Raw genomic sequence first — 70,725 nt, forward strand, 5'->3', positions numbered from 1 at the left:
ACTCGGCGAGGTAAACTATGAAGTTCTCCCTCAAGGAACTGTTCGTTCCTCTAGACGACCAACGTCCGAAATTGTGCATGTCGCACGAATGAAGCCTTACCACGCCCGCTAGCAACTCACTCGTCTCTACCTGCGGGCGCCGAAGACTACGGTGTTCAGCGTGCGCGCCCGTCAAGATGGTGGTCGGCCAGAACCGACTCATGGAATCCCACACTCGCCCTGCTGTCTAACCACAACACGCTGCCGCTTGAATACTCCGTCGTACAGAATACCCACGCCTCAGTTTCGGGAACGCTCAACGACCGCGTGCTGCTCGAACTGGAAGTAACAAATGTCCAGACGGCTGAGAGCTGTCTCTCTCTCTCCTCGCATACAAGATCAAGACGGCCGAGACAGTAGATTACGCAACCGTCCACGACAACTGCTACATTCACCAGGACTACTGCCCCTCTGCACGGGCACCCCATGAACAGCAGGTGTTCGTGTGCCAAAGTCACGTGCCCTGGGGAGCCCCCATCGGTCCCCACGACCTGCCGCGCCGAGGGCGGCACTTTCCAGAGGGGGGGAGCAATGCCACATTCCTGGGCACTCTCATGGCGCCGTCTCCCGGCCGAACTGCCTTAACTGGTATTCTGGCTAGCCTTAGCCATGGTGGCGGGCAGTGCTTCTTCGTCGTCTTTTCTGTGTGGTGCCCTCGGGAGTCCGCTGCTGCCTGGCGCTTCACAGTACAACGTGTCCTGGCCGTCCCGACTGTCTAGCCGTGACAATATATATATTAGCGTGGTAAAAATAATAAGAAGCAAGGATCGGCGACGGAAGTTTTCTCGCCCGTTCCTTAGAGAAAAAGAAAAGGTTTCTTGCGCGTTAGGCCGCGGCTGCAGTGGTATCAACTGACATGTGAATCAAGTTCCACAAAATTTTCCCGAGGTAAGGCGAGAGAGGAGTTTGATCGCCAAATCTTGCCTCATATTATCATGTCCGCAGTTGTATACACACGACTCTGTCAGTGTGTGCGCCCCATCGCTTCATGGAAACTGCCCCAAAGGTTATTTCCCCTTTGCGAGGGCTTTGAAGACCCACTCTGTGAAATAAAGGCATGAACTGCAATTGCACACAACAATCGTAACCGAACAAAAGCCCCTGATAAAGGGCTGCCCATAAACAACATCGATCAACTAAGGAGACTCTGGGATGAGCTCCTTTCTATTTGCGGAAAAAGCAAAAGGTAAGAGAAACAGAGCGGCCGTTACGCCTACTAATGAAGCGGCTATTTTCCACAGATTCAAATGTTTTCTCGGTTCTTATGTATGCTCGCAATGCTACAGGTACATAAACACCTAGCCATCAGCAGAATAAATGTTTGGTTTAACGTCCCAAAGCAACTCAGGCTATGAGCGACGCCATAGTGAAGGGCTCCGGAAATTTCGACCACCTGGGGTTTTTTTAACGTGTACTGACATCGCGCAGTACACGGGCCTCTAGAATTTCGCCTTCATTGAAATTCAGCCGCCACGGCCGAAATCTAACCAGCGTCTTGCGGGTCAGCAGCCGAGTGCCGTAACCACTGAGCCACCGCGGCGGGGCGCAGAATAACTGTATAGTTTGCTTAATAAATGATACAGTTTATAGATATGATGAGGGCTAGGCATAAGAAAAAAAAACAAAGCCTTTATGTACCACCCGTAGTTTTACTCACCATTTTCGCCATCCTGAACAGCCGCAGTCACTCTGATCCTCCTGATACATTCCGCTAAAGGAAACAACATGGCCTGTCCCTAAGAGCGCAATATCATGCTACAGCGTTTGCTGTCTAAATCAGAAACGAGCAACTGTGAATCACAACCGAAATGAGCGTTAAGTGCGGTGGTGGCCACTCCGCAATCAAAAGCAGGCTGGCGTATCACGAGTTCAGGCCCAATGAAAGTCGTTTATATAGAACCAAGGAATTGCGATAATTGACAAAAGCGCCAGCTGCTTGTCTAGTTGAGAAATCCAATAGTGTATGCCTGAACCAGCGAACGGCATCTGCGGACGCGCAAGACATCGCCGGTGCACTTCCGGTTATGCAGGATGCAGCTGAGCTGGCACCAACTGTGCGCGCTGCACGGGGTCGGCTCCACACGCTCCGCGTCTTCCAGGGCGGCAAACAGAATATCTCCATAGCTTTTTCTGTCAATCGCAGGAAAACTTCACGCAACGTGCTTACTTCCCGGATGAACGTCCGGAATTTTTTACTTCTTGAGTAATCAAACGTATTACATGTTTCAATGCGCTGTGAGTTGGTGTTTCAGCTTGTGTTGACTTGCAGCTGCCAACAGGCGTTACAATAATTTTTGAGTGGTTGATGAAGGGCGATTTAGCAGTAGGTGTCGAACGGCCACGTCTGGAGTTATCCCTGTCCTCCTCCCCCCGTCTTCGTCGCCATCTCCGCATGCTTGAATAGAGAGGAATTCAGCAAAACAGCATCGAAGGAGACCGTGAATCGCATTGGGCGTCCATCACCAATTTAGTTACTAAGCGGACGAGCTTCGTTATATGCGACTGAACGGAGAAGTGCAGTGCGCAGTGTGTTTGCCGGGGTGATTCTTTTACCTTTCGCATTAAATCTTTTTAAACTGTCATCTTCGTTCATTTTTGTGAAACCCTTTTCCCCTCAAGTGCTATCTGGCAATAACTTGAAAAGTAAGCATTGACCCCACCCAATGTGCTACAATGGAAGCCAGTATGACGTCCGTGAACATGCTCCTGTGTACAAACTGCAGGATTTAGCCTCTGGTTCACTGAACTAAACCTCGTACGAATAGAATTGTAGAAAAATGGCTGTTGTCCAATTCGGCTCTTCTCCACCAGTTGTCAGGCGTTGTTTCTGAAACGTGCTGTGGCTAAAATATCTTGAAAATATTCATTAACAGCGCCGTCGCAGACATCGTAATACGGCGATTTCACCAGCCTTCCTTCTGCTATAACCTACCAGAGTCGGCTTGTGTGAATCGTCTGGGTGGGACGATTACCGGTTCTGGAGGGTGGGTTCACGGAAAGGGGCAAGCAGCCTCCTGCCGGGGCGGTGCGCCAACATGCACGGTAAAATAGAAAAAATCGAACGTGGTGAACCATAAACATAGGGCAGAGTAATGTCCAGTCAGACGTAAACGACCCAGGAAAAGGAATTAATGTGTGGTTCTTTCTACTGGCGAACGGCGCAGCAAAAAAAAAAAACGACAGCAACTAGCAGCCTAGACGCCGTCAGTCATTTGTCTATAAATCAATGATGGACCAATGTAATGGACTTCGCTGCCAGCTGCCAGCGTAGAAGATGATGCCAGCGTAGAAGATGAGGAGGTTCGCTTTATCGAAAGATTGCAAACAAACGTTCATTTCACTTTTCACCCTCTTTCAGGGCGCGCATGGATCTAATACTCTGCAGTCATGATCATAAAGGCGCGAACTACGTACTGGGCTTGCTTAATTTAAATTCCGAAGCTTTGTCAGGGACCCGTTAAGGGAGACCTGAGGACAAATAGAAGCTGGTTTGCATCGACTGGGCACAGTGTTCAAATAACAATGAAGCCACACGCACCGGAATCGGAATTTTATAAGCTCAAAAAGACCAGAAACTAAATACCGGAGTCGCCATCACTGCCCAAAATCGCAAGTAAACTCCGTGCGCTGACTCCACTTTTCTACACAGCCATTAATTTCGAAACGGGGGCTAACCAGAACATTTCGCTAAGGACGTCAAAATTTTAACTCGACTGGCTGCAAAATAACATATCCACTATTCTACCCGATAAATGCATCTTTTGCTGCCAGGAGAAAAACGTCAGCATAGACAGAAAAGGGAGAGGATCTGTTTTTACCCAGAACATTAACTGGATTGAGTTATGCCCAGCGTCCATTCGTAGTGCAACCCAGACCACGGTAGCTTTGCGGCGAGCCCCCAACAATGTGAACGTCATACCTTTTTACATTGTGCTGCTGGCGCCACTCAATTGATCAGGTATGGTCTGAGATTTAAGTAAAAAACAGGAATATTTGCTCCCAGCATACCCTAGTGGCCACAAATGCGGCTGAAAGCTTTGCTTGCGGGGGCTGAAAACTGCATAAAAGTGGAAAAACTACGTGCTCCTTCTTCCCGTTAATGGTGATGCTAGGCGTGTTCGTATAGACGCCACAGCTGTATACAGCCTCGGCTGCCGCTTGCCCCTTGTATACATTTTTACCATATAATCTCCACGTACCAGCCATGAGGAGCAGACCGCTCCCGTCTTTCAGACGCGACTTACGGAGGCTGTCGGGAGGGGCAGCAGCAGTAGAGCCATGGCCAAAATGCCCCTTCTACATCCGACGCACCGTTCTCGGGCGCCGCCCAGGCTGCAGCACTTCACTGTCAAGATAGTGACGACAGCCGCCTGGGCTGCCACCTGCTGAGGACCCCCGTCAGGTGCGGAGATGCTTGAAGCGCAGGAAAGACCGCTGGCACCACTGGAACGTAGGGACATTGACTCCGCCGTTGGCTGCATCTGAGGCGTCGCAAAGGCGTATGCAACAATATGGCTGCCAATGGCTGGCTCCTTGTCAACGCTAAAATATATCGTGCATGAAAAGTAAACTCCATGGATAAAAAGGCAAGTCGAAGGACCTTCTCTATTCTAAGTGAAGAATGATCCCCTAACGGGTGCTCCTTGAACTGCTCTTCATATTGTTATCCCGAAAATTCTCACACTTTATACATCTCATTCACAACGAGAACAAGAATTATGCCTTGCTGGAAGCATTTTTACTCAAAATAAAAAGCGTGCAAGAAGGGAACCCTGCGGTCTATCTTGCGCCAAGTATAAAATTTTAGAGCGCAAGCTAAGGTGTGCGAGAACGTGGAAATGCGCCAGCACTGCGCAGTGAATCACAATTCATTTCATGCCCGTGGAAACTCATAATCACCGCGCATCTCCCATGCCAGTTGGTTTTCGAGAAAGCCTTATTTGCTTTCTGTATAACTGGGGTCCAACTTTTCAGTAAGTCTAATTATTGCACACGCAAGACGGTACCTTCAGTCACATGCGCTCACACCTAGAGGAGAGCCTCAAACTATTCCTTTACACGCAAAATACGTTCCCTGTCACTGCGTTAACCAAGCTCTCACTCGCACCGAGTAGCTCGTGCCGAGCACAAAGCGCCAAAAATTTCTCGTTGATTGACCAGCGCTCCTCGCCATGCATTATCGTCTGGTTGTTCTTCAACAACACTGGTGCGTGTAACTCGTTTTGCAAACTCTGTAGAGGATATCCAGTTGAACCCTCATAAATACACGCTTTCACCGAATTTCTTGGATACAAGGTGCGAAATATCAATTTCGAGGATAATACATGCGGATCAAGGTAACCCAGCAGACGAGACTTGCAACCAATGTTACCTTGCAGGTCGCTCGGGGGGCGGCTGACGGCTCCGCCCTGCAAGCTGCCTTCCCGCGCGGGCGCTTCTCGGAGCTTACGATCCTCTTGGCCTTTACCGCGCTGGGCTGGCAGTCACCAGCGGCTTTGGTGCCTTGGGTGCTGTTCTGGCTTCCGACTGAGGCAACGAAGCTCTTGGCAAGCATGGCGACCGACGGCTGCCGCGATGACCGCGAGGCACGTGTTGCGCTCTGCGCGCTGTTCCCCAACGTACTGTGGAATATGGACGCATTTCGAAGGTGGTTAGCAGCCGGACTGTCGGCAGGGCCTTCGTAAAAGCACATAGCTGGCGATCTGCTTTGAGGGAATTATTTTTCAAGATGGCGTTCACTGGAAATCTCACGCCGCTCGAATCACAGTGTTCATGGGAATGAGGACCGCGAGGGATCATTTTCTTTTTGGTCTTCTCTCTCTGTAAAAATGGCACATACCCGCGCGTTGAGATTAGCCAAGGTACAGTGGTGAATGCCAACGACGCATTTGCGCAGGAAAAAGGTGTGAGGCGGTGAAGTAGTATAGTGGAATGACTGAAATTAGAAAAAAATATGATTAGAAATATAAAATTAAAAATCATATTGTAATTCCTGAAATTTAAATAAATGAAACAAATTAGAAGTGCAAGTACCAAGAATAGAGTACTGTACACTTTTTGGAAAATTCGGCACAGTGTTATGCAAGGTCGTCCGCAGAACTTTTTCCGGGGGGGGGGGGGGGGGGGGGGGGGGGTTGGGGGGCACCCGTTGGCTGGGGATGGGGGAGGCGGTAGGTTAGCACCAAAAAGAAACTATTTGTTTTCTATACTGCGCACATGAAACAAAAATGAGAAACAGCAAATTAGTGCGGGGCATGAAGAACATACATTGATTTTATTAATGAACAAGGAATTCAAGTAAAGAAGCAAAATGCGAAAAGTTACTATCACTTATGCGTGCTAATCAAGCTCTGTAGTTGTTTCCTGCTAGTGCATAAATAATATCCATAATTCCAGGGGAGGGCAACCGCGTCCCCTTGCCTCCCCTCCCCCGCCCCCCCCCCCCTCCGGACGCCCATGGTTTTATGCATAGTTAACAAGGTAACCGACAAGTTGCAATAATGTAATCATGCAAGTTGCCGCAAACACATCTTGGCTCTCGCACTGACCGAGAGAAGGACTTTGCATAGACACAGGAAGCCCTAACCTAGAAAGAGGGACCTCCAAATATCTCTTTCTCTTAAATGCGAAACCACCGGAAAGAGAGAACAAGATGTTCTGTTGTTTCTACTCCTCCACATGAGTCCCAAAGTTTTGTCGTAGCGAACCCTCAGCCGCATAAATACAAATTTAGGTGGGGGATTCTGCATCGCAGAAGCGTCACTGAAAACACCCAAATGCTTCATTTACACGACCGGACATTCCATGGGTACTTTAAGTGCTGAAAATCCACGGTATTCACCAACGGATAACCAGGTTGGTTGACATACGTTGGAACGGCTGGAAGCGGGAAGTCCTCAACAGAGTGAGGTTAAAGACGCGATAGATTAGAGGGGCACTGAGAGCTGGCCTTGACAAATAAATCAGCCAACTCGTTAAAAGAGACACCCGAATGACCAGTTACCCAGACCAAGCGGACCTCGCTTACTAAAAACCTAAGGAATGATTCAATAGAGAGTTGCCGGAAGACTGGAGAGAGACTAAAACTGAAAGTCAGTCTGGAAGGATAAGTACGCATGCTGCATGCCTCGGAATTTTGAGAATACCCGAATTAATAGCCAAAAGTGTGCAATGAATACAGGAGTATAATTAGGGATACGAACAGAATAGCCCCAAGCCAAATCCCGCGAATATATCCCAATCGCCGCCTTCTCACAGCTCCCGGAAGCATCAGTGGAGAAAAAGTATGATGAGGAAAATTCTGTAGGTGCCTAGCAAGAAAACGATTTAGTATTTTTGGGGGCATATGTTTCGCATGGGACGGCAAAATATGGCAGTAATAGAAGAGGGGCAAGCCTGCGTGTCAGGAACTCGTTGCAAGGATATCATATCGACCTAAACAAGCGCTAACAGGTTCTGCGTGAACATATCTTGCGGAAGCTGTTGACGTGGCCCATGATTAAAGAAAAAAAGGTGTGGTTGGGATAGGAAAATGGGAGTATAGTAACAACGAGGGCCAGGTCAAACGACCTGAAGAAAGTACGCATAGTGAGAAGTTGGAAGCGGTAATATAAATAGGGGATACGGGATTGTAGATAAAGAAGAGCGTTTACAGCTGATTTTGGGAGCACGAGGCAGAGCCGTAGGGCACGCCTTTCCACCTTTCTACGAAGGTTAAGGGCTGCAGCTTGTAGTTTGTGTTGCCAGAGAATAAGACGCAACCGAATTCCAGAATTGGTCACATATAAGCCTTATAGAGTAACGCTACCGTGTCGCGACAGATTCCAAAGTTTTCATTGTCTACTTGTGTCAACCGGCCAAGAGCGCGTTCCCCATTAATAACATTATTCTTAACATGCTAGCGCCAGTCCGATCGTTTGTCGTAAGTAACACCTAGGTATTTAACCGACTCCACCTGCGCAACATGGGTGGAGCGATAGACGAGCGAGATGTAAAACGAGGTGTCTGGCGGAAATACCAGCACGCCACACCTGCTGACATTAAGTGATAAATTAATTTGGTCCAGCCAGTCCTCAACAGCATTCAGGTATGCCTTTTTCCTTTTTTTCATCGCCGGTTTCATCTTCTTTCTTACGCGACAAAAAGGGAGATTTTGTCAATGTTTCAGAAGCGCCAATGCACAGGAGTAATTTTAATGCATGAGCTCATTTAACAGCTGCATTCCTGGACTCAGGCCGGCCACGGTGGCCTAGTTGTTTGGGCATCAACATCACACTCAGGTGGTACGTGGTTCAATGTCCAGTGTCGCCGGGTACCCACTGGTGGTACAATGGGTACAAGCTTACTCCTACCTTGGTATTCGGTTTCGCTGAAGTAAAGTGCCTACGTAATGTATGTCTGGCAACACCTTACGGAAGAAAAAAAATAGCTTGTGCATGACACTTTTCTGGCCAAACCTGCCTTTGCGCTCTAAAATTAATCGTCAACATATATTCGCGGACTTGCCGGCCACAGCGTACGCAGCTTTCAGCACTACTGCACTGTGAGATAAAAATGACAGAATGATTCCAAGTGGAAGGAGGACAAGGCGAGGAGAAAATACCAGCATTGTGGGAAGGTAAATACAGCCGAAAATACATTTCTTCACTGGCAAAACGATGGTGCTAAGCTTGATAAAGCAGGGGGACTCTATTAACGCAAAGGTAGGGTGCCCTGGGGGTTTTAACATGCACAGTAGGTGTGTTCTTTCATTGCTAAACGATGCCACGTGTGCAAAATATTTCTTTATTCTTGCCTTGTCAACAAGAATGCCGTTAGTTGGAGTACTATAACTGTCCTATTAGAAAGAAAAATGATAGATGTAACGTCATGAGACCGGAAGCGGGCGGAGTGGGTGAGGGAACAAAAGAGGGCTAATAACATCCTAGCCGAAATCAAGAGGAAGTGGGCTTGGACAGGGCATGAAATTCGAAGGCAAGATAACCGGTGGTCCTCAATTATAACGGAGTGGATTGGAAGAGAAGGCAAGCTTGGCAGGAGGCGGCAGAACGTTAGGTGGGCGGATGAGATTAACAAGTTTGCGGGGATAAGGTGGGCGCAGCTGCCACAGGACAGGGTTAATTGGAGAGACAGGGGAAAGGCCGTTGCGCTGCAGTGGGCGTAGACAGGCTGATGGTGATGATGATGATGATGATGATGACGAACTGTCCTATCTGTTACCTCCCTCCGTGGTTTGTCTTGCTTTTGAGCTGTCATTTTAGCCTAGAATGTCTTCAGTGAGAGCAGGAGGAGGGGGAAATTCTTTAATTGAGGCCAACACTAAGGCCCAATGAGGAAGAGCACTTGCTCCGCCAAGGGCCGCTGATAACCAGCCGAGCTCAAGTGAAGCTCGGGCTTGGGAGTGAAGCTCAGGAAGGAGGAGAAGGGTAAGGAATACAGGGAAAGGTAATGGCAGTGTTACATATTAAGAAAATGGGTTCTGTCTGCCTTGATCTCCGGACAGTTGAGACAGCGAGCTGTGTCCCGCCATCCAAAGTGGTGGACCATTAGTGGGGCGATGAGAATGTTAGTTTTTATGGCATCCTATATGCGAGAAAAGCCACGCAAGGTGTCTCGCGTAGCGCTTCGTGCTTCCAAGAAAGGTCGTGCTTGTGTTGGTGCTGAGGTGGTGCTTTTCTTTCCGCGCACAAATATACCGCCACATTCACAGAACCAATTGAAAGTTTATTCCTCTTCCTCCTACGAGATGGGGAGAACAACAAGGAGATAACTTCGTGGGAACACCCTTAGGACCCTAACTTACAAAGGAGAGCGCTCAATGAGAGTTCACAACAAAAACAATCTCTCCTAATAGGCATTTTCCACCGAAGTGGACCTCGACTGCCTCTGTTTAACCTGCGTTTTTGAAGGGAAAGCTTCACTACGCTAGGTAAAGTTTCGCGGTGGCCCCAAGTTTAACCTTCAAATGACCTTGAACTTCGAAAGCAAAGGAAGAGCGCATAACTGGCCCCTGGGACAATGGACACCTTAGTCGCGCTTTAAGCTACGAATCCGATTAAGAGCGGACGCTTCGAAAGCAAACGAAAGCGCATAACCGATTCCCTGGGATAGGGCACACCTTAGTCGCGCTTGAAGCTATGAACCCGATGGAACGGGAGCTTGGAAAGCAAAAAAAGTTCATAACTGCCCCCTTGGAACAGTGGAGACCTCTGTCATGCTTTAAGATACGTGGTGGTAGTGGCAGGTGTGCGCTACATGCATTGGTACTGACAATGTTGTGCCCAAAACGCGGTACTGAAGCCATAGGTCATGGTCGTTCTTGTGTTCATTGCCGTTGCGTTGGTTGGTTGGTTGGTTGGTTGGTTGGTTGGTGTGTGTGTGTGTGTGTGTGTGTGTGTGTGTGTGTGTGTGTGTGTGTGTGTGTGTGTGTGTGTGTGTGTGTGTGTGTGTGTGTGTGTGTGTGTGTGTGTGTGTGTGTGTGTGTGTGTGTGTGTGTGTGTGTGTGTGTGTGTGTGTGTGTGTGTGTGTGTGTGTGTGTGTGTGTGTGTGTGTGTGTGTGTGTGTGTGTGTGTGTGTGTGTGTGTGTGTGTGTGTGTGTGTGTGTGTGTGTGTGTGTGTGTGTGTGTGTGTGTGTGTGTGTGTGTGTGTGTGTGTGTGTGTGTGTGTGTGTGTGTGTGTGTGTGTGTGTGTGTGTGTGTGTGTGTGTGTGTGTGTGTGTGTGTGTGTGTGTGTGTGTGTGTGTGTGTGTGTGTGTGTGTGTGTGTGTGTGTGTGTGTGTGTGTGTGTGTGTGTGTGTGTGTGTGTGTGTGTGTGTGTGTGTGTGTGTGTGTGTGTGTGTGTGTGTGTGTGTGTGTGTGTGTGTGTGTGTGTGTGTGTGTGTGTGTGTGTGTGTGTGTGTGTGTGTGTGTGTGTGTGTGTGTGTGTGTGTGTGTGTGTGTGTGTGTGTGTGTGTGTGTGTGTGTGTGTGTGTGTGTGTGTGTGTGTGTGTGTGTGTGTGTGTGTGTGTGTGTGTGTGTGTGTGTGTGTGTGTGTGTGTGTGTGTGTGTGTGTGTGTGTGTGTGTGTGTGTGTGTGTGTGTGTGTGTGTGTGTGTGTGTGTGTGTGTGTGTGTGTGTGTGTGTGTGTGTGTGTGTGTGTGTGTGTGTGTGTGTGTGTGTGTGTGTGTGTGTGTGTGTGTGTGTGTGTGTGTGTGTGTGTGTGTGTGTGTGTGTGTGTGTGTGTGTGTGTGTGTGTGTGTGTGTGTGTGTGTGTGTGTGTGTGTGTGTGTGTGTGTGTGTGTGTGTGTGTGTGTGTGTGTGTGTGTGTGTGTGTGTGTGTGTGTGTGTGTGTGTGTGTGTGTGTGTGTGTGTGTGTGTGTGTGTGTGTGTGTGTGTGTGTGTGTGTGTGTGTGTGTGTGTGTGTGTGTGTGTGTGTGTGTGTGTGTGTGTGTGTGTGTGTGTGTGTGTGTGTGTGTGTGTGTGTGTGTGTGTGTGTGTGTGTGTGTGTGTGTGTGTGTGTGTGTGTGTGTGTGTGTGTGTGTGTGTGTGTGTGTGTGTGTGTGTGTGTGTGTGTGTGTGTGTGTGTGTGTGTGTGTGTGTGTGTGTGTGTGTGTGTGTGTGTGTGTGTGTGTGTGTGTGTGTGTGTGTGTGTGTGTGTGTGTGTGTGTGTGTGTGTGTGTGTGTGTGTGTGTGTGTGTGTGTGTGTGTGTGTGTGTGTGTGTGTGTGTGTGTGTGTGTGTGTGTGTGTGTGTGTGTGTGTGTGTGTGTGTGTGTGTGTGTGTGTGTGTGTGTGTGTGTGTGTGTGTGTGTGTGTGTGTGTGTGTGTGTGTGTGTGTGTGTGTGTGTGTGTGTGTGTGTGTGTGTGTGTGTGTGTGTGTGTGTGTGTGTGTGTGTGTGTGTGTGTGTGTGTGTGTGTGTGTGTGTGTGTGTGTGTGTGTGTGTGTGTGTGTGTGTGTGTGTGTGTGTGTGTGTGTGTGTGTGTGTGTGTGTGTGTGTGTGTGTGTGTGTGTGTGTGTGTGTGTGTGTGTGTGTGTGTGTGTGTGTGTGTGTGTGTGTGTGTGTGTGTGTGTGTGTGTGTGTGTGTGTGTGTGTGTGTGTGTGTGTGTGTGTGTGTGTGTGTGTGTGTGTGTGTGTGTGTGTGTGTGTGTGTGTGTGTGTGTGTGTGTGTGTGTGTGTGTGTGTGTGTGTGTGTGTGTGTGTGTGTGTGTGTGTGTGTGTGTGTGTGTGTGTGTGTGTGTGTGTGTGTGTGTGTGTGTGTGTGTGTGTGTGTGTGTGTGTGTGTGTGTGTGTGTGTGTGTGTGTGTGTGTGTGTGTGTGTGTGTGTGTGTGTGTGTGTGTGTGTGTGTGTGTGTGTGTGTGTGTGTGTGTGTGTGTGTGTGTGTGTGTGTGTGTGTGTGTGTGTGTGTGTGTGTGTGTGTGTGTGTGTGTGTGTGTGTGTGTGTGTGTGTGTGTGTGTGTGTGTGTGTGTGTGTGTGTGTGTGTGTGTGTGTGTGTGTGTGTGTGTGTGTGTGTGTGTGTGTGTGTGTGTGTGTGTGTGTGTGTGTGTGTGTGTGTGTGTGTGTGTGTGTGTGTGTGTGTGTGTGTGTGTGTGTGTGTGTGTGTGTGTGTGTGTGTGTGTGTGTGTGTGTGTGTGTGTGTGTGTGTGTGTGTGTGTGTGTGTGTGTGTGTGTGTGTGTGTGTGTGTGTGTGTGTGTGTGTGTGTGTGTGTGTGTGTGTGTGTGTGTGTGTGTGTGTGTGTGTGTGTGTGTGTGTGTGTGTGTGTGTGTGTGTGTGTGTGTGTGTGTGTGTGTGTGTGTGTGTGTGTGTGTGTGTGTGTGTGTGTGTGTGTGTGTGTGTGTGTGTGTGTGTGTGTGTGTGTGTGTGTGTGTGTGTGTGTGTGTGTGTGTGTGTGTGTGTGTGTGTGTGTGTGTGTGTGTGTGTGTGTGTGTGTGTGTGTGTGTGTGTGTGTGTGTGTGTGTGTGTGTGTGTGTGTGTGTGTGTGTGTGTGTGTGTGTGTGTGTGTGTGTGTGTGTGTGTGTGTGTGTGTGTGTGTGTGTGTGTGTGTGTGTGTGTGTGTGTGTGTGTGTGTGTGTGTGTGTGTGTGTGTGTGTGTGTGTGTGGGTGTGTGTGTGTGTGTGTGTGTGTGTGTGTGTGTGTGTGTGTGTGTGTGTGTGTGTGTGTGTGTGTGTGTGTGTGTGTGTGTGTGTGTGTGTGTGTGTGTGTGTGTGTGTGTGTGTGTGTGTGTGTGTGTGTGTGTGTGTGTGTGTGTGTGTGTGTGTGTGTGTGTGTGTGTGTGTGTGTGTGTGTGTGTGTGTGTGTGTGTGTGTGTGTGTGTGTGTGTGTGTGTGTGTGTGTGTGTGTGTGTGTGTGTGTGTGTGTGTGTGTGTGTGTGTGTGTGTGTGTGTGTGTGTGTGTGTGTGTGTGTGTGTGTGTGTGTGTGTGTGTGTGTGTGTGTGTGTGTGTGTGTGTGTGTGTGTGTGTGTGTTCTTTTTTTCGGGGTGGTGGTGAAAAACGTATATATACAGATACAATTCAAGAGGTTATGTACGAGCTGGTCCAAAGGGGGCCAGCCCTTACAAGTACCAGGTGGAGGTCCCTAGTTGGGGACCCCTGCGGCGTTGGCCGCCGCCCGGGCTAGCGCGACCAAGGCCCGTTGTGCCTGCACGTCAGAGCAGCCGAGCAGGGTCGCCTCCCAGTCCTCCCGGGTTAGGTTGGAGTGAGGGGGGATAGCAGGGTTGGAGGGACAGGCCCACACCATGTGGTAGATGTCCGAATACTTCTCTGCGCAGTGCGGACAACTGCCCGAGAATGAAGGGTTGAAGTGTTTCAGAGCTACCGGGCCCAGCAAAATATTAGTATACACGCGAAGAAGAAGCCGCTCCTCCGCCTTTGAGAGACCTTTACGCGGGCGGGGATAAAGGCCGTGGCCAGATTGATAGAGTAAAACATTGTCTTTGGAGGTGTAAGCTGGAATGAATTCGAGTTCCTGATCGTCGGGGTCGGAGAGGAATGTCCGGTGAGAGAGCGCGCGGGCGGAGGCGTCAGCTGCCTCATCACCCTCAAGGCCGATGTGAGCAGGAGCCCAAACGATACGCCGGTTTGCGGGGTCCCCGGTGTAGACGCTGTTTTCGAGAATGCGGTAGGCTAAGAACGGTTCACCCAGTCCTGCTCGACGTTCCAACAGGCCCCTCGCGAGTAGGAAATAATTGTTTTTGAAGTCGGATCAGATGCAGCCAACGCAATGGCGACCTCCTCCGCGTGTGTTATGTCACGGGCTCAGAAAGTAAGGCCGTTCACTGTTTCGGATTGGAGGACGACTGCGGCCGTTTACCATCCCCCATGGTGGGGGCCGGAGGCATCCACGTAGAATGCATAGTGGCATTCACATGCGAATGCATCACGAATACATCACGTGCGATGCGCGTGGTGAAGAAGTCAAGTTACCAAAAGAACGTCTGCAATACAATTTTTTGTTACCGGAATGCTATCGAATAAAACAGAAAAGGAGCTCATGCGTCGGCCGGGAATCGAACCCGGGCCACCCGCGTGGCAAGCGAGTATTCTACCACTGAACCACCGACGCCTGGATGCTGCAACGACTTCGCCCATAAGACTGCCGTCTGCGCAACTCGCTCAGGCGGTTCTCCACCGACATCCCTGGGACGCATGTGCCTTGTAGAGACGCGAAGCCGTGCCTGACGACCGACGACTTCCTTCTTGAGTAAGCGCCAGGGGCTCCGGTTTTTCCGGCCACGTTCACTGGAGGGAAGATTCAGGCATTCAAGAGGAGCAATCTGGTCAGTCTTGCGGGCTTCGATAGTAGACATGCGTAGCGTAATTGAATGGGTATTTTAAAAGTGGCACTGCTGATTACTTAGAATTTCTGGGGCACCAGTAGCTTTTAAGGGTCCTGATTGTTCTGGCGCGTGCTATGCTAACGTTGTGTGAGTGAAGCGCAGTAATAACCGGAAAGATGTGTGAGATGACACATCAAAAAAATGCTGTCTATCTCGACGTTTAGAGGAGTTGTAAGCATCGAATATATTGTAGAAACGGCGTAGCGCATCATATAGGACGGGTCAGTGACAGTAGTTGACCCACTCAAGTCTTGGGCCTCCTTCATCAGTCACTTTCCAAGCTTTTTAGACCAAAAGAGGGCGCGCTTGGCTACATTGGACTACAGCCGACATAAGAAAAGTAGGTGATGCCAGATCACTCCATATATCGTAGTTGACTACGCCTATCCGTTCCTAACAACTAGATTTTCACTTTGCTGTCCTTGCCAACATTCACGCTGCAGGACGAATGGATGAGCGAAGATGAAGACGACATCCATCTGACAACGCAAAAGGCCGCAATATATACGCACCTGGTGCCATAGGCTGCGGTGATGGCCGAGATACGCCATACTCGGTTTGCCAGCGATCTTGCAAGTAAATTTACATAATGTTTTGCCTATTCTTACTGTGCATTTTAATATTTCTTTTCGTCCTTGTTTATGGCAGTTAATGCATGAGGTGTATTTTGCGGTTCCATTTTTACTGTTTTTTTTTTCTCCTGAGTTCTTGCAGTGTCACTGAAGCAGTTCAACAACTGTTAGATTTCTATTCTTTACCCTCCGGCTAAGTACCGCTCTGTCATGACGTACTGGCCATGACGTACTTAATAGCGTACTTAAAATGGCTCTCTCGCTGTATACAAACGTTTCTTTTATAAGCGGCTCACTGAGAGATTGCCCGCTGAGCTATGGCTGGAAAAAAACGTCCTTATTTTGTCCTTGACAACATGTCGCCTCTGTGATGTTCAAGAAATCATTGAGCATTCCATTACTTATTGTACAGACCACATACTGCTCTGGAATTTCCTACAGCGGACATTGATAAAAGTGATACCATTTTAAAGCATCTAAACCGACATGACGTGCAAGAACTTGTGTTTAGCCTGATAGGCTCATGATATTCATCGTCACATAGGGCGATCGAGGTTAAGCTTATCTGACTGTTCCCGCTGCAGATGGAAGTTGATGAAAAAGACGATGTCCACTGAACAGTAACACGCATTGTGATCGGCAGCGGTGATAGCATATCGCTCTTGTCTAGTGGACAGCGGAGCTGATCTCTTCGCGCCGCCGTGGACTCGAAATCCAGCCGCTGCACTGTTTATATTAATTCCGCAGCCACAAGTTCAGGGACGCCACAAGATTTATTGTTGAGTTTTACTTCGTCAAGTAGTAAAGTCGCACTGAAATAGAATTGGCTACTTATATTGTAGGATACCTTAATAAACTGGAGTCTATTGATAAAGCACTACATATGTTTCCTTATTGCACTGCATACCGCATGGAAAACTGCTATGATGGACAGCATTCTGAATTTCTTGTGTGAGTAAAATCTGATTTCAGCCGATTTATTGTTCATCTCACTGAGGTCTCGGCCCAGAGAGGATTCAATCCGGAGGGGGTGGTCCCTATTGATAATAATATTAATATGTGATGAAGTGCTCAGTTCTACCTCTATTTTAGTGCTTTGCGGCCTAGAAGCGTTTTGATTTCATCTTTTGCCACCCTCATTAAACGAACGGTCTGGTATGAAAAAGCCGGTCGAGCAGAGGGCAGATAATGTCGGAACGCTGCCCGCATATTTCCTGCATAATAAAATGCTCAAGCCCGTGACAATACATTTCTCACACCATGAAGCACTCGCTGTGATCCCGAACAGAAACAAGCACGACGTACTCAAGCGCGGTAGAAGCATTCAAAGCAAATGTAACATTGCAAAATGACAAAAGGGACGGACTAGCGCTGATAATTCACATTACCATTGGTGTAATCGCAATGGATTTTCCTCCTCTCTCACTTTCATTCCTAACAGCGAGCCCCACAGTAAACCATTTTTCTTGAAAGGGATTCCTGAAAACAAGAGCAACCAACGCTAAACACCATTTGCTAGAAGGATGACTTAGATCACTCCATCACGAGCGGTGCGCGTGGTGGAGAAGTGAGGTTACCGAAACAACGCCTGCAGCACAATTGTTTGCCACCGGAATGCTATCGAATAAAACAGAAAAAAAGCTGTTGCGTCGGCCGGGAATCGAACCCGGGCCTCCCGCGTGGCAGGCGAGTATTCTACCACTGAACCACCGACGCCTGGACGCTGCAAAGTTTCGCCCATAAGACTGCAGTCTGCGGAACTCGCTCAGCCGGTTCTCCACCGTCATACCTAGGACGCATGTGCCTTGTAGATACGCGAAGCCGTGCCTGCCGACCGACGACTTCCTTCTTGAGTAAACGCCAGGGGCTCCGGTTTTTCCGGCCACGTTCACCGGAGGGGAGATTCAGGTATTCAAGAGGACCAATCTGGTCAGTCTAGCGGGCTTCGATAGTAGACATGCGTAACGTAATTGAATGGGTATTTTAAAAGTGGCACTGCTGATTACTTAGAATTTCTGGGCGCCAGTAGCTTTCAAGCGTCCTGATTGTTCTAGTGCGTACTATGCTAACGTTGTGTGAGTGAAGCACAGTAATAACCCGGAAAAATATGTTAGATGAAACAACAAAAAAATGCAGTCTATATCGTCGTTGAGAGCAGATGTAAACTACGAATGCATCGTAGAAACGGCGCAGCGCATCATATAGGACGGCTCATAGACGGTGGTTGACCCACTGAAATCTTGGGCCTCCTTCATCAGTCACTTTCCAAGCTTTTCAGACCAAGAGAGGGCGCGCTTGGCTACATTTGACCACAGCCGACATAAGAAAAGTAGGTGATGCCAGATCACTCCATAAATCGCGGTTGACTGCGCCTATCCGTTTCTAACAACTTGTTTTTCACTTAGCCGTCCTCGCCAACATCCACGCTGCAGGACGAATGGATGAGCGAAGATGAAGACGACATCCATCTGACAACGCAACAGGCCGCCATATATACGCACCTGGTGCCATAGGCTGCGGTGATGGCCGAGATACGCCATACTCGGAAGTGCCTGCGTACTTGCAAGTAAACTTACACAATGTTTTGCCTATTCTTACTGTGCACTTTAATATTTCTAATCGTCCTTGTTTATGACAGTTAATGCATCAGGTCTATTTTGTGGCTCCATTTTTACTGGTTTTCTTTTCTCCTGAAATCTTGCAGTGTCACTGAAGCAGTTCAACAACGGTTAGATTTCTATTCTTTAACCTCCGGCTATGTACCGCTCTGCCATGACGCACTGGCCATGACGTACTTAATAGCATACGTAAAATGGCTCTCTCGATCTATACAACCATTTCTTTTATAAGCGGCTCACTGAGAGATTGCCTGGTGAGCTATGGCTGGAAAAAAAGTCCTTATTTTGTCCTTGACAAAATGTCGCCTCTGTGATGTTCCAGAAATCATTGAGCATTCCATTACTTATTGTACAAACCACATACCGCTCTGGGATGTCCTACAGCAGACATTGATAAGATTTTAAAACATCTAAACCGACATGACGTGCAAGAACTTGTGTTTAACCTGGTTGGCTCATGATTTTGCTTTGCTGGGTCGTCGTCAACTAGAGCGATTGAAGTTAAGCTGATCTGACTGTTCCCGCTGCAGATGGAAGTTGATGAACAAGACGACGTCCACTGAACAGTAACACGCATTGTGATCAGCAGCGGTGATAGCATATCGCTCTTGTCTAGTGGACAGCGGAGCTGATCTGTTCGCGCCGCCGTGAACTCCAAGTCCAGCCGCGGCACTGTTTATATTAATTCCGCAGCCACAAGTTCAGGGACGTCTGATGCTTTTTGTTGAGATTTACTCCGTGAAGTAGTACATTCGCACTGAAATTGAACTGACCACTTATATTGTATGAAAAATTAATGAAGTGCAGTATGTTGATAAAGCCCTACATATGTTTCCTTATTGCACTGCATACCGCATGGAAAACTGCTATGATGGACAGGCATTTCGAATTTCTTGTGTGGGCAAAATCTGATTTCAGCCGAATGATTGTTCATCTCGCTGAGATGTCTCCCCAGAGAGGATACAATCGGTAGAGGGGGAAACTCTATTGACAACAATAATAACAGTAATATCTGATGATGTGCTCAATTCTATCTCCATTGTAGTGCTTTGCTGCCTAGAAGGGTTTTGATTTCATCTGGATTTCTTCTTGCTTCTTAAACATTTTGCGAATAGTTTATATACACAGAACATTAATTTACTGTAATAAATACCATGTTTAAGTGTGTCCCGGGAGGCCTAAGGCGGCGATAATAGAGGCTGATAAGTTTGTATCACCGCCGTTCCAAATCCCGCTCGCGGCAGATTTTGATGCTGGTGACCGTTTTGACAGAAAGTTTCAGAATATTTGGATAAGTTCGGCCTTATATGTTCAAATGAAACTTCTTCCTCATATTCGACGTATTCAATGTTCCCCTCATATTCGATGTTCGCCTTATATGTCGACAATAGTAGAGGAAGTATTTCGTGCTTAAAACACGCTTTCCTTTCTTCTAGGGGTAGACTTTTATTGCCCTGCCCTTACACAAAGCAATACGAACCAGCCAGGCAAACCAGCCGCGTCCAGTTTACTGCATGCTTGTATCCAAAGGGAGCCCTGCCAGCAAAACGGCGGTTGATCAGCTTATCTGGACATAGGCTGCCTTAGGCTTTGGCTGCCTGTGGCTGCCTTTGGATTGTCCTTGCACACTGTTATCGGGAGAGAGCTTGGCAGTTACTTGTATGCGCTATCTGCGTCTAGCGCATAATCGCCATTGTTGCCCACGCGCCATAAAATCCGATCCAGCAACACTGCATTCGCATCTCTGTTTTAGGATGTTTGGCGAGACGGCCAGTTGCAAGGCACCCGTTAACGCGAGTGAAACCTTGTGAGCATCCCACTTATTAATTCACTGCAGTAGAACAGTTGAGACCCAAAGCATTTATATCCTAGTTTGTTCCACGCCAAAGACTCCTTTGTAGAGAACATGCGGTCGATTGAACGAATTCCTGGTCCAAATCATGACGTGCTATGAGGTGTCTTGAAAACATTTATTCGCTAATGCTTTGCCTTCTGCTCTTGCTAATGCTCTACTAAGGGCGTATAGCGGAAAACTGTTTCCAACGCCATAGCTCGACATAACTGAAAACTGCAAGGTTCTGCTGTCGGTCTATTAGGGACGTTATTAGGGACGTCTGCAAAAAATAAAACTACTAAACAAAGCTAGTAAAAAATATTTCACTCCGCCGCCGAACCGATTATCTGAATAGCTCAAAGATTTTTGGCGGCCGTTTTTGAGGCGGGGGACACTGGCTGGACTTCAGTTACAGCCCCAGTCAAAGCCCAAGGGGTTTGATTTTGAGGCCTCCAGTCAGCCTCGTTACGCATCCTCAGCGACCGCAATCTCACAAAAGAGGAATGGCTATACGTCCTTAATTTTCCCAAGCTTTGGACTGCTAGATGTGCTTAGTGAGCCGTGCTAAACAGCTTAGAAGCAAACCCCTCGCACTGTATACTTTTGACGCGGCCAGTACGTATGCGCTATTTGAGGAACCAATCATCATAGCATGAATATACTTCCAGTTCCTATGCGTACTTTACGTAGCAATTGCACTATATTTCCTGTAACTTGTTTTCTAAAACAGCCTGCATAAAAGTGCGCTTTAATTGTTCCTGACTTTCCGCAGTACCACCGGGTACCTACAGGTGACACAATGGCTACAAGATTTTGTCCTGCCTGGCACTCGGCTTATTTAGGGTGAAAAGATTGGAGAAAGGTGTTTAACCCCACCTTGAATGGACTGAAAAAAACCTTGTGCCATGGCGCTCTTTGGCCACAGGTGCCCTGGCGGCATTAGGAATCATGATAATCTTCATCTTCAATTCTTCCTGAGTTTGCCAGAGTTCTGCTCGGTTCTTAAAACAATGAATAGACGGTAAATGCATACCTACGTTTAATAAATTACATAAATATTTACAACTACATTCAATCCACTATGGTAGAAATGTTACACCATAATTAACAGGAAAGCTGCTCCCGCCTCTCTTCGTGACTGCTCCAGGCTGCACGCATGTGCCTAGGAAGCCGAGCAGCTCTCTCTGGGCAGCCTCTGCAAGTGAGAAAGAAATAAAAGGCGGTGGTAAGTGAACTTGTTTGGCTGAAATTAAAATCACTCAAACGTTGTTTTCAAGATTGGAAACTCCAGATCAGCGCTGTCACATGGTGCAGCATAATACAGAGCTACACACAGAAGCATAGTTTTCTTCCGAATGAGGATCCCTCCGAAATTTTGGTTCCAGCATAATGGGGCAATGCTTTCCGGTTTACGACCGTGTCCGCTTTTCTTTATCTTGGATTTGGTTTTAACAGAACTGGTGGTAACTTATTAATTGTTGTGAGAAGCGGGGCATGCTTGGAGCCGCAAAAAGGAGTTAGGCTTCCGAAAACAGGACGAGACTCAGAACAAGGATGTTGAGGAACTCCATTGCAAATACCCGCCGTCAAAACGTTATCGAAGGGACTCAAGCGAATAAATATAATCTCTCTGCGCCCAAGACATAACACTGCTGTCATATTGGAACATGGTGTAATCTTCAAATTACAGTAAAGGCGCACACTTCTACTCCAAAATGCATGGATGCAGGGTGTTGAAACCAAATATTACCTTCCATAACCTTTTGACTCTAGGTGTTGCGTTAAGAGTTCGGTCTACTCGCTGTAAACCGTACTCGTCGGCCACCCACGACTCATGTGATCAGTTGGGGCTTCCGTTTAATGTATCAGACTTCTTTCGTGCAATGCGTGCCACTGTCACTGCTTAAAATATCACTCTAGTCAGCTGAAGGTGAGAATTCTAGACAGTAGGCCTGCAGCTTCAAGACGCTGATGTCATAAAGTTACTGGGACCGCAAAGTAAAAATATAATCCTGGGAGTGCGATTCCCTTCGTATCGTATAGCATGATTAGAGCAAATGCATGAAATCAGGTTTCAGGTTTTAGCGCTTGTTCTTGAGCTGAGCCACTCTGCGAACAGAAGGGCTTACGAGCTCCGCTCACAAACCGAAGCAAAAAACGGTGCATTGCTTTTATTTACCAGTTTAACAATGAACCTAATTCACTCCCTTTCGAGTTTTAGCTTTGCACGCACACACAAACACACACACACACACATCAAAGAGAGTCACCCGAAATTCAAAAACATAACAGGACTTAATTCGCGACATTTCGGCTGCAGGGACAGCCTTTTTCAAAAAATCTGGCCCTCCAGCCAAACCGTCGTGAATTAAATCCTGTTATGTTTTTTAGCAGGGGACGGCAGAAAGTTAGGTGGGCGGATGAGAGTAAGAAGTTTGCGGGGATACAGTGGCGGCAACTGACAAAGGACAGGGTTAATTGGAGAGACATGGGAGAGGCCTTTGCCCTGCATTGGGTGTAGTCAGGCTGATGATGATGATGATGTTTTTTCAATTTCTGTTGACTTTATCTGATATTGATTAATCAGAGTGCAAGAAATCAATTTTGATATATATATATATATATATATATATATATATATATATATATATATATATATGAGAGAAGCCAACAGCCACAGAAGCCAAGGAGCACAGGGGATTTTTTAATTAATTCATTTTTTTTGTGGTGTTGATCAAGTAAGAATATTACTGAATATGTTGTCGCTTAAAGCTAATTGATTAGAAAAGCAGAAGAAAAAACAACCTCATGCCACCGGTGGGATCCGAACCCACGACCTCCGAATTACGCGTCCGGTGCTCTACCTCTGAGCTACGGCAACGGCTGTCAAACCTTCTGCTTTCGGGGGTATTTATATGTTTACAAATAACCTAACCTTGAGAGTGTTCATCAGCGCCACCCACGTTCGTAAGCGGCGGACGTGGAACGTCCTCAGTTACCGCGGGTGTGACGTGCAAGCAAGAGTGGGTCTTCAAAGCCCTCGCAAAGGGGAAATAACCTTTGGGCAGTTTTCATGAAGCGATGGGACACACACAATGACATGGAAATATATATATATATATATATATATATATATATATATATATATATATATATATAGATAAGCGTGGTAAAAATAATATGAAGGAAAGATCGGCGATGGAAGTTTTCTCGCCCGTTCCTTAGAGAAAAAAAAAAGGTTTCTTGCGCGTATAGGCCGCGGCTGCAGTAGTATCAGCTGACATGTGCATAAAGTTCCACAAAATTTTCCCGACGTAAGGCGAGAGAGGACTTTGATCGTCAAATCCTGCCTCATAGTATCCTGCCCGCAGTTGTATATACACGACCATGTCATTGTGTGCGTCCCATCGCTTCATGAAAACTGCCCCAAAGGTTATTTCCCGTTTGCGAGAGCTTTGCGAGAGATCTGTGAAATAAAGGCATGAACTGCAATTGCACGCGATAATCGTAACCGAACAAAAGCCCCTGATAAAGGGCTGCCCATAAACAACATGGATAAACTAAGGAGTCTCTGGGATCAGCTCCTTTCTATTTGCGGAAAAAGCAAAAGGTAAGAGAAACTATACAGAGCGGCCGTTACGTCTACTAATGAAGCGGCTATTTTCCACAGATTCACACGTTTTCTCGGTTCTTCTTATGTATGCTCGCACTTCAACAGGTACATAAACACCTAGCCATAAGCAGAATAAATGTTTGGTTTATTTATTTATTTGGGGTTTAAAGTCCAAAAGCAACTCAGGCTATGAGGGACGCCGTGGTGAAGGGCTCCGGAAATTTCGACCACCTGGGGTTTCGCCTTCATTGAAATTCAGCCGCCACGGCCGAAATCTAACCAGCGTCTTGCGGGTCAGCAGCCGAGTGCCGTAACCACTGAGCCACCGCGGCGGGGCGCAGAATAACTGTATAGTTTGCTTAATAAATGATACAGTTTATAGATATGATGAGGGCTAGGCGTAAGAAAAAAAAACAAAGCCTTTATGTACCACCCGTAGTTTTACTCACCATTTTCGCCATCCTGAACAGCCGCAGTCACTCTGATCCTCCTGATACATTCCGCTAAAGGAAACAACATGGCCTGTCCCTAAGAGCGCAATATTATGCTACAGCGTTTGCTGTCTAAATCAGAAACGAGCAACTGTGAATCACAACCGAATTGAGGGGTCAGTGCCATGGTGGCGACTCCGCAATCAAAAGCAGGCTGGCGTATCACGAGTTCAGGCCCAATGAAAGTCGTTTATATAGAACCAAGAAATTGCGATGCTTGACAAAGGCGCCTGCTGCTTGTGTAGTTTAGAAATCCATTAGTGTATGCCTGAACCAGCGAACAGCATCTGCGGACGCGCAAGACATCGCCGGTGCACTTCCGGTTATGCAGGATGGAGCTGGCACCAACTGTGCGCGCTGCACGGGGTCGGCTCCACACGTTCCGCGTCTTCCAGCGCGGCAAAGAAAAGATCTCCATAGCTTTTCCTCTCGATCGCAGCAGGACTTCTCGCAACGTGCTTACTTCCCGGATCAATGTCCGGAATTTTTTTTAATACTTGATTAATCAAACGTATTGCATGTTTCACTGCGCTGTGAGTTAGTGCTTCAGCTTGTGTTGACTTGTAGCTCCTAACAGACCTTACAATAATTTTTTTTGAGTGCTTGTTGAAGGGCGATTTAGGAGTAGGTGTTGAACGGCTGCGTCTAGAGTTATCCCTGTCCTCCTGCCCCCGTCTTCATCGCCATCTCCGCATGCTTTTATAGAGAGGAATTCAGCAAAACAGCATCAAAGGAGGCCGTGGATCGCATTGGGCGTCCATCAGCGATTTGGTTACTAAGCGGACGACCTTCGTTATGTGCGACTGAACGGACAAGTGCAATGCGCAATGTGTTCGCCGGAGTGATTATTTTACCTTCCTTATTAAATCTATTAAACTGTCTTCTTTCATCTTTGTGAAGCCCTTTTCACCTCAAGTGGCATCTGGCAATAACTTCAAAAGTGAAACATCAACCCCACCCAATGTGTTACAATGGAGGCCAGTATGACGGTCGTGAACACGCTCCTATGTACAAACTGCAGGATTCGGCCTCTGGAGCACTGAACGAAACCTCGTACGAATAGAATTGCAGAAAAATGGCTATTGTCCAATTCTGCTCATCTCCGCCAGTTGTCAAGCGTTGTTTCTCGAACGCGCTGACGCCAGAATGTGTTCAAATAATCATTAACAGCACAGTTGCAGACATCGTAATCAGGCGATTTCACCACCGTTCTCTCTGCCATACCCTACCAGAATCGGCTTGTGTCAATCGTCTGGGTGGCACGATTACAAGTTTTGCTGGGTGCGTTCACGGAAAGGGGCAAGCAGCCTCCTGCCGAGGCGGTGCGCCAACGTGCACGGTAAAATAGAAAAAAAAGTGAACGTGGTGAACCATGAACATAGGGCAGAGTAATCCCCAGTCAGACGTAAACGACCCAGGAAAACGAATTAATGTATGGTTCTATTTACGTGGGAACAGCGCAGCAAAAAAAAATGACAGAAACTAGCAGCCTAGACGCCGTCAGTCATTCGTCTATAAATCAATGATGGACCAATGTAATGCACTTCGCTGTGCCGTCAGAGCGAAGCTGTGGCTGCCAGCATAGAAAATGAGGAGGTTGGCTTCGCCAAAAGATTGCGAAGTAACGCTCATTTGAATTTTCACCCTCTTTCAGGGCGCGCATGGATCTAATGCTCGGCAGTCATGATCATAAAGGCGCGAACTACGTACTGGGCTTGCTTAATTTAAATTCCGAAACATTCTCAGGGACCCATTAAGGGAGACCTGAGGACAAATAGAACCTGGTTTGCATCGACTGGGCACAGCGTTCAAATAACATTGAAGCCACACGCACCAGAATCGGAGCTTTTATAAGCTCGAAAAGACCGGAAACTAAATACTAGGGTCCCCATCACTGCCCAAAATCGCAAGTAAACTCCGTGCGCTGACTCCACTTTTCTACATAGCCATTAATTTCGAAACGGTGTTAACCAGAACATTTCGCTAAGGACGTCACGAGTTTGATTAGACTGGCGGCAAAATAACATATCCAGTATTCTACCCGATAAATGCATCTTTTGTTGCCAGCAGAAAAACGTCAGCATAGACAGAAAAGGGAAAGAGTATGTTTTTGCCCAGAACATTAACTGGATGGAGTTATGCCCAGCGTCGATTCGTAGTGCAACCCAGAGCACGGTAGCTTTGCGGCGAATCCGCAACAATGTGAACGTCATACCTTTTTACATTGTGCTTCTGGCGCCACTCAATTGATCAGGTATGGTCCGAGACTTAAGTAAAGAACAGGAATATTTGCTCCCAACATAGCCTAGTGGCCATAAATGCGGCTGAAAGCTTTGCTTGCTAGGGCTGAAAACTGCATAAAAGCGGAAAAACTACGTGCTCCTTCTTCCGGTTAATGGTCGTACTAGGCGTGTTCGTATAGACTCCACAGGTGTATACAGCCTCGGCTACCGCTTTCCTCTTGTGTAGATTTTTACCATAGAATCTCCACGGAACAGCCACGAGGAGCAGACCGCTCCCGTCTTTCAGACGCGACTTACGGAGGCTGTCGGGAGGGGCAGCAGCAGTAGAGCCATGGCCAAAATGCCCCTTCTACATCCGACGCACCGCTCTCGGGCGCCGCCCAGGTTGCAGCACTTCACTGTCAAGATAGTGACGACAGCCGCCTGGGCTGCCATCTGCTGAGGACCCCCGTCAGGTGCGGAGATGCTTGAAGCGCAGGAAAGGCCGCTGGCACCACTGGAACGTAGGGACATTGACTCCGCCGTTGGCTGCACCTGAGGCGTCGCAAAGGCGTATGCAACAATATGGCTGCCAATGGCTGGCTACTTGTAAACGCTAAAATATATTGTGCATGAAAAGTAAACTCCATGGATAGAAAGGCAAATCGAAGGACCTTCTCTATTCTAAGTGAAGAATAATCGCCTAACGGGTGCGCCTTGAACTGCTCTTAATATTGTTATCCCGAAAATTCTCACGACACTTCATACATCTCATTCACAACGAGAACAAGAATTACGCCTTGCTGGAAGCATTTTTACTCAAAATAAAAAGCATGCAAGGAGGGAACCCTATCTTGCGCCAAGTATAAAATTTTTGAGCGCAAGCTCAGGTGTGCGATAACGTGGAAATGCGCCAGCACTGCGTAGTGAATAACAATTCATTTCATGCCCGTGGAAACACATATTCACCGCGCATCTCCCATGCCAGTTGGTCTTCGAGAAAGCCTTATTTGCTTTCTGTATAACTCTGTTCCAACTTTTCAGTAAGACTAATTATTGCACACGCAAGACGGTGCCTTCAGTCACATGTGCTCACAACGAGAGGAGAGCCTCAAACTATTCCCTTGCACGAAAAATATGTTCCCTGTCACTGCGTTCACCAAACTGTCGCTCGCACCGAGTACCTCGTGCCGAGCACAAAGCGCCAAAAATTTCGCGTTGATTGACCAGCGCTCCTCACAATGCATTATCATCTGGTTGTTCTTCAACAACACTGGTGCGTATAACTTGTTTTGTAAACTCTGCAGAGGATATCAGGTGGAACCCTCATAAATACACGCTTTCACCGAATTTCCTGGATACAATGTGCGAAATAAAAATTTCGAGGATAATACATGTGGATCAAGGTAACTCAGCAGGCAAGACTTGGAACCAATGTTACCTTGCAGGTCGCTCGTGGGGGGGCTGACGGCTTCGCCATGCATGCTGCCCTCCCGCGCGGGCGCTTCTCGGAGCTTACGATCCCCTTGGCCTTTACCGCGCTGGGCTGGCAGTCATCAGCGGCTTTGGTGCCTTGGGTGCTGTTCCGGCGTCCGGCTGAGGCGACGAAGCGATTGGCGAGCATAGCGACCGACGGCTGCCGCGATGACCGCGAGGCACGTGTTGCGCTCTGCCCGCTGTTCCCCACCGTACTGTGGAATATGGATGCATTTCGAAGGAGCTTAGCAGCCGGCCTGTCGGCAGGGCCTTCGTAGAAGCACATAGCTGGCGATCTGCTTTGAGGGAATTATTTTTCAAGATGGCGTCCCCTGGAAGTTTCGCGCCGCTCGAATCACAGGGTTCATGGGAATGAGGACCGCGAGGGATCATTTTCTTCTTTGTCTTCTCCCTCAGTAAAAATGGCACATACACGCGCGGGGAGATTGGAAAAGGTACAGTGGTGAATGCCAACGAATTATTTGCGCAGGAAAAAGCTGTCAGGCGTTGAAGTAGCATAGTGGAATGACTGAAATTAGAACAAAAAATATATTTACAAACATAAATTTAAAAATTGTAATGTAATTCTTGAAATTTAAATAAATGAAACAAATAAGAAGTACCAAGAATAGAGTAGAGTACGCTTTTTGGAAATTCGGCACAGTGTTACGCAAGGGCGTCCGCAGAACTTCTTCCAGGAGGGGGAGGGGGGCACCCGATGGCCGGGGATGGGAAAGGCAGTAGGTTATCACCAAAAGGAACTATTTGTAGTCTAAACTGCGACATGAAACAAAAATTACAAGCACCAAATTAGTGCTGGGCATGAAGAACATACATTGACTTTATTAATGAACAAAGAATTAATGTAAATAAGCAAAATGCGAAAAGTTACTATCAGTTATGCGTGCTAATCAAGCTGTGTTGTTGTGTCCTGCTAGTGCATAAATAATATTCGTAATTCCAGGGGAGGGCAACCGCCTCCCCTTGACCCCCCCCCCCCTTTCCGGACGCCAATGGAGTAATGCATAGTTAACAAGGTAACCGACAAGTTGCAATAATGTAATCATGCAAGTTGCCGTAAACACATCTTGGCTCTCGCACCGAACGAGAGAAGAACTTGTATAGACACAGGAAGTCCTAACCTAGAAAGAGGGACCTCCAAATATTGCTTTCTCTTAAATGAGAAACCACGGGAAAGAGAGAAAAAAATGTCCACATAGTCCCAAAGTTTTCTCGTAGCGGATCCTCATGTACATAAATACTAAATTAGGTGGGGGATTCTGCATCGCAGAAGCGTCACTGATACCCACCAAATGCTTCATTTACACGACCGGACATTCCATAGGTACTTTAAGTGCTGAAAATCCACGGTATTCACCAACGGATAATCAAGTTGGTTGGGATACGTTGGAACGGCTGGAAGCGGGAAGTCCTCAACAGAGTGAGGTTAGAGACGCGATAGATTAAAGGGGCACTGAGAACTGACCTTGCCAATAAATCACCCACCTCGTTAAAATAGACACCCGAATGACCAGTTACCCCGACCAAGCGGACCTCCCTTACTCTGCGTGGCACAAAAAACCTAAGGGAATGATTCAATAGAGAGTTGCCGGAAGACTGGAGAGAGACTAAAACTGAAAGGCAGTCTGGAAGGATAAGTACGCATGCTGGATGCCTCGTATTTTGAGAATACCCGAACTAAAAGACAAAAACGGTGCAATTAATACAGGAGTATAATTAGGGATACGAACAGAATAGCTCCAAGCCAAATCCCGCGAATATATCCCAATCGCCGCCTTCTCACAGCTCCCGGCAGCATCAGTGGAGAAAACAGTATGATGAGGAAAATTCTTTCTTAACATTATTCTTAACATGCTGGCGCAAGTCCGACCGCTTGTCGTAAGTAACACCTAGGTATTTAACCGACACCACCTGCGCAACTTGGGTGGAGCGATAGACGAGCGAGATGTAAAACGAGGTGTCTGGCGGAAATACCAGCACGCCACGCCTGCTGACATTAAGTGATAAATTAATTTGCTCCAGCCAGTCCTCAATAGCATTCAGGTATGCCTTTTTCCTTGTTTGATCGCTGGTTTCATCTTCTTTATTACGCGAGAAAAAGGGAGATTTTGTCAATGTTTCAGAGGCGCCAGTGCACAGGAGTAATTTTAATGCATCAGTTTATTTAACAGCTGCATTCCTGGACAACGGGAGCCTTAACGCTATCGCATTTAAAAAACATCAGCGCCTTTAGCGGCTCTGAAAGCCTTTTAGGATGCGTATTCATTAGGTGGCTGTGCGGCGGGATCAATGGGTGCGTCTGTTATCTAGGAGTGCTCTGTGTGCGTGTGTGCGTGTGTGCGTGCGTGCGTGCGTGCGTGTGTGTGTGTGTGTGTGCGTGTGCGTGTGTGTGCGTGTGCGTGTGCTTGCGTGCGTGTGCGTGTGCTTGCGCGTGTGTGTGTGTGTGTGTGTGTGTGTGCGTGCGTGCGTGCGTGCGTGCGTGTGTGTGTGTGTGTGTGTGTGTGTGTGTGTGCGTGCGTGTGTGCGTGCGTGCGTGCGTGCGTGCGTGCGTGCGTGTGTGTGTGTGTGTGTGTGTGTGTGTGTGTGTGTGTGTGTGTGTGTGTGTGTGTGTGTGTGTGTGTGTGTGTGTGTGTGTGTGTGTGTGTGTGTGTGTGTCCCATCACTCGCCTGTACCCGATGGATGTAGCGAGGTGGACTGTTGTGAATGCTCAACGTATGCCATTGCCCAAGCGTTCTACGAAAAAACGCCAACAAGCATAAGCCTCTCGCCTCAGACACCAAGAAACGGAAGTATGACAGCGAAAAGTAGATATATGAAGCTAGACAGAGAATCCAAGATCAAGCAGTCCGAGAACAGTGTGACGAAGCGGCCTGCTAGCGACTGGCATCATGTTTTTATAAGCAGAACAGTTCGGCGTAACGGAATCATTTCATCGCAGTAGCATCTCATTGCAGTAGCATCTTTCTGGGCGTAACCACTATCACATGCAAGCGAACGCATTCATTTCGGCAGTGCCCCTTTGTGTAATCAGTATTTAATTTTTTCCTTATAAGTATAGCTTCACCACCGCCAAGAGTCTGCCTTTCATTGCTTTTTTCCATCACGTGCAAAAAAGAATATTCGGATTCTAAAAAAAAAGCTGCATCAATTTGTCCATACTTTATTTGGTAATAACAGTAATAATAAATTATGTTGGACGTGTCGAGTATACACGGCCTCTATACGATGGACGCTGTAGTGGTGGATTCCAGATTAACATAACCATGCAGAGTTTTGGAGCGAGAGCTTTACACGTCATATTGCGCCAAGCTCATCGAGTACTGCATTTTGACCTTCAGCAGATTGGAGCGCCGGAGGTGTGGCTGTGACGTAAGACCACGTGGCTCACCGCTGCTCCGACCGCCGCTTCACCAGACGTGGTCATGTGATTGTGCACGTGGCTCGGATGCGACGCAACCTTGGATCAGCAGCCGAGCTCCACAGCCACCGCGGCATTTTTTTTCTTTATTGCACCACTGACCCATTGTGAAGGGTTTTATTTAGTACCTGCTGTCGGTGACAACGAACGCTTGTAAAAGTAAATTTTTCTCTACCCACTGCGGTGGCTCAGTGTTTTTGACGCTCGGCTACTTATTCGGTGTACCCTGGTTCGAACCCGGTGGCGTTTCGTTGGAGGGAAACGCAAAAGGCACCCATGTGCTGTGTGGTGTTAGTGCATGTTGAAGTGCAAATATTCCGAAGCCCTCCCCAACTGCACCTCTGTCTTAATTTCTTCTTTCACTCCCACCTTCCCCCTTCCCTTGACACTGTTACTGCGCCATTTCCTTTTCCCAAAAACTGCTGCCACAGCGTTGTTAGGTCGTTGCGCTAATGTTTCATATATTTGTGGTAAATGACACAAATAAAGGGAAGGCATTCTCAATCGGTGCTTAAAGGACTGTGCACACAAATTTTATTGGGTGCTTTCTTCCTTCAAACAATGACTTAGATATTCGGATACGTGGATCACCATACGGTATTCGCCTACGGCCGCTGAATAATTTAGAAAAGAATTTATTCCCCATGCTGTTTCGGTTTCATCAACCTTAAAATGCTGTGACTTGTTGTTGAACTGTTACGTGAGGCCTGCAAAAACTGTGATATATAGACGCTGATACTTCGTTTTGACTCACTACTGCACATAAACCAGCCTGCGTCAAAGGCTATAATTACAACAAACGACTTACGAGCAGTTACATTGCTGGTTTATTTCGTGCCTCATGTAACCTAAATTTAACTACAGGTAACAGCCATCGTTCTGCTGATGAAACTAAAACAACGTCACGAAGAAATTCGAAAACAAATTATGTATTGGCTGTAGGCAAATACCACGAGGTGCTCCATGTATACCAATGTCGAAATCATCGTTTGAAAGAAGAAAATGCGTAAGGAAAAATTTGGTGTCTATAGTCCTTTATTGAGTTAGATCAGTGCTAACAATTTCCTTAAAACCATACGCAAACATGAAAAGGAGAAGTAATAACTCAAGATTTCACATAAACGTGAATTACAGTGTTTTAGAATTGGCGCTAGTATATTACAGAAGAGTCGATTAGGTTTCTTTCCACATACCATACTTCATTCTATTTTGTCGTCTCAAGTACTGGGTGCCATTCTCCCACTTTCCAGCACAGACAGCTTGGGATGGATAAGCCTACGCGCTAGGCTATCTCATTTTGTCTGAAAAAAAAAAAAGAAGTATGCCGGGTCGAAAAAAAGCGGAGCTGAACCGAGCTCGGAACCGGTTCGGAACGGTTCCTTTGAATCGTTCCGGTTCGGGTTCAGTTCCAAGATGGCGAAAAAAATGTGGGTCCGGTTCGGCTCCGGTTCCGAGTGAAAATTCGGGTTCAGTTCCGGTTTCGGGTTCAGGTTCGGTTCCGGTTCGACACCCTGATAATGGCACATACACACATAGGGGGATTGGTCAAGGTAAAGTGGCATAAATAAGGAAATTTCCAAAGGATTACGACAAAATATAGGAGCCAAACGTGAATTTTGAAAAATGTATCCGTGAAAAACAATAGAAGAATATTTAAAGTTAAATAACAATGAACAATTTGATGAAGAAAAAAGAAAAACTCCAAGACTATTAAAGGAGTTAGCGAATCAACGTACCGGTTGCAATTATGTAATCATGGAGATTCGTACAAATTGAACCCTATGTTATTCCTTTGGCGCTCGCACCGAACGATAATAACACTGGCAGAGATAACGGGAGTCCTAACCTGGAGAGAGGAACCTCCCGGTAACTCTTTCTCTGAAGTGCGAACTTTGGACAGTAGAGAAGGAAACGGTCCAGAGATTCAACTACCCCACATGAGGCACATAGGTTTGTCGGTGACCGCCCACATCTGCATAGGTATAAAATTAAACTGGGGATCCTGCCTCTCAAATGCGTCATTGATACTTCACACTGCCTTGTTTTACACGAACGGACGTTTCGTTTATATGCTAAGTGCTGATAATCAGTGGTATTTAGTAAGGGATCGCGTAACCTGGCTGATATGTGTATTCTTTGTGCTTCGTTTTCTCTGCACGACAACAAAGGGAGGTGCGTGCACAGATAACACGAGGTGCGAGCGCAAGACAGTGAAGATGAAGTGGAATGCAAGGAATGGAAAGAGAGGAACCTAATTCACAAAATACAGCCACTGGTAGACGGCGATGTAGAGTGACTAAGCCTGGAGTGGCAGGCGGACGTTGACGACGACGAAGACCACGCCCTGTTCGCGTCCGCTCGCGGAAATATATCGGTATATCCCTGTGTTTATTTGTTGGAAATATAGCCAAATACATTTTTCACCTAATATTACCTTCATCCAGACTACGAAATCAGAAAGAACGGGCAGTTCATCCACTGGAGAATACATAAAAGTGATTCACTGGATCTTGTTGCGGGGCTAGTTGGCGCTGTGTGTATTGCAGTTAGTGCAAACACTATAGGGGAGAGACAAGTGCCCCTCTTCGATTATACTTCTTCACATCATAAACTTGAAAGGTGGCCAATTCGCACAGCGCCAAAGAATTGCCTGACACTGCTACTCGTGGAAGATGAGTCAATTTTGACGATGCTAGTGGTATACGCATGACTGAAGCGGGATTTCGCGCTCAAGTTAGAGACTCGCAAAGGATTTTCACTGATACCTTCTGTTTTGTTCCCCCGCAAAACGAGTTGTTATACTTTACGCTCCTCTTGCACAACAATTCTGGACAAAAAATTTTTGAGCGGAAATGGTTTATGAACACGATGTTTTATTACAATGAAAGGTTTCACTATAACTATCACTATATCCGCCGGCCAGATTGATAGAGTAAAACATTGTCTGTGGAGGTGTAAGCTGGAATGAATTCGAGTTCCTGATCGTCGGGGTCGGAGAGGAATGTCCGGTGAGAGAGCGCGCGGGCGGCGGCGTCAGCTGCCTCATCACCATCAAGGCCGATGTGAGCAGGAGCCCAAACGATACGCCGGTGAGCGGGGTCCCCGGTGTAGACGCTGTTTTGGAGAATGCGGTAGGCTAAGAACGGTTCACCCAGCCCTGCTCGACGTTCCAACAGGCCCCTCGGGAGTAGGAAATAATTGTTTTTGAAGTCAGATCAGATGCAGCCAACGCAATGGCGACCTCCTCCGCGTGTGTTATGTCACGGGCTCAGAAAGTAAGGCCGTTCACTGTTTTGGATTGGAGGACGACTGCGGCCGTTTACCATCCCCCATGGTGGGGGCCAGAGGCATCCACGTAGAATGCATAGTGGCATTCACGTGCGAATGCATCACGAATACATCACGTGCGATGCGCGTGGTGAAGAAGTCAGGTTACCAAAAGAACGTCTGCAATAAAATTTTTTGTTACCGGAATGCTGTCGAATAAAACAGAAAAGGAGCTCATGCGTCGGCCGGGAATTGAACCCGGGCCACCCGCGTGGCAGGCGAGTATTCTACCACTGAACCACCGACGCCTGGATGCTGCAACGACTTCGCCCTTAAGACTGCCGTCTGCGCAACGCAACTCGCTCAGGCGGTTCTCCACCGACATCCCTGGGACGCATGTGCCTTGTAGAGACCGACGACTTCCTTCTTGAGTAAGCGCCAGGGGCTCCGGTTTTTCCGGCCGCGTTCACTGGAGGGAAGATTCAGGCATTCAAGAGAGCAATCTGGTCAGTCTAGCGGGCTTCGATAGTAGACATGCGTAGCGTAATTGAATGGGTATATTAAAAGTGGCACTGCTGATTACTTAGAATTTCTGGGGCACCAGTAGCTTTTAAGGGTCCTGATTGTTCTGGCGCGTGCTATGCTAACGCTGTGTGAGTGAAGCGCAGTAATAACCCGGAAAGATGTGTGAGATGACACAACAAAAAAATGCTGTCTATCTCGACGTTTAGAGGAGTTGTAAGCATCGAATGTATTGTAGAAACAGCGTAGCGCATCATATAGGACGGGTCAGTGACAGTAGTTGACCCACTGAAGTCTTGGGCCTCCTTCATCAGTCACTTTCCAAGCTTTTTAGACCAAAAGAGGGCGCGCTTGGCTACATTGGACTACAGCCGACATAAGAAAAGTAGGTGATGCCAGATCACTCCATATATCGCAGTTGACTACGCCTATCCGTTCCTAACAACTAGATTTCCACTTATCTGTCCTTGCCAACATTCACGCTGCAGGACGAATGGATGAGCGAAGATGAAGACGACATCCATCTGACAACGCAAAAGGCCGCAATATATACGCACCTGGTGCCATAGGCTGCGGTGATGGCCGAGATACGCCATACTCGGTTTGCCTGCGTTCTTGCAAGTAAATTTACATAATGTTTTGCCTATTCTTACTGTGCATTTTAATATTTCTAATCGTCCTTGTTTATGGCAGTTAATGCATGAGGTGTATTTTGCGGTTCCATTTTTACTGGTTTTCTTTTCTCTTGAGTTCTTGCAGTGTCACTGAAGCAGTTCAACAACGGTTAGATTTCTATTCTTTACCCTCCGGCTAAGTACCGCTCTGTCATGACGTACTGGCCATGACGTACTTAATAGCGTACTTAAAATGGCTCTCTCGCTGTATACAAACGTTTCTTTTATAAGCGGCTCACTGAGAGATTGCCCGCTGAGCTATGGCTGGAAAAAAACGTCCTTATTTTGTCCTTGACAAAATGTCGCCTCTGTGATGTTCCAGAAATCATTGAGCATTCCATTACTTATTGTACAGACCACATACTGCTCTGGGATGTCCTACAGCGGACATTGATAAAAGTGATACCATTTTAAAGCATCCAAACCGACATGACGTGCAAGAACTTGTGTTTAGCCTGATTGGCTCATGATTTTAATCGTCACATAGGGCGATCTAGGTTAAGCTGATCTGACTGTTCGCGCTGCAGATGGAAGTTGATGAAAAAGACGATGTCCACTGAACAGTAACACGCATTGTGATCGGCAGCGGTGATAGCATATCGCTCTTGTGTAGTGGACAGCGGAGCTGATCTCTTCGCGCCGCCGTGGACTCGAAATCCAGCCGCGGCACCGTTTATATTAATTCCGCAGCCACAACCCTTATAAAAATGGATATTGAATTTCTGATATAATTGTGATATCATCCTGATGAGTTATCAGAAATTAATCACAAAAGCAACACCTGTTGTGTTTTTGCATCAGACTGACATCATAAATTCTTGATGAGTTTTAACATTAACTTTTTTGCATCAGATGCACATCATACATTCTTGATGAATTTCAACATCAAGTTTATTTTCATCAGATTGTCATCATAATACCTGATGAACTTTTGCATCAGTCTCACATCACAAATCCTCAAGTTTTGAGCTTCTCTGGAAAAATTCTCAGAATAATTTTTGATGCATTATGGCATAACAGTATGGTCCCCGCACTGTGTCTGAACTCTTGCGCTGTCTAATTTGTGTGTGCTTTTTTTTACACATCTAGGTAAGCCCAATGCATCACAATAAGTGCATATCTTTGGCTAATTCTGACTCCATGGCACATGCAATGGCCGGTGAGGCACCATTTCCACAGGGCCATAGTAATGCCCAAGTGTTGCAAAATGTCTATGCATATTAATGAACCCCAAGTAGCAGATACTGAACTGAAGTTATCCATTCTGGTGTTTTTTAACCCTAACTGCAAACATATACTTTACTGCAAACACATACTTTATCGATGTTTGTAAACCGTACCTCTAAATATTTGCAAATCTGTGTGAAACGGGCACATCCTAGTTCGAGAAAAAAAGGGCATGGCATGGTGCATTTATATACTTTTATTGATGGCAATCAGTGTGTGTAAAAAGAATTTATACATGTAATTAATGTCCTACAGCTAAAGACGCATTTGACAAAAAGGTTTACAAACAAGAGGTACTATGAAAACAAGCGGCATACCATAGCAAAAATTTATGAAATTCTATTACAAGGAAACAACAAAGCACCATACTCCCATTACAAAACTCTACATACACAAACCCACATTGGCATGACCATCTAATGCACAGTGTATCCATGCCATAAATTTTGGGCACCTACATATTAGTTTGATACAAATCTAGCAACATGGTACCCCATGCAGAGAAGATCCTACGAGCAAGATGAGGGTGACGCACTCAAGCATGAAATTATTTTGCTCTCTAAACAATGGTGCATGATCACTTTAGAAAATGATGGCACGATGAATATATGCCAACTTGCATGTTCGAAGCATACAAAAAAAATTGTAAAGCTTTGCAATAGGCTTCATATTGTTTGTCATATGGATCACTAGGCAAGCATTACATTGTATGCCATATACTCTACAAAAATTATTTTGTATCTACTGTGACATCAATAACTTTAATAAAATTTTTATTGCTACCTAATAAATCTGTGTACGCACAAAAATGCTATCATAAGCGCTCTAAACATGAATGATTTCTCTGCAAGTAATTGATAACCATGTTCAATAAGTGTGGAAATCAGGACCACACATATGTAAAGCACAGCAAAGCAATAAAAGCAAATGGAATTGCAGAACACAAATTTACTCTGCAAAAACAGTGTTAACTTTACCCTGTTGAGAGGTTATTACACTAACAAAAATATCCATCAGTGCTATATTAAATTTGGTTGCTACATAACCACTCAATTTCTACACACAAAAACACCATGATAAGCACTGTAAACATGAATGATCTCTCTACATGTAGCTGATAGTAATGTTGAGCAAGGGTGAAAATCAAGACTATACACACATAAAGCACTGCAGCAATAAAAGCAAGTATCCTTGCATAATAAAGTTTGCATTTATAAACTGCATAATACTAATTTCACGCTACTGAGCATGAGTGAGAGCATGGGGTGACACTAGTGCAAAGTTCAATGTGCGCAAAACTAAAACTTGGTCTCCTTCAGTACCAGAAGACACTTTGCGTGAAAGCATGAAACATATGTAAAGCTATAACATAAACATAACACTAAAAGTGCAAGAAACATTACTGCATGTCAAGGCAGTGAAACGTTCATGAAATGAGCTCATGTGTGAAAGCGCATTGAAAAGAACAACCTGAACATTAATTTGACTCTAAAACACACTGTTCAGGAACCGCAGCCAAGACTGTTTTTCCCGAACAGCATAGGAGAATACACTTCCTTATATCCAAGGCACTCACAGTAGCAAACTCATCTCTTTCCTGAACACTTACAAACTGAACAGAGCCACAGTCAGCAATGCAAGATAGAAACACATTGAGAATGCTAAACTTCCTGATTCTAAATTGTACATGGTCATTTTTCATACAACACCGTTGAGCACAGGTTGTCAGGATATCAGTCACACGCCCAAACACGTTTCCATCAGCAAGAACATAGGAATTCTTTCTTTTTGATTTGTCCATTGACTGTACACAATATGTAAAAGTACCAACTGTAGCTTTTTTGTATTTCACAGTGCGCCCTTCACGGCTCCCCTTTCCATAGAGGATTATGCCGCCGCACTGTGAACTAGCCTTGCGTAAGTTGTATCCTTTCAGCAAAGATCTAACAAAATGCCTAAGTTCGCTATTTTTCCAATTCATTGTCTTCGACAAGATCTGTGGAAGGCTTTGCATTATACAGAATTTTTCTACGATCTGTAAATGAGCATATCTTGTGCCGCTAACAAAACGCACGAGTTTCCCATTGACGGATTCAAATGGGTAAGCGGAGAAACCCCAAAGGGGTGCCCACTGCATCACGTGATCCACCACGTGGATAAGGATGTGGGCATTATATGTCATAGCATGAATTCCATACAGTTCTTCATACTCTTGTAAAAAGTCTACCATAGCTTTCTTCACAACCTCAATCTTCTCCATTGGTATGCATGACTGCAAACAAAAGTGCATTATTTTTACGAACTTAACCCAGTTCTTGTAATAAACATTGGGCAAAAACTCCTTCAGGACGACAGGGGAAAAATAGAGCATCCACTCTCTCCACTCAGACGCCTTCCAGAATTTCATGTCAGAAAGGGACCGTGGGAGCCTACTCATCTCCCATATTGGAGTTAGCTGCCTTAGCTTGGCATTAATCTGTGGCAGATAACATCCAATGCTGTATTCCGACCGTCTCTTATGCCCAAACCACATAAATGCTGTGGTTCTGACAAAACCGTTGCACACAGTGTGCATATAATCAACAACAAATGATGAAGGGAAGCTGAAAAATGCCATTAAAAAAAGAATATTAGGGCCTTTCACGCCTTTGTAAGGCTCACCCCTCTTCTGTGCCTCTTCGGCCTGCTTTTCGAAGCGTTCTTTACTTCTTAATTTTGCAGCAGGCTTCTGCATTCGGTACACACGAGTGTGACCTCGACCTTTATCAATAACCTCTCCACACTGCTCACACCAAGCACACCCATGAGCACCATTGAATTGGTGCATATTCATCACCATGCAGCGGGCTACAGTGTCCACACTACATGGCCCAGGATAGACACGACATACCTTGTCCACTCCAGCCGGAGCCGTCCAAGGTATGCCCTCTGAACAAAGCGTATTCATTGTTTGCACAAAGGGCCCAAGAAAGCTGTTCATATTTGGTTTTTTACTTCAGAACGAAAGACCAAAAAGCAGCAATTTCTGAACCCTTAATTTGTATGGCAGCTCATTTATCTGGAGCCGTAACGGCCACACACTGTGTCCTGACGATTCAAACAATGGCACGCCATCAGTATTCCAGGTAACTGACACATCATCATCAGTTATTGGCAAACTGCTGTATCCAGCACTTTGGGTGATGTCACCCACATCATACCGAGGACCTGTGCGGTTCTGTGCAAGCTTGCCGCTCAAGAGCAACTCTCTAATCTGTGACTCAATGTCCACAGTAATGAAGAAGGATCCTGATGCCAGAAGGTCGGCACACTTGTATGCTGAAGAACATTTGTGGCACTTGAAATTTTCTGCTGCGCACGGAAGTACAGCCAGGTACTCGGCGCAATTGCTGCAATACAGATGTGTCGTGCGCTTGCACTCTGACAGAGAGGTGAAATGTTTGAAAAAAAGATACTTAGACCTAGGAAAAATTGCACTCTCTGGCATGTGTGCATCAAGAACTTTGAGGAGGCTGCCTGTTGCTTCTTTTGATGCATGATGTCGCAATATGTGGGCCATCACCATCACAAGGCTTTGGCCCTTTGACAGCTTCGCTCCAAGGTAGAGTGGCTCTTCCTGAAAAAAGTTAGGATAACGGGTGAAAAATGAATACCCTTTAGTCACTTGGTGCACTGCAGCAATAATTTGAACATGCTTGATGTTATAAAGTACAGCAGTGCCAAAGCACCTAACATTTCAACAATAACCTCACCTTAGAACCAAGGTGATTCAAGAGAGCCAATATGGTCAAATCTTGTCCCACAGGCAAATTTACCGACATGTGATAGTAAGTCACAGGTACATATTACATAGTCACTGCACTTTTCCAAACATTTGTTGCAACAATGTCCCAGGGCATTGACACCAGCATTGAAGAATTCTGCATGCAGCCCCTAAAGCCATTCTTTGGTGGCTTGCTGAATTCTGTACTGGGCACCTGCGAAATATGTCAACGACACTGGTGCTATTTTTTCTATTTATGTATGAAATTCTAGCAGATTCAGTATCACATATGTAATTTGTTCTGCTGCTTTCAGAACAGAAATCAATTCTAGGTTAGCTGTACAGGCTATATGATTAGTGGCAATTAACGCTACTGTTAATGCTTTATTCCAGGCCTTTTTTTTAAATTTTTATGGTTTGCCAGCTTCCTTAGTTCCACCATGCCACTTGTTGGCCTCTTTCAGGTGTTGTAAATCATTTTCGGATGCTTCAGCGAACATGATCATGGGACGAGGGGGGGAGGGGGGGGGGGGGGCAAAGCTTGGGGGCTTGCTTTGATTTTCTATCGCACACACTGACCACGGCGCCAAAGGAGACAGAACGCGTGCATCCCGTCGCGGCTTACTGCACACATATCAAACGCGCCTCCGATGCGTACAATTGGTTAGTTGTTTGGGGAGCGGCCAAGACAAAGGCGGTGATTTGCTGGCACAATTCTCGAAGACGGCACATTTAAAAAGCGTCATTTTCTAAATTTTTACTACATACTTCAACGTGACATTCCAACATGAGACACATGAAGTCCTGCAGGCTTCACGAAAAAGCGAAAACTGGACGCGCAAGGCTTACTTCTAGAATTCAAGTGCAGCAAGACAGCTGCTCGCAACTGAACTACCGCGAGGCTTACCATTTCGTTCCTTGCTTCGGAAGCGTCCTCATTCTCGGGGTTGCAGCCGTCGTCGTCGCTCGATGACGAGCTGTCCGAGATGTCAACCAGGCTTTCGTCTGCAGTGTGCAAGCGCTCATTGTCCGAGGTCACGGCCAAGTCGTCACTATCACTAGGTTCTTCTGTTGTCACGGAAGCAGACAACAAACTTCTGTCATCACTTCTGCTGGACAGTGGAGCCAACGGCGAGTCACTGTCGCTGTCCGATTCGTTGGAACTGCTTCCTATTTCGCAAGCAGTACGCTCGGCTCTATCATCTCGTAATTTATGCCTGTGTCTCGTACGAGTTGGCACCTCACATGCGGCATCAAAAAGATACTGCTTATACTTTTTCCTCTTCGGCATTTCTACACGTACCTATAAAAATAAATGGCTGATTCACAAGGACACACTGTGGTCCCTGTACTGTGGTTACAGAGAGCACAGCAAAGAAATACCCGCATGCAAGTGGAAGAAGTCCAATTATAGTAGAGGGGACGGCTGATGGGAAGAATGAAAGGGGAAGTAGCATTGGGGGTAGGGTTATATATAGGCGGTAGGGAGGGCGATGGAGTGAGAACCCTTTTTTAAATAGGGCTGGTAGAGTCACTCGATAAACTTGTATAGTGGTTGTCACCGCCACACGTACGACCGCGGCCGCAAGAGGCAGCACGTTTGTTCTATACCGGCATTCCTACCGCAGTCGGCCACTTCCAGCCTTTCGCCATTTAGTCACCTAGCAGTTAGCATTTAGTAGATTTTCGGACTGCGCACTATTAAAAAAATTGTTGCTGCCCACGGAGGCTTCCGCGTCGTCTGCTCGACGCACACGCCTCGCCGTCGCCTCACCGAAGCGCTCTTTTATTTTCGTTTACACGCGCTCGGCGTAGAGTGGGTATGATAGCACGTCTCATGATACATTATTCCGCTGTGTAAATGCAATGAGCAATTCCAGCAAGCCTGAGAAATGTCGCGAAGTTCCCGTAAGCCACTGCTGTATTCTTACGGCCATGCAGTCGAATTCAACCCCCTGGAAAAACTGCCAAGCAGCTGCTAGAAGCAGCGACAGTAGCTATCAAATGAAGCCTCAATACAGAGGAATGCAAGCCAAGATTAAATAAGATATACTGTTAAAAAGAAAGAGTTGTTCGAGCAGGCAAGGCGCAAACTTCATCACGTGCAAGAGTGCTGTGGTGCTGTATCGAAACTAAACGTGATCCAGTCCGAGTCGAAAAAGCGTGGGTTGTGCCCTGGCCAGCGGCTACTGTTCTGTTCAATGTTTATTTATTCTTCACAAAAACTCAGAAATTAAAATAAAATACTAAAAACGCAAATAAAGTACATTGTTTGAAATGAAATGTAAAAGTTGCGGTGTTCGTCTTACGATGAATCGCAAGTACGTATCATAGCCAAAGCCTGTTAGCACGTGTTAGCACGGTTCGGGCGGGACGCGTTGCTTATTCCGCTTCTTTTTCTTCTCTTCACCTCTTGTGTTCCTCTTCTGTCTCTTCTGTTCCTCTTCTGCCATGTCGCACATACTTATTAAGTGGACAACTGAGGAATCATGGGACGTTTATCCCGTGCGTTCGATAGTGGATGTCAGTCTCGGCTTCCGCCTTATGAGCGAAGAGAACGCTATTGAAGAGCTTCGTGGCACACATGTCAGCGTCAACTGGAAAGCTGGGGAGCCACCAGCTACAGCAGAGCTGCTCGATTTCGGTAAGCGCAAGCGTTTGCAACCGTTATTGCTAGGCACCGCGAATGCTCTGGATTTATTTCTTCTGGTAAAATAACGCAGGCACGCTGAAAGTGATGGAATGGCGACGTTCGCGGGCCGTGAAAAGTGCCGGCGCCTCTAACAGCCGTGGCAGTGAAGGTGAAGAGCCGCCTTCAAAAAAACCGAAGGTAAATCTACCCATTATTGTCGACGTTTAGTAGTAACCCTTTCTGCTTTCTTTTTCTGTATTGCAAGGGGCCACATAACGTCAGCACATCGTAATCATTGCTGTGATCTATAGTCTATTGCTACAGATTGTAACGCATAAAGATTGTTAGCTGCGAGATAGATTTAAGAGCATTAGAATTCTTTGCCGTTGCTAGCCGATTTTGTGCCTGCTTTTATTTTTCAAACGCACACGTTTTCATGTAAACAGTACCTATTTTTATGATAGCGTAGGTTGACTACCAAGCGTCAAGACGGCGAAATTTTATTTTCTTACAAGAGATTAGGGAGAATGGTTTAGATGTCTTCGTTAACTGTTTATAAAAAAATACCGGCCTCGTATCAGCATGCCATCTTAAATTTGTAATTACGAAATTGTGAATAAGGAATAAAAGGCATATTTCCTGGTGTGAAATTATTAATTTTTATTTTTCAAAGTATTGAGACATTTAACAAGAGAAACTCTTTATTTAGCAACTGTGTTTGTTTTCAAGCAACATAATATAGAAGGAAGAGAATTTCTTTACTTTAGTGGAGTAACACATGTCAACATTGCCTGGAAGCCCCCTAATGTAGGTTGTGCCTTAGGTCACTTGATATGAGGTATATGTGCATGCTGTAAGCTACAGATGCATTGCAATCAAGTAACTGTACACAGCTGTGTTATCACATGAGTGATGTGAAGCAAGAAGCATGAAAAGGCTGTGTGCAAGCAGGTATACTACTTGATTAGACATTGTCATCCATGACGCGTGAAACAAGATGTGGTCCTTCATCACCCTGTTTTTATGTCTTGTAATTATGCAATGAAACATGCAGGCATGCAAATTTTGTGTTGCTTTCATTTTGACCACAAATCGCAGCAATCACACTAGCCAAACTTGCTTTGGGAGAGAAGCTCCAAGTGCTATTTGTGGTAATGGGGTTATAAAATTTATGGTTTATACAGTTTCATGTCCCGTGCGACTCAGGCTACAAGGGACATCATAGTGCAGGGCTCCGCATAATTTCGACCCCCTGGGGCTCTTTAACATGCACTGACATTGCACAGTACACAGGCCTCTACCATTTCTCCTCTATTGAAATGTGATCGCCGCAGCCGGGATCGAACCCGTGCCTTTTGAGTCAGCAGCCAAGCACCATAACCAGTGATCCACGATGGCGGCTGGTTTTAAAATTTTCTGCAAGTCAGGAGTAATGGAAAATAGACATCTAATTTTAGTTGCTTGTTTTCTTTTTTAGAATGAATACGTTAGACACTAGGATGCATGTTTCACCATGTGGCATTCTTTTGCTACCTCTGAGTAATTTATAATTGAATTTCTTCTTGATGCTGTTTCGGTTTGATCAGCGGAATGATGGCCGTGATGTGTTGGGAGTGTTATAGGTTATTTGAGGCACAAAACAACTGCAGTATAATTGTTGATTCTTAGTTCTGTTTCAACACGTAGGCCAACCTGCTTCAAAAGCTGGAATAAGAAGCGACATATCAGCAGTAATGTTTCAGTTTTTCCATGCCTCACATCACCTAAACACTCCTAAGCGTTACAGCCACCGTTTCATTGATGAAACCGAAGCAGCATCAAGAAGTAATTTAATATTATAAAATTTAGTGGTCATAGGCAAACACCATGTGAAACACCATGTGCATTCTAATGTGAAAAGCATCATTTGAAAGAAGAAAACACGCAGCTGAAATAAGGTGTCTGTGGTCCTTTAGCAGTGTTGCCAAAGCTGACTCCAGCCTCTATGAAGTATGTGGTTTGGTGGGCACTGTCTAAGGCTGCTTGGCCGCCACGGTGGCTCATTGGTTACGGCGCTCGGCTGCTGATCCGAAAGAAGTGGGTTTGATGTGGGCCATGGCGGCCAAATTTTGGTGGTGGCAAATTTCTAGAGACCTCTTCACTGTGCGATGTCAACGCATGTTAACCCCAGGTGGTTGAAATTTCCGGAGCCCTTCACTATGGTGTCCCTCATATCCCGAATTGCTTTGGGACGCTAAACCCCCATAAACCCACAAGGCTGTTCAAACTAGTCTGTAAATAAGCTAGGTGACAAAACTTGCCAGCACATTCAGTTTTTATTGCATAAGCAATACTGCGACAGGTTTCGAGCCGTCGTAGCTCCCGTCGTTGACCTTGTACAGCTTTGCTTCAGCCAATTACGCAATTTACCCGGTTTAACAAGAGTGAAACCACTGCCAATTTTTTTATAATTTCTTCTGTGTAACATGGGGGTTGCCTGAGGAGAGCAATACATTTGTAAAGTGCAGAGCCCCATGACTATGGTGAAATGGGGGTAGAAAAACTTGATGACTAAGCTGAGCAGGATAGTAAGTTTCGAGTAGTTGGTAAGGTTGGTAGCAGCATTGAGGTGTTTGTGATGGCAGTACTCCTGTCCACTGCACCTTTTCCTTACACAAGTCATGTGCTCTAGCATATTTGTAGCCCAGGTAAAGACGTGGAGGCTGTGCTTGGGCAGACCAGTAAAATCAAAACAAAAAAAACTATGGCACTGTGTTGCTTCTGGCATCAAAACATTTTTTGATGCCCGACGCTGGTTGTGCCATACCAAACCTTAATTCATTTACTGTGGTAGTCCAGCCTGCTGTGCATTATGCATGAGAATTACAAGATGGAAGCTAATGTTCTCTTATCAGCCATTATTGCTTATGCTGATGGAAGAGGTCAATCACCATACAAACAGCATTGTAGTGGGTCATTCAGTACTGCGGCTTCATGCGTAGCAGTAATTATAGAGACAATTGTGGTTGCCGTGAATCAACTAAGACAATTCATCCTACATCAAAATTCTTCTGATCACAACTGTGTAACATATTCACCAATCTACATACAAACGCAAGGGACCGGGGCCAGTTGGATCCTTTCAACATTAGCCTCTGCTGTACCCATGGCATAGTCACTTCGAAACAATTGCCAAGCTTTCCAGCACTACAAATAGAAAAGTTAAGATGAGTGGGCAATTACACCCTGAAAAGCACAACTGATTACACTTGAAAACGGGAACATTACACTGCCATCGGTTCCTATAAAGCCTAGACCGCACGTGTGTGTCTAACAAAAGAGAAAGCTAAATATTCACGCCCACAGCACATGCCGTCCACTTAATCTTGGCAGCATTAAGTTGCAAATGATATTGGGCAAAGGCGCCATTCAGGAAAACAACTCCGAGGATATCCACTGTAGTATTATGAACTCGGTCGTAGGCGCCTTTTCCACCATGTACACCGCAATAAGAGTGATCGCTATTCAGAAAGCTTCGATAAAGCAGTACAGGTGGGCATGGTTAGCTATTGGAGTAACTAATTTTTTTAATCTCCCGTCCAGTTTTTTAATCTCTGAGGCAGAAAACAATAAAAATTCATTTGGGAATGCGGTCTACTTCACGCCAAAGGGCGAGCGTTGGGAGTGTCTGCTGTCTGCCCCCGGCCTAGGTGCCATCACCGTCAGCGCCTGGGATTAGTCAAAAGGAACGCTGGCATAGGAGGAGGAGGGAGGAGATGCCGTTACTTTTAGTTCATTGAGGTGCTTTATGCATGTGTACTTTTCACAGCCTCTTTGAAAAAACTTAAGCTGTCCCATGGCTTAATCACGCAGCACACTATTCATGCAATCACACAGTATTGGCACAGTATTCGGCATGAATACGTGACATGACCCACTGGTGACCCACACTGCAGTTATAAAACACTAATTAACCCCAAGGCATTGTAACAAACTATTTTTGGACAGTTGTGCTTGTGCGACACATTGTGTCTTCCATTGCGTTTTACTGCCTTAAAGACCCCATCTTTTTCTGATATCCTAACTAATTATCCCATCTGTTGCTTTCCTTTTTACGCCCCCTCTTCCTTTTCGCTAATTCAGGGTAGCCATCTGGTCTGTGCTTCTGCTTAACCTCCTTGCCTTTTCGTTTCGTCTCTCTCTCTCTCTATATATATATATATATAAATATATATATATATATATATATATATATATATATAATTTACTGCTCACAGTCCAGTGCGTTCTATATATGCTTCTTTTGGACTTGCACAATGTCCTGCTTAAACAGTCATGTTTATAGCTTGTTAATAGTTTTTACGGTATGATTTTTTTTCTTGTCCATTCCTAGCAGCTGTAACTGCATATGCATGCTTCGCATATAATGGTGCAGCTTGAAATTGTAGGTAGTTAATATTCCTTATGGTAAGATACCACTTTGGTTATTAGCTGCAGCTCTGTTTGAACATTCATTAGCGAGTTTGTTCATTAATAGGCGGACCCTTAACCGGTATGGTCCCCCTATTCTGAAGCACCCTGGTGACTCGGGAGTTCAGCTGGTTGTGTAAGCATGACAAGACAGAAAATAACAACTGCATTGCAGTGGATGCTAGCTGCCACTACTATCAACAGTGGTAATTCAACTGGTGCTTGATGGTGTGTCGTCTCTCTTTAGAATGGAACAGAATGCTCCTGCGACGCCCACAAAAAGGTGGAGCAGTTGCAGCAGCAAGTAAAAGAGCTGCAAGAGCGCCTGCAGGTGGCGGAGAACAACTACGGTAAGTTGCTCTTTGAAGTAAAAGACACTTTCGCTTGTTGCATTAGTGCACAAAAAAAGGCACTGTATACAATGCATGCTAATGCACTTATTTGCAAGTACTGCCATGAGAGCGCAGGACAAAAACAGCTTAGCTTTGCTCCTGATTTTGTGATATAATAATGTTTTCTCCAGTTATAAAAGTCGATAGCTGACTTCTTTGTTTGTGCTTGCTGTGTGTTTTTAAATGTTTGTTTCCTTCTGTGTTCAGATTCCTTCAAGATGGTGAAGGGTCTGAGGAAAATCACCCGCCGCCTCGAGTCTTCGCCAGCTGCCGCTACCGCTGAAGCCGAGATGGTAAATGCTTTTTCTTTTTCTTTTGGTGCTCATGATGCCAGAAATATGGCTGTGACCTAAGACTGAATTCTAGGCTAAAAACCAAATAAATAAATAAGTAGTATTTTGAGATCTGCAACACCCATTCTATTGCAGTACATGAGGCCACTGCTTTGCAGCTGCACAAAATCCTTTGGTATAACTCAGTATATTGACACAGAAAACTACAGCAAGCAGCTTCAAGTACTACATTATTGTGCCTCACACACAGCAATTATGTGATTATAAAAGTGCTGATACAGCAGTGCTGGCAAGTGATTAACCAAAGCTACAAAAACTACAAAATAGTGTGTTACTCTTCATTCAGTTGAATGATAATATTATTACAAGCTGGGGTTTATTTACATTCTCTCTGCTAGCTCGAGTTCTTGTATCCAGCCACATGTTGAAGGCTATGGCTGCCACTCTCAGAGGGGAGCAAATCGTTACCTACGGATAGAGTCATGCCCTGTTTTTAGAACTACCATTTATGTGGGGGATTAGAGTTATGGACAGTTTTACAGGCTCCCAAATATTTTTTAATGCATTTACGCTTTCTTTATATGCAAACTAGCTGTCTTGACAATGGAGAGGGCGAACTTACATGGAGCCGGGCTCCATTGGGGTCCATGTATGTCTCTTGTGTTAATTTGGACAACGATAAGAACGTAACTTTGACCTTCCCTGTGTTATGAACGCTCTAAAGCATTGTGAAAGTGTAAATGCCTGAGTGAAGGCACGATTTTTGCTTTTTCATGTTTTCCGAGGTGCCCAGTCAGCATCTCTTCCCTTTGTCATATCGCATGAAGTAATGTGAAGATAACTCTCTAGGAACTTGTGCTCTGCTGCATTAAACAGCTGTCAGCCCACCTAGTACACATATGTACTAGCGATTCATGGTATGTGAACAGTCATAGCAGATGTGCCATCGCACAGTGCGATGCCATCACTTGTCTAATGGACCACTAGATGCTTCAGACTGCACCGCATTATTTAAAAGGAAAATGGCTACCAGAATAATGCCCCAGATTGTCTAATTTCAACTTCACTGCCCACGACTATGCACAGAAGCAGACCTTAATTAGCTTTCTTTTTCAGAATTTTTTCTTCACAGGACATTATTACGCATGACTTGCTTTACAAACAATATGTCTCAGGAACCAATATGTCCATATTAACGAGGCATGGCTCTATTGCCTTGTCTGATATACAGTCATGCCCTTTTAATATGGATGAATCGAAATGTGGACAATCTTTATGAGGACCAATCTGTTCTAACATATTTGCGCCTCGTTAATATGGAACTACTTTCTGGATAATGGGCACGACGAAAATTCACAGAACTGATTGGGTCCCATGTATGCACGCTGTGTCGTATGCACAATGAGCAAAACAAAAGCTAGCTTGACTATAAAACTGAATGGTTCTTTCCTGTCCAGTGTTTCGTGCACAGAGCACCAGTAGAAGCCTGTTAATGCAGTGGTAAAATGTGCAAGCTTGGACAGGTTTGTACACCAGTTGACTGACAGATGGCGTACATAGACATTTTGGTATGACAAGCTGTGTTGTTCAGCCTCCCCCTTGCTTCGCTTTTTTTTTTGCAATGGGAACTGCACAAAAAAATTCTGTTGTGTTGTCGCACATACAGTCAGCTTCTGGAGAGGGCGCTAAAATACGAGTTTGAGAGCATTTTCTCTAGCTAAAAATTTTATCACACAGTGTTCCGGCCATGCAAGTGAATATCTTTTCTTGTCAAAACTTTTATTCTCAAAAGCGCAGGGCAAAATTTTCTGAGTATAAGCTTAGGGGCGTCATTTTTCAAAGCTGAAGAGCAGTGCCTCTACTAGACATGTAGCATCCTGCTAAATAATTTACCGATTTTTAAGGCACAGTAGTTGTTTTTATGGATTTGGTATGAGAGATGGGACTATCAGCCATCTTAACAGTAGGCACATTCTCATGAGATTGCATTTTAGAAGTATACTTATGTAGAAATAAAAACTACTTGTTGGCTGTGCAGCTGTTCATCTTTAATTTTCTCTTCCCCCACTTTTAAATCGCAGCTTACACACTATTTGCCTCGTGGCTATCATATAGGTTGGAAGGAACCATAAGGTCATCCCAGGTTTCTTATCTCGATTTCTTTATTGTGCAGGTGAACATCGGCAGTGGAGTGATGGTGGAGAAGGCCACCCTGCAAAGACTTCACTCGCACTGTCGTGGTGCCCCGACGAAATTCGCGAGGGCACTGATGCGTGTGTTATTCACAAAGGATGAGATGGAGGGCAAGTCCCTGTATGGCAAAGGATGCAATGTTAATAAGGGCGCCCCACCCAAAGAGGCACTGGACCCAGTGCGTGTCGATGCCCTCATTTGTAAGTACTGCCCTGAGAGCTCAGCACAAAGCCAGCATCGATTTGTTCCTGATTTGTTTACATGCAGCCGCACTAGGATCGCATGGTGAAGGTTTTTAAGTGTTTTCAGTGTGTTCCAGCAAGTTTAAATTGAAATAGCTGTGGAACGCATTAAGCTGGTTAGACACTGTGGGGTACAGTCATGCTCAGTATGACTTGGAACGCTTGAGCGTGTGGCCGGAATGCTTCCTGGATGCATGGTGAGGTCAGCATGCAGAGCGCTTGAATCCTGCTGCTTGAAGCAGCATGATTCTTCTATTGTGATAATCAGCTCCTGCCCCTGCATCATCTAAATACTCTTCTTGTTCCTTTCGGGCAACCCCAGCATCGTCTAAATACTTTGTGTTCCTTTCGGGCAGTGCTGTGCATTGAAGCATTGCGGCCACACGCTCTCACATTGCGAGTCATATTGAGTGTGATAGTACATATAAAATGTTTTAGGAATGCTTGCAATCAAAACAAGAAACGAACACAAAGAAAAAGAACACAAGGCAAGAGAGACGTGCACTGACTACCAGCTGATTTTATTGCACAGAATTCCCAATGGAATAGCATGATCAATGTATCACTTTTTTATGTACCGTATATTGCCGCGCAAAAGTCGACGTTTTTTCTTTAAATGTCCTTCCAAAGTTGGGGGGTCGACTTATAATCGGAGTCTTAAAGCCGGCCTATATGCGGGGTCAAAAGTAATTTCGTCTGAGTCACGGATAATATCACGCCCCGTGCGCTCGCAATTCCATAATACTTGTCAGACACGGTGCGAAAATGGATTTGCTTAAAAAAATTTTGAATGTAATTGAGATATGCACCAAAGGTTTGTTTTAATACGATGGCAACTTGTTATCGACAAACCGTGGGCATTCCACGGAAAAACAGCCAAAGCTGGGCGCGCTGGCAATGTTTAATACAAATGGGTGGCTACAAATCCAATCCAATCCAAAAGTAGACCACACGTGACCAGTCACATGAGCCGAGAAGCATTTTCGCGTGTTGTTGTGTGCCTTTCGCCATTTCTGCACGTCATTTTCCACGAGCAGCATCTCGGCGCCGCTTCCGACGACCAGCAGGAGCAGTGGCTCATAAGATGATGATCGCGGCTGTGTCCTCACAAGCGACGACGAGTCAGAGATGTCTTGTGAACGAATAGATGTTTCTTTATGACTCGGCTTTCTGAAAAACTTTTTGGGCGAGCTAGGACCGCAGGGTGTGGCAGCGCCAACCTAAATTCAGAGCCTAACTTTTTCTTTGCACAAAGGGGGTGGTGAGTTGGGGGGTCAACTTATCACCAGAGTTGACTTATAATCAACAATATATGGTAGTCACTGAGATGCAAAGAATGCATCCAGGAATTAATCGGAGCCCTTGGCAACCACAAAGAAAAAGAGCAGGAAAGCGAAGGAACGTAACCAGCTATCCGACATCAAAAAGCAGATGGACTAGAGAGCCATGACGCAACAAATAACATGAATGTGATGCAAGTTGTATTGGAAGATGTGTCAGTAAGGCCGTAGCAAAAGCACAGCAAAAGTATAAGTGGCTTAATTTACTGACACATTTTGCAGTCCTCCCTGTTTCACATACTGTCCCATTACTGATTGTGTGCATCTGTATGTGATTGCCAAGGGTTTCGATGGGCTCCTTAGTGTATTTCTTCTGCGTGTGTCAGTGAATGCTTGAAAAGAAAGAAGTGAAATGTTTAGCATGTGCTTCGTTTTTTGCATCTCATTTTTTCCATTCTAGCGTTGGATCAGCTTGCCCAATCCACTTTTCAGCTTAAACGTATCAACTAGGCAGCAGTTTTTTTTTTCTACCGTCTTTGCACAATAAGTGATTGAATGAGTTACGAAAAATCATGTTCTATTGATGAAATATCCATATAAAGGTGCTTTTATAGCTTCATACCGCGTGCGCCCTTGTGTGTTGTTCTGGCTTATATACATCAAGCGTTCTGGCAAATGCGTCCAAAAATTTCTAAAAATAGGGTGGTCGAAGTAGAAAGGCAATTTTTTCATGAATGTTGTCAGTAACAGATGAAGGTAGTTATTTTGGAAGCAATGCTAATTAGGTAGCTAGTTAAATTTGATAATTACCTTTTTGACACACCAGTGGTTAGAGCAAGAGATGTGAAGTTTCAAGAAATTTTGCACCTTTAAATTGTGCCTTCACAATCACAGTATTACTGAATGTTGAACATGGTGCATGCGCAGGTCATGGTCAAAGTTCTGCATTGTCGTCAGTATGTACCCATTATGTCATTTTAATTTTTTCTATTTCAGCATACGTCTGCGGCAAATTTGATACTACTGTGGTCCAGGTGAAGAATTCGCTCTCGTCTATGATTTCGCGTGAATTAAAGTAAGAAACCAGATTTCTTGTTTGTCAAGTGTTGGTGGCTAGTGTCATTTCATTTCTGGATGCACTTTGCCACTGTATTATACATTAAGTGCATCAATCAGAATCACAACTAAACAATGAGCATCACATCTTAATCAGAAAATCAGTTGCCAGTCTTCATCACAAAAGACGCAGAAATGTATCATGAACTCAAAGTAAATGCACCACAAATACATCAGAATCTCAACAGGAGAAAAAGCATCTCGTCTTAATCAGAAAATCGGTGGCCAATTTTCATCACCAATACATCACAAACTCAACACAAAAGTAATCAGAAATTCGTGATGAGTGTGATATCAAATGTCGTTGACTTTTAATCAGAAACTCATCACCCATTTTTGTAAGGGAAGTTCAGGGACGCCACAAGATTTATTGTTGAGTTTTACTTCGTCAAGTATTACAGTCGCACTGAAATAGAATTGGCTACTTATATTGTACGATACCTTAATAAATTGCAGTCTATTGATAAAGCACTACATATGTTTCCTTATTGCACTGCATACCGCATGGAAAACTGCTATGATGGACAGCATTCTGAATTTCTTGTGTGAGTAAAATCTGATTTAGGCCGATTTATTGTTCATCTCACTGAGGTCTCTGCCCAGAGAGGAGTCAATCCGGAGGGGGTGGTCCCTATTGATAATAATATTAATATGTGATGAAGTGCTCAGTTCTACCTCTATTTTAGTGCTTTGCGGCGTACAAGCGTTTTGATTTCATCTTTTGCCACCCTCATTAAACGAACGGTCTGGTATGAAAAAGCCGGTCGAGCAGAGGGCAGATAATGTCGGAACGCTGGCCGCATATCGCCTGCATAATAAAATGCTCAAGCCCGTGACAATACATTTCTCACACCATGAACACACGCTGTGATCCCGAACAGAAACAAGCACGACGTACTCAAGCGCGGTAGAAGCATTCAAAGCAAATGTAACTTTGGAAAATGACAAAAGGGACGGACTAGCGCTGATAATTCACATTACCATTGGTGTAACCGCAATGGATTTTCCTCCTCTCTCACTTTCATTCCTAACAGCGAGCCCCACAGTAAACCATTTTTCTTGAAAGGGATTCCTGAAAACAAGAGCAACCAACGCTAAACACCATTTGCTAGAAGGATGACTTAGATCACTCCATCACGAGCGGTGCGCGTGGTGGAGAAGTGAGGTTACCGAAACAACGCCTGCAGCACAATTGTTTGCCACCGCAATGCTATCGAATAAAACAGAAAAAAAGCTGATGCGTCGGCCGGGAATCGAACCCGGGCCACCCGCGTGGCAGGCGAGTATTCTACCACTGAACCACCGACGCCGGGTTGCTGCAACGACTTCGCCCATAAGACTGCCGTCTGCGCAACTCGCTCAGGCGGTTCTCCACCGACATCCCTGGGACGCATGTGCCTTGTAGGTACGCGAAGCCGTGCCTGCCGACCGACGACTTCCTTCTTGAGTAAACGCCAGGGGCTCCGGTTTTTCCGGCCACGTTCACCGGAGGGGAGATTCAGGTATTCAAGAGGACCAATCTGGTCAGTCTAGCGGGCTTCGATAGTAGACATGCGTAACGTAATTGAATGGGTATTTTAAAAGTGGCACTGCTGATTACTTAGAATTTCTGGGCGCCAGTAGCTTTCAAGCGTCCTCATTGTTCTAGTGCGTACTATGCTAACATTGTGTGAGTGAAGCACAGTAATAACCCGGAAAAATATGTGAGATGAAACAACAAAAAAATGCAGTCTATATCGTCGTTGAGAGGAGATGTAAACTACGAATGCATCGTAGAAACGGCGCAGCGCATCATATAGGACGGCTCATAGACGGTGGTTGACCCACTGAAGTCTTGGGCCTCCTTCATCAGTCACTTTCCTAGCTTTTCAGACCAAGAGAGGGCGCGCTTGGCTACATTTGACCACAGCCGACATAAGAAAAGTAGGTGATGCCAGATCACTCCATATATCGCCGTTGACTACGCCTATCTGTTTCTAACGACTTGTTTTTCACTTAGCCGTCCTCGCCAACATCCACGCTGCAGGACGAATGGATGAGCGAAGACGAAGACGACATCCATCTGACAACGCAACAGGCCGCCATATATACGCACCTGGTGCCATAGGCTGCGGTGATGGCCGAGATACGCCATACTCGGTTTGCCAGCGATCTTGCAAGTAAACTTACACAATGTTTTGCCTATTCTTACTGTGCACTTTAATATTTCTAATCGTCCTTGTTTATGACAGTTAATGCATCAGGTCTATTTTGTGGCTCCATTTTTACTGGTTTTCTTTTCTCCTGAAATCTTGCAGTGTCACTGAAGCAGTTCAACAACGGTTAGATTTCTATTCTTTAACCTCCGGCTATGTACCGCTCTGCCATGACGTACTGGCCATGACGTACTTAATAGCATACGTAAAATGGCTCTCTCGATCTATACAAACATTTCTTTTATAAGCGGCTCACTGAGAGATTGCCTGGTGAGCTATGGCTGGAAAAAAAGTCCTTATTTTGTCCTTGACAAAATGTCGCCTCTGTGATGTTCCAGAAATCATTGAGCATTCCATTACTTATTGTACAGACCCAATACTGCTCTGGGATGTCCTACAGCTGACATTGATAAGATTTTAAAGCATCTAAACCGACATGACGTGCAAGAACTTGTGTTTAACCTGGTTGGCTCATGATTTTTCTTTGCTGGGTCGTCGTCAACTAGGGCGATCGAAGTTAAGCTGATCTGACTGTTCCCGCTGCAGATGGAAGTTGATGAACAAGACGACGTCCACTGAACAGTAAAACGCACTGTGATCAGCAGCGGTGATAGCATATCGCTCTTGTCTAGTGGACAGCGGAGCTGATCTGTTCGCGCCGCCGTGAACTCCAAGTCCAGCCGCGGCACTGTTTATATTAATTCCTCAGCCACAAGTTCAGGGACGTCTGAAGCTTTTTGTTGAGATTTACTCCGTGAAGTAGTACATTCGCACTGAAATTGAACTGACCACTTATATTGTATGATAAATTAATGAAGTGCAGTATGTTGATAAAGCCCTACATATGTTTCCTTATTGCACTGCATACCGCATGGAAAACTGCTACGATGGACAGGCATTTCGAATTTCTTGTGTGAGCAAAATCTGATTTCAGCCGAATGATTGTTCATCTCGCTGAGATGTCTCCCCAGAGAGGATTCAATCGGGAGAGGGGGAAACTCTATTGACAACAATAATAACAGTAATATCTGATGATGTGCTCAATTCTATCTCCATTGTAGTGCTTTGCTGCCTAGAAGGGTTTTGATTTCATCGGGATTTCATATTGCTTCTTAAACATTTTGCGAATAGTTTATATACACAGAACATTAATTTACTGTAATAAATACCATGTTTAAGTGATGCCCGGGAGGCCTAAGGCGGCGATAATAGAGGCTGATAAGTTTGTATCACCGCCGTTTCAAATCCCGCTCGCGGCAGATTTTGATGCCGGTGACCGTTTTGACAGAAAGTTTCAGAATATTTGGATAAGTTCGGCCTTATATGTTCAAATGAAACTTCTTCCTCATATTCGACGTATTCAATGTTCCCCTCATATTCGATGTTCGCCTTATATGTCGACAATAGTAGAGGAAGTATTTCGTGCTTAAAACACGCTTTCCTTTCTTCTAGGGGTAGACTTTTATTGCCCTGCCCTTACACAAAGCAATACGAACCAGCCAGGCAAACCAGCCTCGTCCAGTTTACTGCATGCTTGTATCCAAAGGGAGCCCTGCCAGCAAAACGGGGGTTGATCAGCTTATCTGGACATAGGCTGCCTTAGGCTTTGGCTGCCTGTGGCTGCCTTTGGATTGTCCTTGCACACTGTTATCGGGAGAGAGCTTGGCAGTTACTTGTATGCGCTATCTGCGTCTAGCGCAGAATCGCCATTGTTGCCCACGCGCCATAAAATCCGATCCAGCAACACTGCATTCACATGTCTGTTTTAGGATGTTTGGCGAGACGGCCAGTTGCAAGGCACCCGTTAACGCGAGTGAAACCTTGTGAGCATCCCACTTATTAATTCACTGCAGTAGAACAGTTGAGACCCAAAGCATTTATATCCTAGTTTGTTCCACGCCAAAGACTCCTTTGTAGAGAACATGCGGTCGATTGAACGAATTACTGGTCCAAATCATGACGTGTTATGAGGTGTCGTGAAAACATTTATTCGCTAATTCTTTGCCTTCTGCTCTTGCTAATGCTCTACTAAGGGCGTATAGCGGAAAACTGTTTCCAACGCCATACCTCGACATAACTGAAAACTGCAAGGTTCTGCTGTCGGTCTATTAGGGACGTTATTAGGGACGTCTGCAAAAAATAAAACTACTAAACAAAGCTTGTAAAAAATATTTCACTCCGCCGCCGAACCGATTATCTGAATAGCTCAAAGATTTTTGGCGGCCGTTTTTGAGGCGGGGGACACTGGCTTGGCTTCAGTTACAGCCCCAGTCAAAAGTGTACAGCCCAAGGGGTTTGATTTTGAGGCCTCCAGTCAGCCTCGTTACGCATCCTCAGCGACCGCAATCTCACAAAAGAGGAATGGCTATACGTCCTTAATTTTCCCAAGCTTTTGACTGCTAGATGTGCTTAGTGAACCGTGCTAAACAGCTTAGAAGCAAACAACTCGCACTGTATACTTTTGACGCGGCCAGTACGTATGCGCTATTTGAGGAACCAATCATCATAGCATGAATATACTGCCAGTTCCTATGCGTACTTTACGTAGCAATTGCACTATCTTTCCTGTAACTTGTTTTCTAAAACAGCCTGCATAAAAGCGCGCTTTAATTGTTCCTGACTTTCCCCAGTACCACCGGGTACCTACAGGTGACACAATGGCTACAAGATTTTGTCCTGCCTGGAACTCGGCTTATTTAGGGTGAAAAGATTGGAGAAAGGTGTTTAAGCCCAGCTTGAATGGAAGGAAAAAAACCTTGTGCCATGGCGCTCTTTGGCCACAGGTGCCCTGGCGGCATTAGGAATCATGATAATCTTCATCTTCAATTCTTCCTGAGTTTGCCAGAGTTTTGCTCGGTTCTTAAAACAATGAATAGACGGTAGATGCATACGTACGTTTAATAAATTACATAAATATTTACAACTACATTCAATCCACTATGGTAGAAATGTTACACCATAATTAACAGGAAAGCTGCTCCCGTCTCTCTTCGTGACTGCTCCAGGCTGCACGCATGTGCCTAGGAAGCCGAGCAGCTCTCTCTGGGCAGCCTCTGCAAGTGAGAAAGAAATAAAAGGCGGTGGTAAGTGAACTTGTTTGGCTGAAATTAAATTCACTCAAACGTTGTTTTCAAGATAGGAAACTCCAGATCAGCGCTGTCACATGGTGCAGCATAATACAGAGCTACATACAGAAGCATAGTTTTCTTCCGAATGAGGATCCCTCCGAAATTTCGGTTCCAGCATGGTGGGACAATGCTTTCCGGTTTACGACCGTGTCCGCTTTTCTTTATCTTGGATTTGGTCTTAACAGAACTGGTGGTAACATATTAATTGTTGTGAGAAGCGGGGCATGCTTGGAGCCGCAAAAAGGAGTTAGGCTTCCGAAAACAGGACGAGACTCAGAACAAGGATGTTGAGGAACTCCATTGCAAATACCCGCCGTCAAAACGTCATCGAAGGGACTCAAGCGAATAAATATAATCTCTCTGCGCCCAAGACATAACACTGCTGGCATATTGGAACATGGTGTAATCTTTAATCTACAGTAAAGGCGCACACTTCTACTCCAAAATGCATGGATGCACGGTGTTGAAACCAAATATTACCTTCCATAACCTTTTGACTCTAGGTGTTGCGTCAAGAGTTCGGTCTACTCGCTTTTAACCGTACTCGTCGGCCACCCACGACTCATGTGATCAGTTGGGACTTCCGTTTAAGCATCAGACTTCTTTCGTGCAATGCGTGCCACTCTCACTGCTTAAAGTATCACTCTAGTCAGCTGAAGGTGAGAATTCTAGACAGTAGGCCTGCAGCTTCAAGACGCTGATGTCATAAAGTTCCTTGGACCGCAAAGTAAAAATATAATCCTGGGAGGGCGATTCCCTTCGTATCGTATAGCATGATTAGAGCAAATGCATGAAATCAGGTTTCAGGTTTCAGCGCTTGTTCTTGAGCTGAGCCACTCTGCGAACAGAAGGGCTTTCGAGCTCCGCTCACAAACCGAAGCAAAAAACGGTGCATTGCTTTTATTTACCAGTTTAACAATGAACCTAATTCACTCCCTTTCGAGTTTTAGCTTTGCACGCACACACAAACACACACACACACACACATCAAATAGAGTCACCCGAAATTCAAAAACATAACAGGACTTAATTCGCGACATTTCGGCTGGAGGGACAGCCTTTTTCAAAAAATCTGGCCCTCCAGCCAAACCGTCGTGAATTAAATCCTGTTATGTTATGTTTTTTAGCAGGGGACGGCAGAAAGTTAGGTGGGCGGATGAGAGTAAGAAGTTTGCGGGGATACAGTGGCGGCAACTGACAAAGGACAGGGTTAATTGGAGAGACATAGGAGAGGCCTTTGCCCTGCATTGGGTGTAGTCAGGCTGACGATGATGATGTTTTTTCAATTTCTGTTGACTTTATCTGATATTGATTAATCAGAGTGCAAGAAATCAATTTTGATATATATATATATATATATATATATATATATATATATATACAGAGTGCGTCTTCAAAGCCCTCGCAAAGGGGAAATAACCTTTGGGCAGTTTTCATGAAGCGATGGGACGCACACAATGACATGGTAATATATATATATATATATATATGAGAGAAGCCAACAGCCTCAGAAACCAAGGGGCACTGGGGATTTTTTTTATTAATTTATTTTTTGTGGTGTTGATCAAGTAAGAATATTACTGAATATGTTGTCCCTTAAAGCTAATTGGTTAGAAAAGCAGAAGAAAAAAAAGCAGAAGAAAAAACAACCACATGCCGCCGGTGGGATCCGAACCCACGACCTCCGAATTACGCGTCCGGTGCTCTACCTCTGAGCTACGGCGACGGCTGCCAAACCTTCTGCTTTCGGGGGTATTTATGTTTACAAATAACTTAACCTTTGAGAGTGTTCATCAGCGCCACCCACGTTCGTAAGCGGCGGACATGGAACGTCCTGTGTTACCGCTGGTGTGACGTAGAACGCCATCGAACGGCGAGGGTGGAAGCTGTGTGAGAACCCTCTTATGCTTCCTATGGCGTCAAGGCTGCCAGAACCGAGGCCCTCGCTACGCAATTAAGCAAACAAGGGAAGGGGAATGAAGGGCTCGTTATAAGTATGAGAGAAGCCAACAGCCACAGAAACCAAGGGGCACTGGGGATTTTTATATATATATATATATATATATATATATATATATATATATATATATATATATATATATATATATATATATATATATATATATATATATATATATATAAGCGTGGTAAAAATAATATGAAGCAAAGATCGGCGATGGAAGTTTTCTCGCCCGTTCCTTACAGAAAAAAAAAAGGTTTCTTGCGCGTATAGGCCGCGGCTGCAGTAGTATCAGCTGGCATGTGCATGAAGTTCCACAAAATTTTCCCGACGTAAGGCGAGAGAGGAGTTTGATCGTCAAATCCTGCCTCATATTATCGTGCCCGCAGTTGTATATACACGACCATGTCATTGTGTGCGTCCCATCGCTTCATGAAAACTGCCCCAAAGGTTATTTCCCCTTTGCGAGGGCTTTGAAGACCCACTCTGTGAAATAAAGGCATGAACTGCAATTGCACACGATAATCGTAACCGAACAAAAGCCCCTGATAAAGGGCTGCCCATAAACAACATTGATAAACTAAGGAGTCTCTGGGATCAGCTCCTTTCTATTTGCGGAAAAAGCAAAAGGTAAGAGAAACTATACAGAGTGGCCGTTACGTCTACTAATGAAGCGGCTATTTTCTACAGATTCACACGTTTTCTCGGTTCTTCTTATGTATGCTCGCACTTCAACAGGTACATAAACACCTAGCCATAAGCAGAATAAATGTTTGCTTTATTTATTTATTTGGGGTTTAAAGTCCCAAAGCAACTCAGGCTATGAGGGACGCCGTGGTGAAGGCCTCCGGAAATTTCGACCACCTGGGGTTTTTTTAACGTGTACTGACATCGCGCAGTACACGGGCCTCTAGAATTTCGCCTTCATTGAAATTCAGCCGCCACGGCCGAAATCTAACCAGCGTCTTGCGGGTCAGCAGCCGAGTGCCGTAACCACTCAGCCACCGCGGCGGGGCGCAGAATAACTGTATAGTTTGCTTAATAAATGATACAGTTTATAGATATGATGAGGGCTAGGCGTAAGAAAAAAAAAACAAAGCCTTTATGTACCACCCGTAGTTTTACTGACCATTTTCGCCATCCTGAACAGCCGCAGTCACTCTGATCCTCCTGATACACTCCGCAAAAGGAAACAACGTGGCCTGTCCCTAAGAGCGCAATATAATGCTACAGCGTTTGCTGTCTAAATCAGAAACGAGCAACTGTGAATCACAACCGAAAAGAGGGGTCTGTACCGTGGTTCCTACTCCGCAATCAAAAGCAGGCTGGGGTATCACCACTTCAGGCCCGATGAAAGTCGTTTATATAGAACCAAGAAATTGCGATGCTTGACAAAGACGCCTGCTGCTTGTGTAGTTGAGAAATCCATTAGTGTATGCCTGAACCAGCGAACAGCATCTGCGGACGCGCAAGACATCGCCGGTGCACTTCCGGTTATGCAGGATGGAGCTGGCACCAACTGTGCGCGCTGCACGGGGTCGGCTCCACACGTTCCGCGTCTTCCAGCGCGGCAAAGAAAAGATCTCCATAGCTTTTCCTCTCGATCGCAGCAGGACTTCTCGCAACGTGCTTACTTCCCGGATGAATGTCCGGAATTTTTTTTAATACTTGAGTAATCAAACGTATGGCATGTTTCACTGCGCTGTGAGTTAGTGCTTCAGCTTGTGTTTACTTGTAGCTCCTAACAGGCGTTACAATAATTTTTGAGTGCTTGATGAAGGGCGATTTAGCAGTAGGTGTTGAACGGCCGCGTCTAGAATTATCCGTCCTCCTGCCCCCGTCTTCATCGCCATCTCCGCATGCTTTTATAGAGAGGAATTCAGCAAAACAGCATCGAAGGAGGCCGTGGATCGCATTGGGCGTCCATCAGCGATTTAGTTACTAAGCGGACGACCTTCGTTATGAGCGACTGAACGGACAAGTGCAATGCGCAATGTGTTCGCCGGAGTGATTCTTTTACCTTCCGTATTAAATCTTTTTAAACTGTCTTCTTTCATCTTTGTGAAGCCCTTTTCACCTCAAGTGGTATCTGGCAATAACTTCAAAAGTGAAACATCAACCCCACCCAATGTGTTACAATGGAGGCCAGTATGACGGTCGTGAACACGCTCCTGTGTACAAACTGCAGGATTCGGCCTCTGGAACACTGAACTAAACCTCGTACGAATAGAATTGCAAAAAAATGGCTATTGTCCAATTCTGCTCATCTCCGCCAGTTGTCAAGCGTTGTTTCTCGAACGCGCTGACGCCAGAATGTGTTCAAATAATCATTAACAGCACAGTTGCAGACTTCGTAATCAGGCGATTTCACCACCGTTCTCTCTGCCATACCCTACCAGAATCGGCTTGTGTCAATCGTCTATGTGGCACGATTACAAGTTTTGCAGGGTGCGTTCACGGAAAGGGGCAAGCAGCCTCCTGCCGAGGCGGTGCGCCAACGTGCACGGTAAAATAGAAAAAAAAGTGAACGTGGTGAACCATGAACATAGGGCAGAGTAATCCCCAGTCAGACGTAAACGACCCAGGAAAACGAATTAATGTATGGTTCTATTTACGTGGGAACAGCGCAGCAAAAAAAAATGACAGAAACTAGCAGCCTAGACGCCGTCAGTCATTCGTCTATAAATCAATGATGGACCAATGTAATGCACTTCGCTGTACCGTCAGAGCGAAGCCATGGCTGCCAGCATAGAAAATGAGGAGGTTGGCTTCGCCGAAAGATTGCGAAGTAACGCTCATTTGAATTTTCACCCTCTTTCAGGGCGCGCATGGATCTAATGCTCGGCAGTCATGATCATAAAGGCGCGAACTACATACTGGGCTTGCTTAATTTAAATACCGAAACATTCTCAGGGACCCTTTAAGGGAGACCTGAGGACAAATAGAACCTGGTTTGCATCGACTGGGCACAGTGTTCAAATAACAATGAAGCCACACGCACCGGAATCGGCGCTTTTATAAGCTCGAAAAGAAAAGAAACTAAATACTAGAGTCGCCATCACTGCCCAAAATCGCAAGTAAACTCCGTGCGCTGACTCCACTTTTCTACATAGCCATTAATTTCGAAACGGTGTTAACCAGAACATTTCGCTAAGGACGCCACGAGTTTGATTAGACTGGCGGCAAAATAACACATCCAGTATTCTACCCGATAAATGCATCTTTTGCTGCCAGCAGAAAAATGTCAACCGTCAGCATAGACAGAAAAGGGAAAGAGTATGTTTTTGCCCAGAACATTAACTGGATGGAGTTATGCCCAGCGACGATTCGTAGTGCAACCCAGAGCACGGTAGCTTTGCGGCGAACCCGCAACAATGTGAACGTCATACATTTTTACATTGTGCTTCTGGCGCCAATCAATTGATCAGGTATGGTCCGAGACTTAAGTAAAGAACAGGAATATTTGCTCCCAACATAGCCTAGTGGCCATAAATGCGGCTGAAAGCTTTGCTTGCTAGGGCTGAAAACTGCATAAAAGCGGAAAAACTACGTGCTCCTTCTTCCGGTTAATGGTCGTACTAGGTGTGTTCGTATAGACTCCACAGGTGTATACAGCCTCGGCTACCGCTTTCCTCCTCTGTAGGTTTTTACCATAGAATCTCCACGGAACAGTCACGAGGAGCAGACCGCTCCCGTCTTTCAGACGCGACTTACGGAGGCTGTCGGGAGGGGCAGCAGCAGTAGAGCCATGGCCAAAATGCCCCTTCTACATCCGACGCACCGTTCTCGGGCGCCGCCCAGGTTGCAGCACTTCACTATCAAGATAGTGACGACAGCCGCCTGGGCTGCCATGTGCTGAAGACCCCCGTCAGGTGCGGAGATGCTTGAAGCGCAGGAAAGGCCGATGGCACCACTGGAACGTAGGGACATTGACTCCGCCGTTGGCTGCACCTGAGGCGTCGCAAAGGCGTATGCAACAATATGGCTGCCAATGGCTGGCTCCTTGTAAACGCTAAAATATATTGTGCATGAGAAGTAAACTCCATGGATAAAAAGGCAAGTCGAAGGACCTTCTCTATTCTTAGTGAGGAATAATCGCCTAACGGGTGCGCCTTGAACTGCTCTTAATATTGTTATCCCGAAAATTCTCACGACACTTCATACATCTCATTCACAACGAGAACAAGAATTACGCCTTGCTGGAAGCATTTTTACTCAAAATAAAAAGCATGCAAGGAGGGAACCCTATCTTGCGCCAAGTATAAAATTTTTGAGCGCAAGCTCAGGTGTGCGATAACGTGGAAATGCGCCAGCACTGCGTAGTGAATAACAATACATTTCATGCCCGTGGAAACAAATATTCAGCGCGCATCTGCCGTGGCAGTTGGTCTTCGAGAAAGCCTTATTTGCTTTCTGCATAACTCGGTTCCAACTTTTCAGTAAGACTAATTATTGCACACGCAAGACGGTGCCTTCAGTCACATGTGCTCACAACGAGAGGAGAGCCTCAAACTATTCCTTTGCACGAAAAATATGTTCCCTGTCACTGCGTTCACCAAACTGTCGCTCGCACCGAGTACCTCGTGCCGAGCACAAAGCGCCAAAAATTTCGCGTTGATTGACCAGCGCTCCTCACAATGCATTATCATCTGGTTGTTCTTCAACAACACTGGTGCGTGTAACTTGTTTTGTAAACTCTGCAGAGGATATCAGGTGGAACCCTCATAAATACACGCTTTCATCGAATTTCCTGGATACAATGTGCGAAATAAAAATTTCGAGGATAATACATGTGGATCAAGGTAACTCAGCAGGCAAGACTTGGAACCAATGTTACCTTGCAGGTCGCTCGTGGGGGGGCTGACGGCTCCGCCATGCATGCTGCCCTCCCGCGCGGGCGCTTCTCGGAGCTTACAATCCCCTTGGCCTTTACCGCGCTGGGCTGGCAGTCACCAGCGGCTTTGGTGCCTTGGGTGCTGTTCCGGCGTCCGGCTGAGGCGACGAAGCGCTTGGCGAGCATGGCGACCGACGGCTGCCGCGATGACCGCGAGGCACGTGTTGCGCTCTGCCCGCTGTTCCCCACCGTACTGTGGAATATGGATGCATTTCGAAGGAGCTTAGCAGCCGGCCTGTCGGCAGGGCCTTCGTAGAAGCACATAGCTGGCGATCTGCTTTGAGGGAATTATTTTTCAAGATGGCGTCCCCTGGAAGTCTCGCGCCGCTCGAATCACAGAGTTCATGGGAATGAGGACCGGGAGGGATCATTTTCTTCTTTGTCTTCTCCCTCAGTAAAAATGGCACATACACGCGCGGGGAGATTGGCCAAGGTAGAGTGGTGAATGCCAACGAATTATTTGCGCAGGAAAAAGGTGTCAGGCGTTGAAGTAGCATAGTGGAATGACTGAAATTAGAAAAAATATATTTACAAATATAAAATTAAAAATTTTATTGTAATTCTTGAAATTTAAATAAATGAAACAAATAAGAAGTACCAAGAAAAGAGTACAGTACGCTTTTTGGAAATTCGGCACAGTGTTATGCAAGGGCGTCCGCAGAACTTCTTCCAGGAGGGGGAAGGGGGCACCCGATGGCCTGGGATGGGGAAGGCAGTAGGTTATCACCAAAAGGAACTATTTGTGGTCTAAACTGCGACATGAAACAAAAATTAGAAACACCAAATTAGTGCTGGGCATGAATAACATACATTGATTTTATTAATGAACAAAGAATTAATGTAAATAAGCAAAATGCGAAAAGTTACTATCAGTTATGCGTGCTAATCAAGCTGTGTAGTTGTGTCCTGCTAGTGCATAAATAATATCCGTAATTCCAGGGGAGGGCAACCGCCTCCCCTTGACCCTCCCCCCCCTTTCCGGACGCCAATGGAGTTATGCATAGTTAACAAGGTAAGCGACAAGTTGCAATAATGTAATCATGCAAGTTGCCGCAAACACATCTTGGCTCTCGCACCGAACGAGAGAAGAACTTGTATAGGCACAGGAAGTCCTAACCTAGAAAGACGCACCACCAAATATTGGTATCTCTTAAATGAGAAACCACGGGAAAGAGAGAAAAAAATGTCCACATGAGTCCCAAAGTTTTGTCGTAGCGGATCCTCATGTACATAAATACTAAATTAGGTGGGGGATTCTGCATCGCAGAAGCGTCACTGATACCCACCAAATGCTTCATTTACACGACCGGACATTCCATAGGTACTTTAAGTGCTGAAAATCCACGGTATTCACCAACGGATAATCAAGTTGGTTGGGATACGTTGGAACGGCTGGTAGCGTGGAAGTCCTCAACAGAGTGAGGTTAGAGACGCGATAGATTAGAGGGGCACTGAGAAGTGACGTTGCCAATAAATCACCCACCTCGTTAATATAGACACTCTAATGACCAGTTACCCCGACCAAGCGGACCTCCCTTACTCTGCGTGGCTCAAAAAACCTAAGGGAATGATTCAATAGAGAGTTGCCGGAAGACTGGAGAGAGACTAAAACTGAAAGGCAGTCTGGAAGGATAAGTACGCATGCTGCATGCCTCGTATTTTGAGAATACCCGAACTAAAAGCCAAAAACGGTGCAATGAATACAGGAGTATAATTAGGGATACGAACAGAATAGCTCCAAGCCAAATCCCGCGAATATATCCCAATCGCCGCCTTCTCACATCTCCCGGAAGCATCAGTGGAGAAAACAGTATGATGAGGAAAATTCTTTTGGTGCCGAGCAAGAAAACCATTTAGAATTTTTGCGGGCATATGTTTCGATTGGGACGGCGAAATATGGCAGTAATAGAAGAGGGGCAAGCCTCCGTGTCAGGAACTCGGTGCAAGGATGTCATATCGACCTAAAGCGGCGCTAACAGGTTCTGCGTGAACAAATCTTGCGGAAGCTGATGACGTTCCCATGATTAAAGAAAAAAAGGTGTTGTTGGGATAGGAAAATGGGAGTATATTAACACCGGGGGCCAGGTCAAAGGACCTGAAGAATGTACGCACGGTGAGAAGTTGGAAGCGGTAATATAGATAGGAGATACGTGATTGTAGATAAAGAAGAGCGTTTACAGCTGATTTTGGGAGCACGAGGCAGAGCCGTAGGGCACGCCTTTCCACCTTTCTACGAAGCATAAGGGCTGCAGCTTGTAGTTTGCGTTGCAGAGAATAAGACGCAACCGAATTCCAGAATCGGTCACATATAAGCCTTATAGAGTGTCTGGCGGAAATACCAGCACGCCACACCTGCTGACATTAAGTGATAAATTAATTTGGTCCAGCCAGTCCTCATGAGCATTCAGGTATGCCTTTTTCCTTTTTTGATCGCTGGTTTCATCTTCTTTCTTACGCGAGAAAAATGGAGATTTTGTCAATGATTCAGAGGCGCCAGTGCACAGGAGTAATTTTAATGCATCAGTTCATTTAACAGCTGCATTCCTGGACAACGGGAGCCTTAAAGGGCAACTCCGGCGATTTTTCGATGTGCATCGATTGAAATGAAATTTTAAGTCTGTATTCTTTATGATAGTCTGATGCCTCATGTAAAATTTTGCACCTGAAACCGGCGTAGTTTTTCCGCAAGCGAATTTTGAAGACAAGCGCTCCTCGACGCGAGCGGCACCCACTGATCGAGCTTCTACAGGCCACCCTGTTCTGTGACGTCACTGGCGGGCCGGCGTGTCAAGCTGGTTGGGCGCGCGCTGGCGCTGGCAGTGCAGGGGAAAACTGAAAATTGGTTTTGAGGAAAGTAAATGACGCAGCAATGGACACCCGAACCGCGACGTAAGGGAGGAGTGAAAGAAGAAAGAGGTCCGTAGTGGAGCTCTCCGGAATTATTTCGACCACCTGTGCAATTTCGCGCCATCTCAACGTGCTTGATGTGATGTGTACGCCAGAGAGATGGGTCACAGCAACTTCTGTTGTGCTGTGGGGTGCACAAATTCTTGATCTGTGACAACGGGCGTGATCTAGCGTAAGTTTCCTAGCGATAAGTTGGTGAGAGCTGTCCGCCGTGTAAACTGGTCTCCGAGGAAGCATACCCGCTTGTGCTCGCGCCAGATTGCTATGAATACAGAGTGTACTTCAAAGAGAGCTTTGGACTCGCTAAGGCTTCGTGCAACTGGCGCTTGAAGGCATATTCTGTGCCAACGTTATTCTAGCAAAACCGTCTATCGCAGCGGCCAGCTGAACGAAGCGCGGCCGTCAAGAAGCGGTATGTTGGATTGTAGAACTGTAGCTGGCGTGAACTCACTTCGAAAAGCCCGCCGTCGAGATAAAGCTTCGCAGAGAGGACTGTTGGTGATGCATGCCCCTGCAAGGACGTTGTGCACCGCGGCAACGTTCCGGCAGCAGATTCTTTCACCAGGCTGGGTCGGCCGGCACTGGCTACACGAACAGCTGTCGGCGGGTGCATCTCATTAACTTTCGTTCTGACGACTCTGTCAGAAATGCATGCACGAGAAATGACTCAAGTAGTCACTTCTCCGAGTTCAGACCGTCTCCGTGCTGCAGGTGACGCGGCCTGTGGTGTGACTCGGCTGGCTCACTCGGCGGTGGATCATACCTAAAAGGCGACTCGTCCAGTCCAAAATCGTCGAATGAGTCGTCTTATAAAGACTCGCTGGTCTCGGAAAAGCTGTCCTCCGCGCTTTCAGTCATGTCGACAGCGCGGCTCAGGGTAGTTGTGATATCTTCGGGGGCTTCACAGCGCGGCGAACCCGCTCGTGACGTCACAGTCCATACCGCACGAAGGCACCTCCCCGGTTTCGGTTTTGCGGTTTCGGTTTCGAGTTTTGCGTTTTTTGCTGTTTAAAAATTATTTTACGGTTGCTTTTGAAAACCTTGTATCGTACACATTACAGGAGGTTCTTAGGAACACAAAACAGCCATTAACTTAAAATGGCTGAAAAATCGCCGGAGTTGCCCTTTAACGCTATCGCATTGAAAAAACATCAGCGCCTTTAGCGGCTCTGAAAGCCTTTTAGGATGCGCATTCATTAGGTGGCTGTGCAGCGGGATCAATGGGTGCGTCTGTTATCTAGGAGTGCTCTGTGCGTGTGCGTGCGTGTGTGTGTGTGTGTGTGTGTGTGTGTGTGTGTGTGTGTGTGTGTGTGTGTGTGTGTGTGTGTGTGTGTGTGTGTGTGTGTGTGTGTGTGTGTGTGTGTGTGTGTGTGTGTGTGTGTGTGTGTGTGTGTGTGTCCCATGACTCGCCTGTACCCGATGGATGTAGCCGAGGCGGATTGTTTTGAATGCTCAACGTATGCCATTGCCCAAGCGTTCTACGAAAAAACGCCAACAAGCATAAGCCTCTCGTCTCAGACACCAAGAAACGGAAGTATGACAGCGAAAAGTAGATATAAGAAGCCAGACAGAGAATCCAAGATCAAGCAGTCCGAGAACAGTGTGATGAAGCGGCCTCCTAGCGACTGGCATCATGTTTTTATAAGCAGAACAGTTCGTCGTAACGGAATCATTTCATCGCAGTAGCATCTCATTGCAGTAGCATCTTTCTGGGCGTAACCACTATCACATGCAAGCGAACGCATGCATTTCGGCAGAGCCCCTTTTTGTAATCAGTAGTTAATTTTTTCCTTATAAGTATAGCTTCACCACCGCCAAGAGTCTGCCTTTCATTGCTTTTTTCCATCAGGTGCAAAAAGAATATTCGGATTCTAAAAAAAAGCTGCATCAATTTGTCCATCATTTATTTGGTAATAACAGTAATATTACCTTATGTTGGACGTGTCGAGTATACACGGCCTCTATACGATGGACGCTGTAGTGGTGGACTCGAGATTAACATAACCAGCCAGAGTTTTGGAGCGAGAGCTCTACACGTCATATTGCGCCATGGTCATCGAGTACTGCATTTTGACCTTCAGCAGATTGGAGCGCCGGAGGTGTGGCTGTTACGTAAGACCACGTGGCTCACCACTGCTCCGACCGCCGCTTCACCAGACGTGGTCATGTGATTGTGCACGTGGCTCGGATGCGACGCAACCTTGGATCAGCAGCCGAGCTCCACAGCCACCGCGGCATTTTTTTTCTTTATTGCACCACTGACCCATCGTGAAGGGTTTTATTTAGTACCTGCTGTCGGTGACAACGAACGCTTGTAAAAGTAAATTTTTCTCTACCCACTGCGGTGGCTCAGTGTTTTTGACGCTCGGCTACTTATTCGGTGTACCCGGGTTCGAACCCGGTGGCGTTTCGTTGGAGGGAAACGCAAAAGGCACCCATGTGCTGTGTGGTGTCAGTGCATGTTGAAGTCCAAAT

General features: G+C 45.9%; 3 protein-coding genes and 4 non-coding genes across 8 annotated transcripts; 1 reads left to right on the plus strand and 6 right to left on the minus strand.

The window, feature by feature from the left end:
- Nucleotides 1-14,505: 14,505 nt before the first annotated feature.
- On the minus strand, nucleotides 14,506-14,576 carry TRNAG-GCC (transfer RNA glycine (anticodon GCC)). The gene has a single exon. It is a non-coding gene; the product is annotated as a tRNA-Gly (tRNA).
- Nucleotides 14,577-17,067: 2,491 nt separating this feature from the next.
- Nucleotides 17,068-17,138, minus strand: TRNAG-GCC (transfer RNA glycine (anticodon GCC)). Its single transcript has one exon. It is a non-coding gene; the product is annotated as a tRNA-Gly (tRNA).
- Nucleotides 17,139-34,620: 17,482 nt separating this feature from the next.
- TRNAG-GCC (transfer RNA glycine (anticodon GCC)) lies at nucleotides 34,621-34,691 on the minus strand. Its single transcript has one exon. It is a non-coding gene; the product is annotated as a tRNA-Gly (tRNA).
- Nucleotides 34,692-37,594: 2,903 nt separating this feature from the next.
- On the minus strand, nucleotides 37,595-39,786 carry LOC149354422 (uncharacterized). The gene has a single exon (XM_089583316.1). The coding sequence runs from the start codon at nucleotides 39,784-39,786 to the stop codon at nucleotides 38,284-38,286; it is 1,503 nt and encodes a 500-aa protein (XP_089439442.1). The 3' UTR covers nucleotides 37,595-38,283.
- A 70-nt stretch (nucleotides 39,787-39,856) lies between these two features.
- On the minus strand, nucleotides 39,857-42,535 carry LOC149354423 (uncharacterized). Its single transcript, XM_089575982.1, has 4 exons — nucleotides 41,477-42,535; nucleotides 40,284-40,422; nucleotides 39,981-40,226; nucleotides 39,857-39,864 (listed from the first exon to the last, which is right to left on the minus strand). The coding sequence occupies exons 1-4, from the start codon at nucleotides 41,858-41,860 to the stop codon at nucleotides 39,857-39,859; spliced, it is 777 nt and encodes a 258-aa protein (XP_089432108.1). The 5' UTR covers nucleotides 41,861-42,535.
- Nucleotides 42,536-42,577: 42 nt separating this feature from the next.
- On the plus strand, nucleotides 42,578-53,138 carry LOC149354424 (uncharacterized). Of its 2 annotated transcripts, XM_089583318.1 has the most exons (6): nucleotides 42,578-43,213; nucleotides 43,293-43,399; nucleotides 47,898-48,000; nucleotides 48,250-48,335; nucleotides 50,509-50,728; nucleotides 53,047-53,138. In XM_089583318.1, exons 1-6 carry the CDS (start codon nucleotides 43,021-43,023, stop codon nucleotides 53,127-53,129), a joined length of 792 nt encoding a protein of 263 aa, XP_089439444.1. In that variant the 5' UTR covers nucleotides 42,578-43,020; the 3' UTR covers nucleotides 53,130-53,138. The 2 variants fall into 2 exon arrangements, with proteins under 2 accessions (XP_089439444.1, XP_089439443.1); XM_089583317.1 differs by lacking the exon at nucleotides 53,047-53,138 and having other exon boundaries at nucleotides 50,509-51,481.
- A 1,266-nt stretch (nucleotides 53,139-54,404) lies between these two features.
- TRNAG-GCC (transfer RNA glycine (anticodon GCC)) lies at nucleotides 54,405-54,475 on the minus strand. The gene has a single exon. It is a non-coding gene; the product is annotated as a tRNA-Gly (tRNA).
- Nucleotides 54,476-70,725: the final 16,250 nt, after the last annotated feature.

The sequence above is a fragment of the Amblyomma mixtum genome, chromosome 3, assembly GCF_055824585.1.
Source record: "Amblyomma mixtum isolate Tamu chromosome 3, ASM5582458v1, whole genome shotgun sequence".
Lineage (NCBI taxonomy): Eukaryota > Metazoa > Arthropoda > Arachnida > Ixodida > Ixodidae > Amblyomma > Amblyomma mixtum.

What these genes read in the sequence shown, in the direction of transcription:
- LOC149354422 (XM_089583316.1), bottom strand. Translation starts at nt 39,786, where the DNA reads ATGAACAGCTTTCTTGGGCCCTTTGTGCAAACAATGAATACGCTTTGT.
- LOC149354423 (XM_089575982.1), bottom strand. Translation starts at nt 41,860, where the DNA reads ATGCCGAAGAGGAAAAAGTATAAGCAGTATCTTTTTGATGCCGCATGT. An exon ending in CCGAAGCAAGGAACGAAATG is followed by an intron (nt 40,423 to 41,476) that starts GTAAGCCTCGCG and finishes AACTTTTTTCAG; the next exon opens with GAAGAGCCACTCTACCTTGG. An exon ending in TGATGCACACATGCCAGAGA is followed by an intron (nt 40,227 to 40,283) that starts GTGCAATTTTTC and finishes CCTCTCTGTCAG; the next exon opens with AGTGCAAGCGCACGACACAT.
- LOC149354424 (XM_089583317.1), top strand. Translation starts at nt 43,021, where the DNA reads ATGTCGCACATACTTATTAAGTGGACAACTGAGGAATCATGGGACGTT. An exon ending in AGCAGAGCTGCTCGATTTCG is followed by an intron (nt 43,214 to 43,292) that starts GTAAGCGCAAGC and finishes AAAATAACGCAG; the next exon opens with GCACGCTGAAAGTGATGGAA. An exon ending in GGTGGCGGAGAACAACTACG is followed by an intron (nt 48,001 to 48,249) that starts GTAAGTTGCTCT and finishes TTCTGTGTTCAG; the next exon opens with ATTCCTTCAAGATGGTGAAG.